This window comes from Heptranchias perlo, chromosome 10 (assembly GCF_035084215.1).
Source record: "Heptranchias perlo isolate sHepPer1 chromosome 10, sHepPer1.hap1, whole genome shotgun sequence".
Classification (NCBI taxonomy): Eukaryota; Metazoa; Chordata; class Chondrichthyes; order Hexanchiformes; family Hexanchidae; genus Heptranchias; species Heptranchias perlo.
The window spans coordinates 49716118-49773862 of record NC_090334.1 but is presented as its reverse complement, the minus strand read 5'-3'; the positions used below and the strand labels follow the sequence as shown (position 1 = coordinate 49773862).

The 57745-nt window shown below is 41.6% G+C and overlaps 1 long non-coding RNA gene across 1 annotated transcript; it reads right to left on the bottom strand.

The window, feature by feature from the left end:
- Positions 1 to 5508: 5508 nt before the first annotated feature.
- Positions 5509 to 34215, bottom strand: LOC137326529 (uncharacterized). Its single transcript, XR_010964209.1, has 3 exons — positions 34110 to 34215; positions 25502 to 25617; positions 5509 to 5771 (listed from the first exon to the last, which is right to left on the bottom strand). It is a non-coding gene; the product is annotated as an uncharacterized lncRNA (long non-coding RNA).
- Between the last annotated feature and the right edge of the window lie 23530 nt (positions 34216 to 57745).

The window sequence follows — 57745 nt, the reverse complement described above, 5'->3', positions numbered from 1 at the left end:
CAATGCTTCACCTTTTAAATATGTTCCTCAGTTTAACATCTTATCCAAAGGGTGGCACCTCTGATAATAAAAAACACTCCTTTAGTATTTCACTGACGTCAGGATAGTCAATGAAGAAATTTGTTTGCTTCAAATGCCGCCTGTCACAATGCTTTTTGTGCTGTAATTTTTTTTGCTTTTTTTAATTGCGCAGTCCAGTCCTTGCTATCCTCCAAAAATTTAAAAGGGTTTCTTTTTAAACAAGGCTTTGTGCTAAGGTTGTGTGGAGAGACGTGTCCCTGATTTCTTCTCTATCTTCTGCCCCACCGCACGGTAACTGCTTTTCTTTATGAATCTGCAGAAGAAATTTATGTCTAAATTCCAACCATGTGATAACAACGTATCACATGTTATTCTTTTTAAATATCCTGTCCAATTAATCATTCCCTGTGTTCAGTTATTGAGCCTCTTTCCACTGGCATTGATTCAATGGTCATAATAGATGCTATTAATTTAAATGACAGATGAAAAATTGTCAGATTTACTAATACTTTATTCATTTTTGTATTCTATTAAAATAAAACACATATAGATATTAAGGCCAGCCGGGTCAACTATTTTGCAGCACTCAATGTGTCACATACATTAATCAAAGCATTGTACAGTTAAATGAATGTGTTTTCCTATAGATCATGTTTTTTCATCAAGGGATATATCCAAAGAGTATCAAATTAGTAAGTAAGCATATTGTGCAATTGCAGCCACACATCCTACATAAACTAACATTCTACTATACTTTAATGTACTATTTCTACCATTTCACATCAGCCTTTTAAATGTTTTGTCCGAGATTAATGTCAGTTATGCTGCCTATAGCGCCAGCTTGTGGTGGCTCTCACAATAGCATGTAAAGATCGAGCATTGCTCAGTAGGTTGACAATAGCACAATGTAGTGTTTGTCAAACTCATCTGTGGCCTATATGCAAAATGATGTGTATATTAAAATATAAATTATGTTAAAATTATTCTTTAACTGTTGTTTGAAGTAGCTAAGAATCATTTACACTTAAAATTATTCCTTCATTTTGGTTGAATTGATACATATTCTCCCTTATTCTGCTGAACAGTCCTTACTTTCAAGCCTAATTCTTGGTGAAAGTGAAGCCTCACTTTTAAACCGTGTTTTAAGATTTTAGATTTTTTTATATCTGAAGCTGCATTTTACCCATGGAAGTATTGTTTTTTAATAGGAAAAGGGAGAAAAGACATAACCACTCAAATGAGGATATCAATCTATTTTTACAAAAATACAGTGGGGATATATGTGCTTTTGTTATTGCTCATAAGTTAATCCTATATCCATCAAAATTAAGGTTGCATTAACACTGCAAGTCTAGCAGAGATGCAAAGTGGTTTCTGCTTTGCACAAAACATCTGTAGTGCAAATCCAGAGTTAGGGCCCGACCTGACTCCAAATTGAAGCAGAGCAAGACTACCCTCTGTTTTGCTACACTGATGCTAAACTTGTGTGGTGTAAATCCAGAGTTAGAGCTCGACCTAACTCTGGAGCAAAACAGAGTTGGACTTGTTCTGCCAGGGACTCTCACTCTGCTTCATTCCAGAGTGGGCTGGGCCATAACTTTGAACTTGGGCTGCATTACAGTAGTTACAATTGTATTGCAAGTTTGCTAGTGCCTTTATACCAGCAGTGCAGGTACACTACAGGCATTATTCAGGTAGTAATATAATTGGAAAGTATGCATTTAGACTATCCACTTCCATGACTGGTGTGATAACAGAACAATGGAGTGTGATTTACCAGTCTCCCACTGCCTGTGAATTTTCTATGCAATAGAAAAAAGCTGAATGGACAAAAAGCATTCTTCAATCAATAGAAAAGCAACCTCCTATACTCCAAAAGTTGTTTGAAAAAATTACATAAAAGGTGCTATTAGACTAGATGCAGTTAAATAGTTTGCAGAAAGACTAACAAATCGACAGTCATGGCTCACCATTATGCTGCACGTTTAAAATCTCAGTACAACATTAGCACCAAAGTGTAATACAAAGAAACACTGAGCTCTAGGAATGTAATAAGAGTCTTAGATGAAGCAGCCTCAAATATGCTCACTTCCCTTTCTTAAAGTCTCCAACTACACTGCTTTTATTCTAGAACGAAGTGTACCACAGAAGCCTGTACAAAGGCCAACATGACAAATTTCCTGTGCCCACAGTTTACCCATTTTTACCTGCTGATTCCCTTTTTTTCTGCTCTTGTTCACACTCTCTGACCTGGCTTTATTTATCTTGACTAAAACAGTCTAATTTATTTCATTTCTTTAAGACAGACTTCAGGATGTTCCAAAGGCCTCGTATTACTGAATTTCCAAGCTTTTTCTTGTTGGTACAAGGTGTTGTTATTCCTATTCAAAAAACAATTCCAACGTGCAAGATCTCAAAAGAGAGCTGAAGCATCCATTTTGAATCCCTTTCAAAGAGATGTTCAATATAACAAAATACCAGTAGCTATTCAGAAGTTCCTTTGCTGTTACGAGTTATCTGATTCTCTGGTTATTCTAAACTACTATACAGTGAAACCCGAAACCCGTCCAATCTTTGGGACTGACTTCAAGTGGTCTTTGAAACAGGTGGCCTCCTAATAAAGGTTCAAGTCTGATTCATTCATTTGAGCACTGATGTTAACTGGTGGGCAGCTGGTGTTTTATCCTGTTATTATACTAGTAATTTGGCACCAGATTCATGTTGTAATGAGGGTGATGTGTGTATGACGGGAAAATAAGCCACACACACCAAGCACTCTGGTTTTATCTAAAGCTTGGAGCACACCATGTATAACACGATGCAAGTGAAACAGCACTGCTTAACTATCACTTTATTTGCTTGGTGTTGGTATTGTTACACTGTTTTTTTGGTATAACGCACTGCATTAGGCTAGTTTCACTGGAATGTTTCACCGCCCTGGATGAACCTAAACCTACTGGACTAGCAGGAGTATACAGTCTGTTTTAGAGTTCCTGGCTTTTCACAACCAGTAAAATAAACTCCGTTCAAACAATGAGTTCATATTTTATGCTCACTTCAGCCACTATTTTTCATAAAGCATTTGTAATTTTGTCAGGGTGTTTGATTAATGTACCTTGAGACCATTGGTAGGAAAGGCAATTGCCAACATGACGCCCCCCCGCCCCCGCCATGACATTAGGATTGTGAGTTGTGGCTGTTACAATTCAAGCTCTCTCCCAACACTCTATTCATGCACACAGCAAAAAGCAGCTTTCATAGTATATCCATTTGCATCATATGAACCAAAAGTGTGAAGTGACTGGGAATAGTGTACCTCTGTGTGAATGATCTGAGGTACCATGGTATACACTGGAAATAGTACAGCACACTCACTGCTAATTTCTCCAATAGGTGGAAAAACACTGTGCTGACAGACCATACAGTTCAGGCTAAAACAACCTTCGAGTTTATCACAAGAAAGAAATAAAATATCAAAAGCAAGTTGAATCAGCAAGTAAAATAGCAATGTAATACTTAAATTTCTTTGATAATTTAAACCATTTTCTGAAAGCAATATAGCAAAGTGTTTCAAATTCTGGGTCTTTGCTCAGAGTCCTTTAAACTGAGTCTTTTGATTTGCCGTTTATGTAATGCATACTTCTGCACTGTCTCATCATAATCAAAGAACAAAGTTGCACTAAATGAACTAAAACCTTGGTAAGAGGTTGCAGTAATTCTATCTGGTCCAGATACCTTCTAACACTTCAGATCAAGAGAGTCTTTTCCTCACTAAATATATTTCTTTGAAAATGCCCCAGATCCTTTCACGATAGGCAGAGGAACATGTTTTTTAATCGATTATATCTTCCAGGCAAATAGAGTGCTGGACTAATGGCTTTTGTCACCTGGATGGGTTTTGAATCTTCCAGACATTGATCCTAAGTGACCATTATACATCTCCTTTCACAAGGCAACATTGCATTTATTAACATTTCATGAACCCAAGGTATCCGGCTAACCACTCTGAGCTTGATGAGAGACTATTTACAGAAAAAAGCAAAGATGGACTGCCTCTATTGTACTTTAAAGTCAAACCCGGACATAGAACATGTGTATTCACTTACCCCAACCCCTTATGTCAAGACAAAGAGCAGAAGAAATCTGTTCAGAAACATACCAGTCTCTCGGCCTACCTACCATTCAAAAGGAGCAATATAATATAGAAATATTTTAGAATTTGCGACAGGGTGGAATCCTGTTTCTGTCACAGTGTCATCATTAAAATGGTCACTTGTTATTTTGATAGCTGTTCATGAGCATTTGTTCATTTTAACAAATACAAAACATAATGGGATCCTTACAAATATAGCAGGATAGTTTGTCCCTTTGAGAAAGGAGTATATTGTTGGTGAGGGTGAGAGTCATTAACAACCCCCCAGTCATCCAATGTGCCATAGTATTGAGTGATAGGATCCAAATACAACTCATTAATCCCATATACAAATTCCTGCTTTCAGTCAAGTCATCAGGGTAAGGTGCTGAACAGTGGCTGGGTGCCTTCCCACAGAAATGGTGGGTAAATTGGTGGGAGTGTCATCCCAGGATGCTTTTACACACCTTCCAACATATAGTTATTGGTAGAGGCTTGTAACCAAGTCATCTCCTGCTCTCCCAACTGTAAGGGACATGGCATGCCAGGTTACCTGAGGAAAAGATAGAGAAGGACATTGTGAACTCACTGCCTGAAAGGATGGTAAAGGCAGAAACCCTCAAAACTTCATTTAAAAAGTACTTGGATGTGCACTTGAAGTGCTGTAACCCACAGGGCTACGGACCAAGTGCTGGAAAGTGGGATTAAGCTGGAGAGCTCTTTCTCAGCCGGCACGGACACGATGGACCGAATGACCTCCTTCTCTGCCGTAACTTTCTATGATTCTGTGATTCTATGATTTTATGAAGATCGTACTCCCGATGGAATACATAAGCTATACTCTGTCTTTGTTTTCTTTGGCGGGACATTCAATTTTCAAGTGCCTTATTTGTTCAACTGAAGATTAATATTTCATCACTAATTTTATGAATATTCACTACAAAAGTTCCTTTCATGCTTCAATTTGTACCCTTTTGAGCCATCAAAAAAACTTCACCAGAAGAAATTAAACACTAATGCACCCAATGAAAATCTGAAATCAATCTGCTCACCTATAATTCTTTCTGTTTGTCTCTCCTATAACATGAATGAAAGAAATGGAATTACACTCAGAATTATAAGCTAGTAGGTTAACGTTACATTAAATAAAGCACACATAAATGCCTTATTTCTGAGCTGTTCTGTGCTGTTTTCTGATGTAAATTATGGGCTCTCTGGGGACTGGTTTATTTGCATCACCAGCCTGCACAATGCATATAACACAAAAAAGATGTAAATTGCATATTTTGCATCTAAAAAGCAAAACCAATGTAAAAACAAGGATTGTAAGGTAGGACTTTACAAAATGGGCAACATTTATTTTAAGTTAATCAACCATAAAAATGTTAATCGACTACAGCTGTACTTAATTATTAGTCAATTATCTGACTGACTTTCTACACGGCATGAAACAGATAGGAACTGCTTTCAGGCTTTTAGTTACCCTACGATCATCAATCCTCATCCTCATGGGTCTTGATTTTGATGAGAGATCAGACCCACGGTGATGCCTACGAGTAGATTCCATGAATCTGGGCAGCACAGTGTGGCCTTCCCACTGACTGTGCTGTCTTCTTGCCTGCCACAGAATATAAATAACACGTTTCATTGAAATATTCAAATACTCACAAAGCAGTCATGATAATTACAGGGTAAAATAACATATATAGGAAACACTCTGAGCTTTATTATTTTCACTGATATGATTTGAAAATGTTAATAGAGATTATCAGAGAGGCTATGGTATGGGTACTAACAGAGAGCCACAAAAGGTTTTATTATTCTGTTTCTAATGACAAAAAATAGTCTTTAGACTATTGCTATTAGAACGATAACTATGTCAATAAGAGAACATTATCATCTAAAGGTGCAGATTAGGGTTAGAAACAGCACAGCCATACCCTAATTTTGCCTTAATCTAACTTTGGTAGTTATAATAAATCCAACACTATACTGGCCTAACTGGACTTATTAACAGTTGTTCTAATCCTGAGGGGTCAATTAGCTCCACAACTGAGTCACTGTAAAATGTTAATGTTTCAGTGTACACATATTTGTTGGGAAGCCAGAAGGTGTCACAGGGAACACTTTAGTTGTCAAGGACATTCAGCCACCGATCTTCGAGTAAGCGTTCTTCAAGGCGGCCTTCGAGACAAACGACAACGCAAAATCGTCGAGCAGAAATTGATAGCCAAGTTCCGCACCCATGAGGACGGCCTCAACCGGGATCTTGGGTTCATGTCACGCTACACGTAACCCCACCAGCAAAAAAAAAGTTATCTGTTTTTAATACAACTGGACATTCTCTCTCTCTCTCTCTCTCTGCCTTTCGGGTCTCTTTCTCTCTCTGGCCTTGTAATCTGACCCATTGTGTATTCAGAACTGTTTTCCGTGGCTAACCTGTCTGAACACCAACGACACCTTTGATTGGTGTGAGCGTGTCCCAGCCTAATATAAGATATGCGATTTGAGAACCTTTCACTCACTCACTCACCTGACGAAGGAGATAATCTCCGAAAGCTTGTGATTTTAAAATAAAATTGTTGGACTATAACCTGGTGTTGTAAGATTCCTTACATTTGTCCACCCCAGTCCATCACCGGCATCTCCACATCGTTGCCACTATATGTATTTTGTGATTTAAATCAGTAAATAACTTAAGTTTATAGGAAATACACAGATTTTCTTTTCCTAGTTGCTCACAATCTATTCCACAGAGTTTGTAAATGTGTTGTTCAGTAATAACTTAATTACATAAAAACCATCTAGAGTTTTTATTCCTTTATCTATGGCCTTTTAAAATTACTTTTTCAACTGTCATTAAAACTAATTAGGTGTCAGCTGTGGTTCAGTGGTCGAACTCTCGCCTCCAAGTCAGAAGGTTGTGGGTTCGAGTTCAACTCCAGAGATTTAAGCACAAAATTCAGGCTGACACTCCAATGCAGTACTGAGGGAGTGCGGCGCTGTTGGAGGTGCCGTCCTTCAGATGAGACGTTAAACCAAGGCCCCCCTCTGCTCTCTCAGGTGGATGTAAAAGAGCCCATGGCACTATTTCAATGAATAGCAGGGGAGTTCTCCCCAGTGTCCTGGTCAATATGTATCCCTCAACCAACACCACTAAAAAAACAGATTATCTGGTCATTATCACATTTCAAATTGGCTGCCACATTGGAAAATGAGTTGTGCCTGCAGATGGTATTTACACCAGAATTTTATGGGTCAGCTCATCTGCATATCCATTGGAGTGGTAATTGATGTGAAACCTGTGTAAAATGAGAGTAATATGATGGGGTGCTTAGAAATTTTAAAAGCCAGTTTAGGCTGAAGATTGCAGCAGCAAACTGAGAGAGCAGTAGATAAGGAGGAAAGTGCTTGACTCAGAGAGTTGACTGTCAGCTAGCTTGACTGGGTGCCTCATTGCTGTTTTGGTGCCACTTTACAAGAATGTCTAACACAGATGAACCTGGCAGAGACGGGCAGAGAAGGCAGCAGGGCATGACACAGAGGCAGAGATGAAGATGCCTCAATTTCACAGAGCCTCACCTGCAAATCCTGCTGGATAAAGTAGAACACATGGCAAGAAAAAGATCACTCGAGCCACGTGGAGGAAGGTGGCACTGACACTTAGTACTGACTTTCCCAAACCCAGGACTGCAGATTACTGCCAAAAAACAAAAATCAAAGACCTGACCAGGGCAGGCAAGGTAACACACTAGCTACTCTTCCTTTTCTTCCATGAGAACCCTGAGCAACAACACACTCTTCACCTACTTAAAGCCCCAGAGATGCAGTCATCAGCGGCTCCCCGTCAGGAACAAGCTGCCATGAGAAGAGGGCCACGACCCTTTTATAGAGTATCAGCATTCAATCAATCCTCATGATACTGGCCCTGAGATTGCACCGAGGGGAAACACTAAAATAGATTTTAAAAAGGCACATTTAGTCATCATGGGGAAGCACAGTGTTAGGATAGAGTAGGGGGGGCTTGTGTTCACTTTGGACTTTATTGAAATAGATTAGAATGTGCACTTACGTCATATTTGTTATTCTTGGAGTTTAGAGTATATAGGAAAGGATGCAATTATTTGATGCTGATTTATTCAATCAGGTGATGATTATTAGCATGATCATATAGGGGCAAAGAGGTCTGATGTGTTGTCTCATTCTAGGATGGCTACTGAATTAAAGGAGGGGTCCTTTCTTTGAAAGTGGTAAGACACTGGTGTCAAAGGCAGACTGTGTTAAAGATGTGATGTGTTCTGATGCCCTTGCAGCAATCAGTGAGGAGCCCTCTGAGTGCAGGTCATCTTGATGCTCTCCTCTATGTACCTCTGGCTCCAAAGCAGCTAGGATCACAAGGCTACGGACCAAGTGCTGGAAAGTGGGATTAGGCTGGGTGGCTCATTTTCGGTTGGCGCGGATACGATGGGCCAAACGGCCTCCATCTGTGCCATAAATTTTCAATGATTCTATGCTTCTACCTCCTTCCCAGCAATGTCCAAGCCCAGCCAGGCCTTTGTGTATGGCAAAGTTGTGCAGGGCACAACGGGCTACAACTATGTAGGATACACAATCTGGAGCATACTGCAGAGCCCCTCCCAATCTGTCTAAGCAGCAAAAGAATCCCTTTAAGACTTTGGTGATCCTCTCATAACCCCTCTTGTGAGGTATGTGCTTGTTGTAGTGCTCTTCTGCTGTTTTTCCGGCCACTTTTAGTGGGGTCATTATCGATGGGAACGGGGAGTAAGCTTTGTCACCTACAAACCATGGCAAGATTTTCTTCCCTAAAGAGGGCAGGGAGGGCCAAATTTCAAAGGATGAAAGCATCATGACAACTTTCAGTTTATTTCACATGTAGGATCCTTTGCATTTTGTCACACACAATCTGTATATTCAGGAGTGGAAGCCCTTCCTGTTGAGGCAATGAAGGGGTTCACAAAGCAATATGCGTGCCCTCTATCGCACCCTGGACCTTGAGAAAGCCAGAAATCCTGTTATACCCTGTAAAATTGGATGGCCCTATCTAACTGCTGCCTTGTTTTGATGCCAAAAGTGTTGAATTCCCCAGCTCCCCTGAAAAGTACATCAGTCAGCTATCGAATTTATTGCTATTACTGCATCCTGGTTGATATTAGAGATTCCGCATGGCTGCCTGAAATGACCCTGTGCCATAAAAGTTGAGTGCAGTCATCATTTTCATAGCCAGAGAGAGCAGTGCATGCAGATGACCTTGGCTTCAGGTCCTCATGCAGTAGGTGGCAGAGCTCCTCTGTTGCCTCTTTGGTGAAGTACACTCCTCTTATTCACATCTCCTCACTAAGCTCCTAATATGACCCATGTTGCCTGTATATTGCACGGAGGGGATAATATGTGATCTGTCCTCCTTGAATGCTGTCGGACTCTTCACCCTGCGTTGCTTTTCCTCCACTATAATGGCGTACAAGGGTATGCAACGTTCACCACACAAAAAGTGCAACTCCCCTTTAAGAGGTGCAGGCTGCCTTTAAGTAACAGTAGCCCTGTCAGAATAGTGCTGGCAGCTGGCCCTGAATATTAAAATGAGACCCAACCATGAAAAATAGTTTGGGCCTCCCACCGTCATCAGGCAGATGTAATTGATGTCCCGCCCACTCCCTGCCCGATGTATGCGTAACATGCAAATCATTCCCAGTATCTTCTATGGGCAACTGGGGTTATGGTCCTCTGTCTCACCCCCAGTAATGCACATTTCTGATACTTATAGACATTGAAGACTTTCCTGCAGGTGCCTAGCACTAAACAACTATTCAAATTTTATGATTGTTCTAATGCACAAGCCCCAACAATTCCATTCTGTTCTAAAATAGATTGTCAGGTATCTTTTAAAACATTTAAGCCTAGAAATTCTGTCCCATTTTGAGCACAGAATTGGCATAAACTGGATCAGGAGTGGGGGAGGAATTTGGGGTTAAACCCTTTTCTGCTGGGTTTCTGCCCTTTTCTGGTCAGGGTGCAGAATTCTAACAGGGGGGGGGGGGGGGGGGGAGGGGGAACCATTGGAAGAGACCAATTGCTATTAGGATAAAAGGCATATCACTACGGGAGCAGGTCAGCACAAAAATGTTTCCCTTGGGAGAGTCTGGCCAGACTGCCCATGTCCACAGTTTAAGTGACCTGACAGAGTAGGCTCCCCAGTAGTGGCATGAATGGCATGGGCACCCACCCTAGATTTGGGATGGGGTCATTGCTGGGTCAGACGGGCAGGTAAACACGGAGTTGCTCCACACCTCTAGCAGTACAGCTCCCGGAACGGAAATTCTGGGCTTTAAACTCTAGCCGCCCATTATGCACCCATAGGCTATAAAAACATACCTGTGGGATCCTGTTATGTTCCTTAGTCTGCACAAAATTAAGCACTTTATCAGTAAATCAATAATGCTGAACAATTAGTAAAGTGTCTTAACAGTTCTCAGACATTATTTTAATACAGTGTCTCCTTGTTTATTTGCTGCAACTTTTAAAGTTTCACAAGGACTTTTACAGTCAGCGCAAACAGCTTTCCTCATGCAATTGTAAATGCTGAACATGAAAAGTGAAGTATTAAAACTGAATTTCTAAAAAAGCTATATTAGATTTTTCCAATTATTCATCTGTTGTCAATCTGTGTACAAAAACTAAAATGCTCAATTTCTATTAAAATTGTGGGGGGAATTTTAATCTCCCAGGATGGGTGGGAAAGGGTTAAAATTTCAAATATCGGAAACCCCCACCCCCAACCCGCCCACTTCTGGTTTTAACGGAGTCGGGTTGGTGGGTGGGAGACTAACCTGCTCTCCAGAGATGGGTCAGTTATCTAAATATTTTAATGAGGCTGCGTGCCTCAAATTTCACCACAGTTTTAAATTTATGTGCTGCGTGCCAGTTTCCCAGTGCTCAGGAAATCTGGCAGCTGAAGGGAGGCGAGAACGGCCGGATCCATCAGGTAAGTGCCTTTCCAACACTGCATGTGGGCCAGGAGGATCAGGAGTGCTTCTCGCGGCCCCCCAAGTAACCCGCTTCCCTCCCCGTGATCGGAGGCCCCATCCCCCCCCACGACTGCACCCCCCCCGGGATCGGACCCCCGAACCGCACTCTCATCCCCGACCTTACATTCACGATCCCCCCAAGGCTTTTCCGATCTCCCCGCCACCTATCACACCCGACCTTTCCAATCTCCCCAACGACCTTTCCGATCTCCTCCCTGACCTTTCTCAACCTTTCTTGATCTCCCCCGACCTTTCTGATCTCCCCCTCAGCCTTTCAGATCTCCCCCCGCCCCCACCCCCGACTTCCGCAATCCCCCCCTCGGCCTTTCCAATCTCCACCCCGCCCTCCCCCACAGCTTCTGCGATCTCTCCCTCCTGACTCTCTGCTCCCTGGCTGCGGCCTACCAGCGCAGACCTTCCCACATTGGTAAAGAAGGCATATGGGATACTTGCCTTTATTAGCCGAGGCATAGAATATAAGAGCAAGGAGGTTATGATGGAGCTGTATAAAACACTGGTTAGGCCACAGCTGGAGTACTGTGTGCAGTTCTGGTCGCCACACTACAGGAAGGATGTGATCGCTTTGGAGAGGGTGCAGAGGAGATTCACCAGGATGTTACCAGGGCTGGAGCGCTTCAGCTATGAAGAGAGACTGGGAAGATTGGGTTTGTTTTCCTTGGAGCAGAGGAGGCTGAGGGGGGACATGATTGAGGTGTACAAAATTATGAGGGGCACAGATAGGATGGATACTAAGGAGCTTTTTCCCTTCGTTGAGGGTTCTATAACAAGGGGACATAGATTCAAGGTAAAAGGCGGGAGGTTTAGAGGGGATTTGAGAAAGAACTTTTTCACCCAGAGGGTGGTTGGAGTCTGGAACTCACTGTCTGAAAGGGTTGTGGAGGCAGGAACCCTCACAACATTCAAGAAGCATTTGGATGAGCACTTGAAATGCCATAGCATACAAGGCTACGGACCAAATGCTGGAATATGGGATTAGAGTAGACAGGGCTGATGGCCGGCGCGGACACGATGGGCCGAAGGGCCTCTATCCGTGCTGTATAACTCTATGACTCTATGACTCTATGACATTGCAGTCAGCCTCTCAATCTGGCTGGCTGCTGGCTGGGAAACGGGGAAAATTCTTTAAAATGAGGTCCTGCCATTGAATTTGTCAGGACCTCCGGGTTACCCGCATTTCCGGGTTTCACGGCTGCTCCCTCCCCACCTCCCAGTAAATATCGGGGCCTGCATCTTCAACAAAGTGCTGGTCTATTATATCTAGTCTATTATAATATCTAGCCTCTCATTTATGCCCGCTCTCTCACTTAGATCAGAGCTTTTGGCTGGTTACCAAACAGCACATATCTAACAAGATTACATTTCCTGTAACCAAATATTAATTTTGTATATGTTACCGTAAATATTATGAAGGAGAATTAGACAAGGGGGATGTAAATCCTGTCCATAAGTTCAGTCCTGTAGACAGAGTCTGGATGATTCAACCTAAAAGCACCTCCCCCCGTGGCCATATTCTGTGCGTGTACCAGCTCATAGGACATAATGGACTGGAAAAAGGGGTGGAGACTCATAATGCTCCATCCTCTTTGCATCTGGTGTGAATTATTGATCGCCTGGTCCAAGTGTAGGCGGGAGATTCATTAAGACATTCAAATGATGCCAGAGTGATGCCTCCATGTCTTTTTTAAATCTTTAGGACAGTACAGCACCAGGTCATAATCACTCCTTTTATCATGCACGTCTGGAGTTGCTGGTAGATCAGCTGCAGGCAATACTTCCTTTAAAAGGACATAGTTAGAAGATTAAATGAACAATTTTAAGGCTATTTCTGCACCATTTTTCTTAACTTTTTGTTTTATATTTCTGCTTTCATGAACCTTTGTGATAATTGCTCAGCTGCTTCTCTTTCCCCACTAGCTCCATTAGTGCTACCAATAGATTTCTCAGTAGGAAGGTCTATATATTTGAGCCTTTTGGATGAGGAAAAGGAAGCTCAGCAGAGGGTTTGCAAGGCGGGTCAGACTGCACCAGAGGTGTGCTGTGCCCACTGGTACCCTCACACCCACATCTACTTAAAAAAGTGCACATAATGCAGAGGATTAGTGCATGCAGAGTTTCCAACTTCTGAAATCTGGTAGTGCATTTGATGTAGTCTACATGGATCTTAGCAAGACTTTTGACAAGGTCCCACATGGCAGACTGGTCAAAAAAGTACAAGCCCATGGGATCCAAGGGAAAGTGGCAAGTTGCTTCCAAAATTGGCTCAGTGACAGGAAGCAGAGGGTAATGGTCGACGGGTGTTTTTGTGACCGGAAGGCTGTTTCCAGTGGGGTTCCGCAGGGTTAAGTACTAGGTCCCTTGCTTTTTATGATATATATTAATGATTTAGACTTAAATGTAGGGAGCATGATTAAGAAGTTTGCAGATGATACAAAAATTGGCCCTGTGGTTGATAGTGAGTTGGAAAGCTGCAGACTGCAGGAAGATATCAATGGACTGGTCAGGTGGGCAGAAAAGTGGCAAATGGAATTCAATCCAGAGAAGTGTGAGATAATGCATTTGGGGAGGGCAAACAAGGCAAAGGAGTACACAGTAAATGGGAGGATACTGAAAGGAGTAAAGGAAGTGAGGGATCTTGGAGTGCACGTCCACAGATCCCTGAAGATAGCAGGACAGGTAGATAAGGCAGTTAAGAAGGCATATGGAATACTTTCCTTTATTAGCCGAGGCATAGAATAGAAGAGCAGGGAGGTTATGATGGAACTGTATTAAACACTGGTTAGGCCACAGCTTGAGTACTGTGTACAGTTCTGGTCACCACATTACAGGAAGGATGTAATTGCACTAGAGGGTACAGAGGAGATTTACGAGGATGTTGCCAGGACTGGAGAATTTTAGCTATGAGGAAAGATTGGATTGGCTGACGTTGTTCTCTTTGGAGGCTGAGGAAAGATTTAATTGAGGTGTACAAAATTATGAGGGGCCTAGATAGAGTGGGTAGGAAGGACCTATTTCCCTTAGCAGAGGGGTCAATAACCAGGGAGCATAGATTTAAAATGATTGGTAGAAGGATTAGAGGGGACCTGTGGAAATCTTTTTTCATCCAGAGAGCGGTGTGGGTCTGTATCTCACTGTCGGAAAGAGCTGTAGAGGCAGAAACCCTCAACTCATTTAAAAAGTACCTGGATGTGCACCTGAAGTGCTGTGACCTACAAGGCTACGGACCAAATGCTAAAAAGTGGGATTAGGCTGGGTGGCTCATTTTCGGCTGGTGCGGACACAATGGGCCGAATGGCCTCCTTCTGTGCCATAAATTTTCTATGATTCTATGAAATAGGTTCCAACTCTCAACAATTGGCCAATGGCACAGATATGAATGAAGGCCTGACTAATTGTTATGCTGGACTGTTCTTCAGAAGCACCCCAATCACAGTATGTCATTCTTTATATAGTACTGCATGAAAGAAAGGCATGCCAGGGTGATTGACAGTCAGCATATCCTGACTGGCCACACTCTCTAAGATGCTATCAACCATAACTGTAGGCATCGTCCCACCTATCTGGAAAACTAACCTAACAGGAAACAGGTTAGCAGAAAGACAGATGCAGTGTGGTAGAGCTCGGGACTGGAATAACCAACGACAATAAGTCAGCTATAACCTCCAACTTGCCTCCATCTCCTTTCAGGCATACTGCAGAACCATTTTAGGGCAAACATGTTTCCCGCTGGTGGTCAATGTTTTAGGGACTGGTCAGCATGATAGAAATAAACATGGACTGGACCCTTCTCCCCTCAACGCCACTCCTACAACAATCCCAGCCTCTGAACACTGTAGACAGGATTCATGTGAGAACATTTCTATTAGCAACAGGAATGGCACTCAGGGGGGAGAGGTGGGAAATGGATGGCAAAGAGGAGGAGGTGAAATAGGAAAATTAAGTTGAGAAGAAAAGGGGAAATGAAGGGGGGAGGAAGGGGAAACAAAGAGAAAGGAAAAGGGGAGAAGCTGATGGCAGCAATTTGGGATGGGGGGGAAGGAATATGTCAGTATTAACTGAGAGGGAGTAAGGAAGGTGAGTGCAACACTAACTGTGGGGAACGAGGCAGAACTGAAGCATGAACTGAGGTGGAAAGAATACCAGCATTGACTGAGAGCAGGGCAAACAGTGCCAGCATGAATAGAGAGGGGGGAGTGAGAAAAAGAGTGCCCGCATGAACTACAGGGGCGGAATTATCATCTTAAATGGGAGATGGAAAGAAGAGCGTCAGGTTGAATTGATCGGAGAGATGGAGAAGGGAGCCAGTATGATCTGGAATGGTTGGAGAAAAAAAAGGAATGTCTCTGCGAACTGGCGTAGGGGGGTTGGATGTGGGACAGTGACTGTTGAGGTTATTTTTGAGGAAATGACGGTCTGTTGAAAGCCCAAATGTCACTTTGTTTTTCATTTCCTTTTAAGATTAAAAATCTTGTGAAGTATAAAAGTGCTTAAAATTAAGCAGGGTACATAAGTGTTAATGTAAAAAGTCAAGATTTTCTGGCATTCATACCCTCAGATTCCCCCAGGCCCAAGAGATGGACAACCAATTTCATACCTCCAACATTTGGATTTTCTTTTTGAGGCTTCAATATACTTATGTTTTTTCCTCCTCCAATACAAGTAGAGGTATAGTTTAAGTTACAAAGCTTATAATCGGGCCCATTCTTCAGTTGTCAGTTTTATTGAGCTATGTCAGCATTCTTGAAGCTATTGCTAGTTTTCTAGGTTGGCATGTGGGAGAATGGTGCCATGGAGTGGCAGACAGAGCCACCCTCCTTACAACCACCTCATGCAGCACCACCTCCCCTGCAGCACCCATCAAACAGGGAGCCTGATACTAGCCAGCTCTGTCACATACCTGCAGACACATGCCAACACATTGGGTTTTCTTTCCCTTCCTTTCTCCTGGTCATTTCTTAGCCTTCTTCCCCATCAGCCTTGGCAAGGACTGCCAATAGACTGAGATGCATTTAAAGCCTTTATTTTTCCCTGTTCTGCTACTTCTCTTAAATTGTCTGCATCCTATAAATTTTACCTACACACAACGTTCTGCTACTGCCACCATTGTGCTCCCAGCACCTTTCAAAATCTGCAAGTGAATTGAATGGTCTTAGCACATTACAATTCTGGCAAGACTTGCATCAGTTCTTATCAATTTAGAACTAACTTACACCAATGCATGAAAATTCTGCCCCAATGTGTGGAAGACTGGCAGCATGAATCCAAATCTATATCATATTGAAAATCAAATTGGGTCCAGTATGTTGTTGTACCAATGTGCCGCCATAAATATAAACTTTTAAACCATCTAATTTATTTAATTTGATTCAAATTTCTGTTGTTTTGTCTCCCTTAACCCCTCCGCCCCCAGCCACACACCATTTTTCAGGCTGATGGAGTAAACAGTCTTGTCTTATGGCCTCTGCCAATAATGCTTTATAACTAGTTGCTGGGAAATATTGAAGAACAACGGGGGATGGCTCATCTGCCAACTTCTGCTTCTGTTAACTTGGGGAAAGTATTCGACGCCTCCCTTGGTGTCTCAAAGCCTGGATAAGATCACAATCTTGCAGCATGCGGAAATAATGACCGCGGACCTATATCTTAACTGCATGGCATCAGTATTGCACAGCATATCATATCAGTACGCCAACATACCGTGCCACCAGACTTCCTTCGAAATACAAAGCATTTAAAATGAATGGTGCAGCTTATGGTGAGTGCAGAGAAGCCCATTTGCTGCTGAACTACAATCAGACGGCTGGCCAGTGTGGTTCTGTTACCAGAGCCTGCACTATCCAGGAGGTGCAACTATTTTAGATTTTTAATGGACTGTGAACAAGCTGCAATGTTGGATTTGTCAGAGTGTTCACATGTTACATATTTTGCCTGAAGATCTTCAAAACTCAGTTCAGTGAACCTTATTTGCAACATTAAATAATTTAGTTGATCTAAGGAGATTAAGGAACTAATAAATAAACCTGTTGTGGTAGCATGATTTGCAGCACCCCAGTTGCCTTGGAGGCTTAATTTCCAGATGTTGTGTATATTAGTTGAATATATTTGGTGTATACTGTTATGTTAATACTCCTGGCACTTGAACAAGTTCCCAGATGCCATTTGCTATTCACTGTAATTGGTAAAAGTGATTATGATCACTTATTGCTGTGTAAGCAATTAAAAGTAATCAACAAAAATCAACATAATTTCATGTTACGTTGCACAAAAACTATTTACAATTAAAACTGTTTTCTCCACTGGGTCCTTTTTATTCAGAAATCAGGACTGTCGGCATTTTGTGTTCATTAGCGACATTTAAATGAAGTATGTGCACTTATTTATATGAGGAAACCATTTACTTCTAGATGCTTTCTTACAATGAGCAAATCTACATGAGGCATGAGAATTCTTAAAACGGAGGGGTGGATTTTTAATATCTCAAATTGATAAATCCAAGGAATCATAGCACAGAAGAAAGCTACTTGGCCCATTGTGCCTGTGCCAGCTCTTTGCTAGAGCAATCCAAAACTAATCTCACTGCCCTGCGCACTCTCCATAGCACTGTATTTTCCTCTGCTTCAAATACTTATCCAAATTACAAAAAGGATATAGTGGCATTGAAGAAGGTGCAAAAAAATTTACTAGGATGATACCAGAACTGAGAGGTTATAACTATCAGGAAAGATTGAACAGGCTGGGGCTTTTTTCTCTAGCATAGAGAAGGCTGAGAACCTAATAGAGGTCTTTAAAATTATGAAGGGGTTTGATAGGGTAAATGTAGAGAACATGTTTCCACTTGTAGGTCAGTCCAAAACTAGGGGTCTTAAATAAAAGATAATCACTAATACATCCAATAAGTAATTCAGGAGAAACTTCTTTACTCAGAGTGTGGTTAGAATGTGGAGCTTGCTACCACAAGGAATAGTTGAGGCAAATAGCAAACATGCATTTAAGGTGAAGCTAGCTAAGTACATGAGGGAGAAAGTAATAGAAAGATATGCTGATAGAGTTAGATGAAGTAGGGAGGGAGGAGGCTCGCATGGAGCAAATACACCGGCATAGATCAGTGAATGGCCTGTTTCTGTGCTGTAAATTTTATGTGATACTATATAATTTCCCTTTAAAAGATGCAATGGTCTCTGCCTCACCCACTCCCTGTGGCAAAATATTCCATGCTCCAACAACTCACTGCATAAATAAATTTCTCCTAACCTCTCTCCTCATTCTCTTAGTAATAATGTTAAATTGATAATCTCCCTCATCATTGACTCCCCAAACAGAGGAAATAGTCTTTCCCTATTCACTCTCTCAAAATAGTTCACAATTTTAAAAACCTCAATTAAATCTATTCTGTCTTCTCTTCTCTAGTGCCAATAGTCCCCAGCATCTCAAGTATCTCCTCAAAACTATAATTTCCGATTCCTGCATCATCCTGATGACACTATACTTTATTCTCTCTATGGCTTTAATGTCCTTTCCGATAACGGAGCACCGAAAAAAATGCACAGTATTATCTCCTGGGACACACCACTTCGAACCCTTCTCCAAACCAAACAAAACTATTTACCCAAACTCTTTGTTTCCTATCTGTCAATCAACTTTCTATCCATGGTGCTACATTTCGTCTTATACCATACACCTGAATTTTTCTAACAAGCCTCTTGCATAATGCTGCAAGAGATCTTATACTGTTGAAAACAATGTTTTCTTATGTGATTTTATTTTGACTGAAGTCTTTTGGCCATGCACTTTAGGGTCCAGAAAAATACTGTGATGTGTTATACATTCAACTATCTGTCTATGTTGGTGAGTTGTAATATAAACAATATGCATTTCATTAAGAATTGCCTTTTAAAATGGGGTTTGCACTGTGGCAGCAATGACTCCTACAGATGTTCTCCTTCCTTTATCAATTACTTTGTTCCATTCAATTCTGGATTTCCATTGAATATGATTATCTTTCACTTGCACATTTGAGTTTTTAAGGGTTAGTGCTTCCTTTTTGTTTTGTTTTAGTTTCATAAGCTCTTCCCTGCTAAAAGTTTCAGGGTTTGTGTAAATAGAACCAATGTGTTTCTGACCAAGGTACACTGGTCTAATCCAGTTGTGGAACAACCAAGTCCAGCATCCATGAAACAAACCTTGTCTAACACTAAGCCCTCCAGATCAATGACCATTTTATTAGAAGACATTTCTTTAAAAGAGATTCCACTATCAGAGGTCCATTTCATTTTCTGACATGAACTTTCCAAACTTTCCAATTTTCAGGAGTTCCCTGTGAATTATCACATTCCTGCAGACTAACAGGAATTGTTTGTTGTGAGTTATTCTTCCCTGGTGCTTCCTCCCTTCTATTTTCATCTTCATCCTCATCATTTCTTTCCCCAGATACTCCTGAAAAATACCTGGGTAGCTTCTCAGTGAACTCACAGGAAGTAAGAATCTCTGGCTAATCAATCCTTCCTGTAGCTCTTTTGTCTGTTTGTCTATCCACTGTCCTTGGGGTTGGAAATATGTCATCTCCTGAATGAAGCACAGAGACGGCAAAATGTAAAGAAAAGGGAATACGAAAAGAAACTTGCGAGGGGTACCAAGATTAACACAAAAAGTTTGTAATTAAAAGAAAAAGTGTAGTCAAGGATAATGTGAGATCTTTAAAAACAGATGTGGATAATATTGCAAATGAAAATAAGGAAATGGCAGACTTGTTGAATTATTAATTTGTGTCAATCTTTACAGTAGAGGAAGAGGACAACATACCTGACATTCCAGGGAAACTAATAATGAATCAAGGACTGGAACGCACTAAAGTTAACGTAAGCAAGAAAACAGAATTTTAATAAATAATGGCATTAAAGACTGACATATCCCCAGAACCTGATGGTTAGCAACCCTGAATTTTAAAGAGCGAATTGCAGGTGCTTTAGCCATAATCTTCCAAAGCTCTCTCGATTCAGGAATTTTTTTTTATTCGTTCATGGGATGTGGGCGTCGCTGGCAAGGCCAGCATTTATTGCTCATCCCTAATTGCCCTCGAGAAGGTGGTGGTGAGCCGCCTTCTTGAACCGCTGCAGTCCGTGTGGTGAAGGTTCTCCCACAGTGCTCTTAGGAAGGGAGTTCCAGGATTTTGACCCAGCGACGATGAAGGAATGGCGATATATTTCCAAGTCGGGATGGTGTGCGACTTGGAGGGGAACGTGCAGGTGGTGTTGTTCCCATGTGCCTGCTGCTCTTGTCCTTCTAGGTGGTAGAGGTCGCGGGTTTGGGAGGTGCTGTCGAAGAAGCCTTGGCGAGTTGCTGCAGTGCATCCTGTGGATGGTACACACTGCAGCCACAGTGCGCCAGTGATGAAGGGAATGAATGTTTAGGGTGGTGGATGGGGTGCCAATCAAGCGGGGTGCTTTGTCCTGGATGGTGTCGAGCTTCTTGAGTGTTGTTGGAGCTGCACTCTTCCAGACAAGTAGAGAGTATTCCATCACACTCCTGACTTGTGCCTTGTAGATGGTGGAAAGGCTTTGGGGAATCAGGAGGTGAGTCACTCGCCGCAGAATACCCAGCCTCTGAACTGCTCTTGTAGCCACAGTATTTATATGGCTGGTCCAGTTAAGTTTCTGGTCAATGGTGACCCCCAGGATGTTGATGGTGGGGGATTTGGCGATGGTAATGCCGTTGAATGTCAAGGGGAGGTGGTTAGACTCTCTCTTGTTGGAGATGGTCATTGCCTGGCACTTGTCTGGCGCGAATGTTACTTGCCACTTATCAGGCCATGCCTGGATGTTGTCCAAGTCTTGCTGCATGCGGGCTCGGACTGCTTCATTATCTGAGGGGTTACGAATGGAGCTGAACACTGTGCAATCATCAGCGAACATCCCCATTTCTGACGTTATGATGGAGGGAAGGTCATTGATGAAGCAGCTGAAGATGGTTGGGCCTAGGACACCGCCCTGAGGAACTCCTACAGCAATGTCCTGGGGCTGAGATGATTGGTCTCCAACAACCACTACCATCTTCCTTTGTGCTAGGTATGACTCCAGCCACAGGAGAGTTTTCCCCCTGTTCCCCAATGACTTCAATTTTACTAGGGCTCCTTGGTGCCACACTCAGTCAAATGCTGCCTTGACGTCAAGGGCAGTCACTCTCACCTCACTTCTGGAATTCAGCTCTTTTGTCCATGTTTGGACCAAGGCTGTAATGGGGTCTGGAGCCGAGTGGTCCTGGCGGAACCCAAACTGAGCATCGGTGAGCAGGTTATTGGTGAGTAAGTGCTGCTTGATAGCACTGTCGACGATACCTTCCATCACTTTGCTGATGATTGAGATTAAACTGATGGGGCGGTAATTGGCTGGATTGGATTTGTCCTGCTTTTTGTGGACAGGACATACCTGGGCAATTTTCCACATTGTCGGGTAGATGCCAGTGTTGTAGCTGTAATGGAACAGCTTGACTCGAAGCGCAGCTAGTTCTGGAGCACAAGTCTTCAGCCGGGATGTTGTCGGGGCCCATAGCCTTTGCTGTATCCAGTGTACTCAGCCGTTTCTTGATATCACGTGGAGTGAATCGAATTGGCTGAAGACTGGCTTCTATGATGGTGGGGATATCGGGAGGAGGCCGAGATGGATCATCCACTCAGCACTTCTGGCTGAAGATGGTTGCAAACGCTTCAGCCTTGTCTTTTGCACTCACGTGCTGGACGCCATCATTGAGGATGGGGATGTTTACAGAGCCTGCTCCTCCCGTTAGTTGTTTAATTGTCCACCACCATTCACGACTGGATGTGGCAGGACTGCAGAACTTTGATCTGATCCGTTGGTTGTGGAATCGCTTAGCTCTGTCTATAGCATGTTGCTTCCGCTGTTTAGCATGCCTGTAGTCCTGAGCTGTAGCTTCAGCAGGTTGGCACTTCATTTTTAGGTATGCCTGGTGCTGCTCCTGGCATGCTCTTCTACACTCCTCATTGAACCAGGGTTGATCCCCTGGCTTGTTGGTAATGGTAGAGTAAGGAATATGCCGGGTCGTGAGGTTACAGATTGTGCTGGAATACAATTCTGCTGCTGCTGATGGCCCACAGCACCTCCTGGATGCCCAGTTTTGAGCTGCTAGATCTGTTCTGAATCTATCCCATTAAGCACGGTGGTAGTGCCACACAACACGTTGGATGGTATCCTCAGTGCGAAGACGGGACTTCGTCTCCACGAGGACTGTGCGGTGGTCACTCCTACTAATACTATCATGAACAGATACATTTGCGACAGGTAGATTGGTGAGGACGAGGTCAAGTAAGTTTTTCCCTCATCTTGGTTCGCTCACCACCTGCCGCAGGCCCAGTCTGGGGGCTATGTCCTTCAGGACTCGGCCCTTTAGATTGGAAAATTACAAATATAACTCCATTTTTTAAGAAAGAAGAGTGAGAGAAACAAGGAAATTATAGACCTGTTAATCTAACATCTGTTGTGGGGAGGTTACTGGAATCTATAATTCAGTGTGACTGAGCACTTAGAGAAATTTGAGCTGGTTAGAGAGAGCCAACATGGATTTGTAAAGGGTAGGTCATGTCTAACAAACCTAATTGAATTTTTTGAGGAAGTAACTGAAGTAGACAGGGGAATGTCTATGGATGTAATTTATATGTACTTCCAGAAGGCAATTGATAAGGTTCCACATAAGAGACTGGAATTGAAGGCAAATTATTGACCTGGTTAGGAGATTGGTTAGGCAGTAGAAGAGAGAAAGTCGGGATAATGGGTATGTACTCGAATTGGAAGGGAGTGACTAATGGTGTCCCATAAGAATCTGTGCTGGGGCCTCAACTACTCACTATATTTATAAATGACTTAGATAAGACAATAGTGAGTCATATATCCAAGTTTGCTGATGACACAACGATTGGTGGCATAATAAGCAGTGTAGACGGGAGCATAAAATTTTAATGATACATTGATAGATTAAGTGAGTGGGCAAAACTGTGGCAGATGGATTTCAACACAGGTAAGTGTGAGGTCATCCTTTTTGGACCAAAAAAGGATAGATCTGAATATTTTTTAAATGGTGAAAATAGAGGAACAGCGGAGGTCCAAAGAGGTTTAGGGGTCCATGTACACAGATCACTAAAATGTAGAGTCAGGTACAAAAAGTAATCAAAAGGCTAATGGAACATTAGGGTTATGGAACATTAGCCTTTATAACTAGAGGGCTAGAAAGTAAAGGGGAGGAAGTTTTGCTATAGCTGTCCAAGGCCCCGGTTAGCCAACATCTGGAATACTGTGTACAGTTCTGGGCAGCACAACTTAGAAAGGATATATTGGCTTGGAAGGAGTGCAGCGCAGATTCACTAGACTGCTACCAGGAATTCAAGGGTTAGATTATGAGGAGAGATTACATAAACTAGGCTTGTATTCCCTGGAATATATATTAAGGGGTAATTTGATTGAGGTTTTTAGGATTTTGAGAGGAATTGATAAGGTAGATAGAGAGAGACATGTTCTGCTAGTGGGAGAGTCTAGGACAAGGGGACAAAACCTTAAAATCAGAGCCTGGCCATTCAGGAGAGAAATTAGGAAACACTTCTTCATGCAAAGGGTGGTAGAAGTGTGGAACTCTCCCACAAAAAGCAGTAGATGCTAGTTCAATTAATAATTTTTAAATCTGAGATCGATGAATTTTTGCTAGCCAAGGGTATTAAGGGATATGGAGCCAAGGCGGGTGGATGGAGTTAGGATACAGACCAGCCATGATCTTATTGAATGGTGGGACAGGCTCAAGGGGCTGAATAGCCTACTCCTGTTCCTATGTTTGCTAAGAGATTCCGTGCAGCTCAGCTCTTATGTCAATAAAATTCTTGGCTCCCTTTTCCCTGTTGCCCCTCTCCTGCTGTCTTTCCCATTTCCATAGATCAGGATGTAAAACTTGTTTTACTTGCCCCTACCAATCTACTTGCTTTCTCTTGGGTGTCAATATTTCTCTTGTGGAGAGCTTGGCTAGGATGTGGGGTGTGTGCAAGGGGAATCTCCATGAATAAAGGTTTGGAAACAACTAAAGACCTGGCTCTATCCTTCACCACATGGCTATCCAATTTTAACAACCTCTTCTCCTGGACTTTGGTGCCTCTGTCCATTCTCGGTCACCCTCTTTCTCCCTGCTCATCGCCCTCTCCCCCACCCCTATACTCCTGCTCTCCACTCTTCCTTTTTCTCTTCTCCCCTCTCTCCAACCTCCTCCTTCGTTTCCCCCAACCTCCCTCACCTGGGTCAAATTATCTCCCATATTCTATCCTTGCTTGACCTAAGTACAGTATTTGGGATATTTTCACACCCTAGTGTCAATACCAATAGAGATTGAGCAAATTTTTAAAATTTAAAGTGTTTAATCTTGTGGCATATTGCTAATTTTAGTAACAAAGCTACTCCTGACCTGAGTAGCTTTATTATTGTAAAATTAGTGTTTGTTTAGCATCACAGTGTGTGAGCTGAAAACATTTTTAAAAATGGCCACCTCAGAAAGACAAAAATTCTACAGACTCTGAAGATTCATTTAAAAGCACACTACAGCAGAATTTAATAGAAGGCAATAAAGCATGGAAAGCACTGATTTATTGTGTGACTGAAAAGGTGGTTGTCTTTTAGTTACCTGTAGAGGTTCGAGAATTCCAGAAATGACTGAGAAGCAGAATTGGAAATTGATCTAAAGCCCACACTTTTCCCCAGTAAAGGAAACATTCATCCAGGTTCCTTCAGAAATAGCTGTATCAGGTTTGTGAAATCTTTGCTGTCTTTCCTCAGTCACATGGACACCAACTCGCTCACTTATATTGTCTTTAGTTTCCATTAAATAGGAAAGGGAAGTACACAGACTGTATTGCTTACCACACAAATCAGTTGTTATGTTTAAATTGAACAGTTATCAATTGTTACAAAAAAATGCAGCGTGCGCTTTTTTTGTCCTTAAGACAGACACTCTTTCCAATGATATTTATAGGCATTACTCGGCAAAATAAAAAGCTGTAAATTAGTTCAGGCTCCGTGAGAAGACATAAAATAAACCATTAAATTGGCAGTTTTTTTGTTTAGTCTGGTTCTCTGCTCTATGTATGGATTTATGTAACTATACCTTGTGCAATAATTTTACAAGACTCTTTCATAATCTTTGTATGTGAAACATTATTGGAAAGATTATAATTGTGTAAATGATGTCATGTAATAGCCCTTATGTTGGTGCATAAAATGGGATTACTTTATCAACGCTAAAACGGTACCTTTTAAAGTCACATTTGACAGAGGACATTCTTCCACTGCCGTTTTGCTGACTGGAGCTACATCTGATTGATCTTCAGTTACAGCCACTATGTGGGAATCCACTTCCTCTCTTCCTCTGAAATGAAATTCATTTACACTTTTCCTTAAACATTATAAGCCCACAATTCAAACATCAGGTAATAAATGTCTAAAATTGAACAATATATGAGTTAACGACTGGAGACAAATGTAAGTGTAGAGATATATATTGCATGGAAATTTACAAAGCTCTTTCTGTCACTCCATGATCCATCAATAGCCCTGTGTTTCTCTAAGAAGGCTCCAACTGTTCAGCAGTAGGTAGAAAGAATGGAATACTGACAACCTCTTGATCAAAACTCAGTTCTGTTATGAGGCAATGCATAAATTCAACTGTTTAAGCATCTAAATATTTAGTTCTTTAATCATACAAATATTTTCAAGTTATGCCTTTAGTGATTGAACAATAAAAAAATAATTGGGCAAGAAGCAATAGATAAACTAAAAATTACATTAATCTAAATGAGCCCAAAGGCAAAGTCAGTTTCCCCTCCCTAGTGGAAAGTACTTTGATTGCACAATGTGCTCCATCTAGAAGCCTTGTTAAAAGAACTAATGAAACTAATCCTGCTGCAGTAGGTGGGAATCATGGTATCAGAGGCATTTGTGATCTAGTTAGAACTTCAGTGCTATAATCGGTAAGTAACCAGTTTTCTACCAGGCTGTCAAATATGTACAACTGTGATCAACAGCATAGGGCTGATTTTGATTTGCTACAGTAATCGGGTGGGCGGTGGGCGTAGCGATCACGCCACCCGCCTGATTGCACCAGCAAGAGCTTCGAACTATCTTGGTTGTTTGGGCCTCAGTAGCATGCGGCCGGCGAGTTGTGAGCGCCAAATGGGTGCTCTGAAGCAGCTCATCTGTCGGGAAGGCAGGAAATGATGCTACCCGCATTACTGGAGCTGGGTGTTGTTTCTGGAGGACAGCAGGCCAGAGTTGAATAGTAGACAAACATGAATACTTTGGAGTTTTGCATTATTAACTTTGTGGATTAGGCAGCATTTATGCAGAACTTTCCCTCATAAGATTAGAATCCATGACAAGGCAGATGATTTGTGAAAAAAGTTGGACGGAGTGCTCTTTTCTTGTTCAATGATTTCCTATGTTCTTGTATCTATTTGGACCCTGACATGTATAAAATCTATTATGATATGCAGTCATATGGTCAGAGAACCCAATATCCAATTTATTTTCTTATAACATATATAATTTTACAGTAATCAATGGAGATTATTTCCCAATATACCTGCAGTGATGATGTTATAACTGCTAAACCTCTTGTGTGTACATCATCCTACATCGCTCTTAAGATTCATGATGTCAGCTGAACCCTTCAGTTTGAACACTGCCCCATATCATTTCCAAGAATCACTTATACAATATGGGGCTGAAAATTTGTAGGAGCTGCCTCCTAACATAAGTATTGGATCTCTTGACAATGGTAGGCACCTGCACCACCAGTGGTCCCGCCTACCTGCCCCCGAGGCTGCAAACTGCAAGTAGGTCCCTCCCTGTTTGCCCCTCCCCCTGGAAAGAAGAGAGGTGCCTCCTTTGTAAGTGGGCCTAAATGTCTTAAAGATATTTCCTGAACCCTTTTGGACCCAGACTACACCTACACTCAAGAATCTGATTAGGAGCCCATCGGCTGAACTTTGATTTGCTAATCCATTCATTGCTCATCTAATTTCTTGATAACTAACTTAACTAGTTAACTGCTGTAATACCAGATCCAGTTCATGTAACTATCACAGCAGTTAAATAGTAATGCTTAAAATTCACTTTCAAAGCTTTCTTAATATTTCTACATATTTTACTGCAGGTTAATAAATTGGGCACTTAAAATATTTAATATACTCTTCCACGATTTGCTTTTGCCTTTAGGAATTATGGATCTTGCACTATTCCATTATATTTTACATAAATTCCTATTAGGATAGAACAAATTGGGTTTTCAGGCTTCCAGGCTTTTTTTTGCCAGGGTTCAGCAAAGCAGTGAAGCTCTACCAATTTGAATTAAATGAGTAACCAGGGACACTGGCTGGGAGCAACAAGAACAGGCGGGGTTAGAGAAAGCAGCAAAAGCAGGAGTGGTAAGAGACATCAGCTCTCGACTAAGGAGATTGGGGTTGGAGATGAGAAATCAGAACAGGGAAAAATGTAAATAGATCCAGATGGGACTTTGAAACTGAATTTTCTACTTCTATGGCTGCAGAAAAAACAAAATCTCAAAATTCGGTGTTATATCCCTGACACCATAGACCATAGTATTAGCTCTATAGATACCAGAGCACCTATATTTCAATACAGTGGACCACTGTATTAATTGTATGGATCACAGAGTGCTCACAACTCCAATGATCTTGAACGTTGTATTATTCTCACTGATCTCAGAATGTCCATACCTCCAATGCCCTGGATCATATTGGCTCTATGCATCCCAGACTGCTTACAAGCACCTGGCTTCAAGGATCCCAGATAGGATACAAGCACTTGGAATCCCCACTCTAGTACTTCTCTTGTGTTTTTTTTTTTAAAAAGAAGTCCTCTACTTCAAAACATCGAACATTGCAGCAGAGAAACAGGTCATTCAGCCCATCAAATTTGTGCTAGTGTTTTTCTCCACATGGGCCAGCTAGTCCAATTCCACTCTTCTGCTCAGTCCCGATACCATTTAATATTCTTCTTTTCAAGCAACTATCAAATTCCCTTTTAAAACAATTTATGAACTCTACTTCAAGAATGGCTTGTGGACTGCTTTCCTTTATTAGCCGAGGCATAGAGTATAAAAGCAGGGATGTTTCACTGGAACTATATAAAACACTAGTTAGGCCATGGCTTGAGTACTGTGCACAGTTCTGGTCACCACATCACAGGAAGGATGTAATTGCTCTAGCAAGGGTTCAGAGGAGATTTACAAGGATGTTGCCAGGACTGGAGAATTTTAGCTATGATGACAGATTGGATGGGCTGGGGTTGTTTTCCTTGGAACAGAGGAGGCTGAGAGCCGTGACCTGCAGGGCTACGGACCAAATGTGGGAAAGTGGAATTAGGCTGGGTGGCTTGTTTCTCAGCCAGCGCGGACATGATGGGCCGAATGGCCTCCTTCTGTGCCATAATTTTTGATTGAGGTGTGCAAAATTATGAGGGGCCTAGATAGAGTGGATAGGAAGGACCAATTTCCCCAGTGGAGGGGTCAATAACCAGGGGGCATAGATTTAAAGTGATTGGTAGAAAGATTAGAGTGGAAACGAGGAAAAAAAATTTCACCCAGAGGGTGGTGGGAGTCTGGAACTCACTGCCTGAGAGGGTGGTAGAGAATTCCACCTTCTAACTACACTTTGTATAAAGGTTTTTTTTGTAAACTCCCATTTCATTCATTTTGTGATTGTCTTAAATCATTCCCATCTCGGTGAACAATGGAAACAATCTATCATTGTACCCTACCATAACCTTCCATAATAGTGAAGACCTCAATCAGCTCACTTCATAACTATAATCCTTCATCACTAGTAACATCCCAGTGAATCTAAACAACAACATTTAAACTGCTTTTATATCCTTCCTATAATGCAGGGCCTAAAACTGTACACAATACTCCAAAGGTAGCCTAACTACAGTTTTCAACAATTTTACCATTACGTCCTTTTTTTTAATTTTCTGGATACAAAACTAAGGATCTATTTACATTTTTATGGCTTTATCTACTTGTGTTTCCACCTTTAATCTGTGTGTATCTGCACACCAAATCCTTCTGCTCCTCTACTCCATTTAGAGGTGTATTTCCTTTCCCTGATCTTATTTACAAAATGTACTACTTAACATTTTTCTACATCGAACTAGATCTGCCACCTATCTGCCCATCCTGCAAACCTATCCATGTCCTATTGCAGTTGTTCACAATGCTCATCTCAATTTGTTATACCCTTCCTATTAGGTATCAGTAGTAAATTTCAATATTGATTTGGTGTCATCAGTAAATTTCGATATTGTGACATTGAGAATTTGTCCAAATGTAACATTTCCTGTGCTGTGATGTGACAGGGTTTTCAACCTAAGGATTATAGATTTTTTTAAATATAAAAATAAAGTTTTTTTTGGAGCACTGACTATCTGATTTATTGCTTCAATCTTTCAAGAACTAAAACTGTTTCATAATTCAACAGAAAAAAAGGTTCAATATAAAAGGGGTTTAAAATGAAAAATTATCACTATACTTGCTGCTATGATGTATTAATCCACAGCAGAAACAATTATATTTGAAAAAAATATGTGCATATCGCTAAACAAGTACAGATGTCAAGGCCAGAGAAATTTAATTTTCAATAAAAATGTATTTACTTTTCAGCAGTATTTAATCAATTTGACTGAAAGTAATCATAAAGGTGGCAAACAAATCTGATAGAAAACTAATCTCCCTTGGCTATCGCTCGAGTCTGCAATTTAATCTTATTTCACAATAAGCACACTATATTCCAAATTATTGATCTTGTATTGGGTTCCTTCTGTTTGATAACGTTCAGGTTATGGAAGCATTTCAGGCAATTATGTAGTCACCGAGGTGCCCTATCACTCCATGTTGGTTAAATATTCTATACTTAGCTTAACAACATTACAGCAAAGTCTACATTACTGGTTTTGAGCCAAGGTTATCAACTTAATGCCAGAAGCCATCCCACAAAAGGTTACTCAGAGCTGAGGTGAGTTGAACTTGTATAGGCCTTCCCTTACATTGCCAGAAAGAGGTAACGGTGAAATTGACATCTCCCAAAATTAAACTGGCCTCAAATTCCAACATCATACCAGAAAGCAGACACAGCCTCCTCCAATGGGTATCATGGCAGTCTGAGACTAGAATCATGTGTTGCATATGTTTGCACACGTACACAGTGCAGTAGGCAACAGTGCTCCCAAACCTGTAGAGACCCAGTCTATGATACATCTTACCTAAAATCATTTCTAAGTACACAACGCAGTGCAGCTGAGTTATGTTTTTAAATGCCTCCATTAGTACTTCAGATCAAATCGGACATTTCAATTTCCTTTCTGAATTCTTTTGCTTGTGCAAGCATCAGAAGATAAAAAGACTTAAAAGGTGATCTTTGCCTGCAATCTTCCACCACAGCAAATTCCCAAAGCTCAGCTGTGACGGGGAGATGCTGAGTAGAGGAGGCAAGGAGGAAGGGAAGGAAAATTTAAGAGTGATTTCCCGACTACTGTCACCCTTCCTGATGGCTAGTTTCAGAGTAGCATTGGTAAAAGCTTCAGAGTAGGTTTTCCACCTGTTCAACCTCTCATTCTTGGAGGCTACATGGTTCAGGGGAGTCAGAAAAGAAAAAGGGGAGAAAATTTACTTCAAAGCAGGGACATTCATCCTTAGCAAAACAAAGGTCAAAATATGAAGATTACCTTTCAGCCTACAATGGGGGTTTGATTATCAAAGCATTTCTGATTTGAAAGGTCTTCATGAGTGAAGCTGCCTGTTTTTGATTGCTCTGGAGCTCCCTGCTGTTCTCCTGTAAGTTCACTAATAAAATTACGTCCCACAGGGCAAGTATCAGTCCATTCTAGATCATTGTGTAATATTTGTAAGTTCTCATCAAGAAAAGATTCTTCAATATCACATGAAAGTTGTTCTCTTAAAAACGGTTCACTAAGGCTTTCTGTTAATTCATCTTTGTCTGTACATGGTCCAACTTCAGATGTAGTCATTTAAAGTGTAAGAATCACTATATAGCGCCAGGCCTGAGCTGTCTGAAGAGATCTGCTTATCCAGTATGTCAGAATGAAGTAAGGAATATTATCTGTCATTAGAAGAAACTGCAATGTTTGACAGCAAATTACCTACAACAGGAGTAGAGATCAGACCTGCTGTTAACAAATATAATTATGTTTGAACATTATATATGATAGAATGTCCAAGGACTCAGACCTTTCCACAATTAATGTATATTTGTAAATTGAAAAGGCTTACTACTAATAAAATAGATCTGCTTCATGTCTCATTAAAAGTACCATTTTTCTAGTCTTCTCTACTTATTGACTGTATATTAATAAAAATCAGCTCAATTTTTCACAGCTGTATTTACTATTAAGCAACCTGAATGAGTAACCTGCTGTTACAAGAACATCTAAATGTTACCAGTTTGGGCCTCGTTGTTTCCTCTCAATTGAGGAACCAAGCAATAAATCCACCAAACGATTAACAGTAATCATCAAACTGAAATATTGGCACGGAATTTCCTGGAAAGTTTCAGTGTAATTATGGCATGAGAGCAAAGTAGTGCCGTCCTTTACTGAGAAAATTCCCGCTTAACTGATTAACACCAGTTTTACGCCAAAACATCGCTATGTGCGAATTTCCTTGATCATTTGTGCCATTCTCTAATTACATCTGCCAAAACCACACTTAGCTCATTAACGTAGCCCCGCCCCATGCATAAGACCAGAGAACACAAGTTTCCTGCCTTTATGTCAGTTCTGAATGGAACTAAATTTACATCCAACATTTTAAGTGCAGCAGGACCCAAAATCACTATTTCTGGTGTTTTATAGTGATTCTTTTTAATGCTTCTTACTGAGATCTGCATTGTATTTTCTATACCTTTGAATACTTTTTTTATGCCATCATAATCTGTTACATTAAAGAGAAAAGCTTCCATAATTGAATTTTCTTAAACATGCTGTGCTTAATGTTCATTAATGATGGTTGATAGCTTCAAACTTTAAGTTTCATAACATCAATAAGGTAAAGAGGGACTTAAAGAACAGAGATGATGAATGATCGGTGTTTTCCTCAGGCCTTGATTGTTTATGCAGATTACCACTTGTTTTACACTGGTTTTTATATTTGCGCATATGCTGATGAGATTTTGGCGTACATGGCTGTCGGCAAGATCGACGTGGAAACAATCGTAATTTTCGCCATGATTTCAGCATAAATCAGATAGAAGAAATCCCAGCACATGAAGTGGCTCTCTGGTGCTCTTATACTGCTTATGCAACATACAGGACTGTGCCATTGGTAAAGAGAGACCTAGAAGTCTGGCTGAGAGGAATAAATATGTGTCCAGGTGCAAGAAAGGAAATTTGTTTTTTGTAAAACCCTCCAAAGTTGCTATTTGAACAAATGTTAGATTGTTATGCCAGATCAGTAATAAGCTATTTAAAAAAAAAATATGGATCTTACGTTAAACCAATTTCTTGCTGGCATCATCTCAACTGCATTGGTAATTCCATCAACTCACCCTCTTATCATAATTAGCCCTTTTAATAGTAATTGATTAGCACTAAGATTAACAGCCAGCTGCAAAACCATTTCAGCTGGTGGTTACCATTACCATCAAATGTCACTGAAACATTGAGTAATATACTTACTGCCAGCTGGTAAAGATATCTAGGGCCCAGTGATCCAATTGTAATTTAAGGAATAATGAGATAGAATAGGATATTTATAATACAGTAGATATAAGTAGTCTATAAAAATTGAGGACATATAGAAGTGTATCTTTCTCTGTTTGCTATTTTTAGTGAAAAGGTAAACATGAAAATAAAGTAGGAAACATTACTTCATATTCACATCCACTTTTTTCTCAAATTAGCAAACTGAGGAAAATATATAAATAGCCGGTCTCTGGATTTCTGCAGTCCTTTTTACTTCATATCTTCATAGGAAAGAACTGGGAAGTTTAGATGGTTAAAACCACACTACTACAATGTAAACATTTCCTCAACAACTTCCGTTATTTCTAAGGATTTAAATTCTTACACTTCACTTTCTCCAGAACTAAAGCTGCTGCTAAGAACTGTGGGGGTAGGGCTCGGTGTAGGCTTATCCATGTCATGCACATGCTCAGAATACCTACACTTCTGGTGTTCAGCCATTTGGTTGATTTGGTCTCGAGAGCCACACACAAGTGCTGTTAGGCCTAGGAGAACTGAGTGAATTTAAAAATAAACATCTTAAAAGAACAGTCAACATAAAAAGGACCTTGAACAGTCAACATAAAAAGGACCTTGAACTTTCATCACATTATAAATAAAATCCACAAAATTAGGCAAGACTTTTCAATTTAAACAAGAACCAACGTTATTAATAGAATACGAAACGGCATGTCAACAGTGAATAATCTTTGTTCAAATTAAATTTTATTTACCGAGTGCCCATGAGGATGTTTTATTGGGAAAAATTAAAAGTTAATAAGGCACAACAATTTAAGGTCATCTTTAATAATTTAAAATGATAATTTTCAAAACATTTGCTGTTTTACATACTTTGAACCTTCATCCCTATTAAGGCTTGATGGGTATTAGCAGTGAGGAAAGATGGCAATTCCACACTAGTTGAAAAAAACTTAACAATGTCATCCTGGTTCATTCAAGTAGGATTATTGCTTTTATTAGATTTTACATCAAGCAGGTTAAATATTATTCACTGTATTGATTTTAAAACAAATGTTACCAAAATCCGAGTTTCATGTAATTGTGAAATGTCTGAGTATAGGCAGACAAAGCATAAACAGTACATACCTTGTAACTGATCCAACCTCCTGCACATGAGCCATTGCTTCTCTCAGCAAACCAATAAACACATCCTGTGATAAGCGATGGCAGCAGAGGACAGATAATAGCCTTGGTTCACCCACTAATTAAAAAAAAATCAATGGGCTTTTTATTTAAAAGGCTCCCTATCTCTATTATAAATCAAGTGTATTTTACTGTGTGGCTGATGTGTTCTCTTATCAACAGATAACAAAGTTTTAGCACATGGCACTACAGGAGGACACTGAACAGAATAGTAAGATTAAGTCAGACAATTTTAAAGATTTTTGGTAACAAAGAACAAGTACATGACCACATCACATGACAATTCAATCATCATTTATTTCTGGAAATGAAGAGACAATTTAGAAGCTTATGTGCTGAAGTAATACATTAATCGACAATGACAGTGGGAATGTACATGCATAGTTATACTGAAACGTACTGGGTGCCCGATCCTCCTATTATAGGGCACAGAGCTAAGATCTTCAATACGCCTGAAGAGCAGTCTAATGTGGCCACGCAACTAGGAGCCTACACACAAGCTGTGCACAAGGCTCACTGGGACAGTGAAACATAATCTAAATTGGGGCTTCCCCGTAATGCAACTCAAGAACCTGAGCAGCATTAATTTGGAACAAGCACTGAGAAGTAGCGCTATTAAAAGGAAATATTTTATATCTGCTGGCCCTTGGCTACTTCTCCCCCCTTCCCCCTTCCCCCACCTCCCCTCCTTGTGTAAAAGGTGACTATCTGATCCCTTGTGGTCTGGGAGGAAGGGGCAATGCGTAGTGTTGTCTATCTAATCCCTAGTAGTCCAATGGGAGGAGAGTAGTGTTCAGGCTAGTAGCTGAACGCTGATGTTCTAGTGGTTGGAAGGTGACCTTGTGGTACAGATACTTACATCTGATTTGTAATATTCAAGGTAAAACTACAGCAGTGTTTCTTAGAACAGGACAAACTGCTGTCCAGACTAAAGAATATGAGGACGAACCATTACAATGATGATTCACATACTACAGTTTCACTATTCAGACTGCAACTTTAGGCATCTTGAATCTGAATTTCTCTAAACCAAATCCAAATGTGGTCTGTAGATTTCTTTGCTTATATCTTGCAATGGTTGTCCATTACCCAATCATAATATGACAATTGTACCGTATCACCATATGCCATTAAATTTAAACTTGGTCAATCTTTCGATCATCAAAAAATTGAATCTTCAATTCTTAAATGACAGTACAATAGGCACAACCCACATTTGTCCTTAGCAATAAATGGCTCCCTTGCTTTGATTAAATGCCTCAGCCTGGATATCTAATCAACACAGGAGCTATGCATTGAATCCTAAACACCTGATAAGTGAAAGTTATTGCTTAATTAAACCTCAAAGTCGTTTTTGTGGTTTATGTTCCACTTAATTCTTTCCAGACTATATTTCTTTCACAATGTGATCATTGGCCACAGATACATTCCCATCATAGTGAAGAAGCAAAAAAAATTTCAAAGACCCAGCATAGCCACGATGGGCTGAATGGCCTCCTTCTGTGCTGTAAGGTTCTATGATTCTTGGAGATTTTTGCTGTATCCAGATACAAACACATCAGTAGACCATCATGGAGTCAAACCCTGATCCAAAACTGACCATGGAACGAGATACACACCACTTATACTTTCCACTAAATATATGTACTAAAGGTACAGTGCCCTAATGCATAACTTCTAAAATAAATCAAAATTACATCAAACCTATAGTCAGCAGTAGGCTACAAGGGACTTAGGGGGTGAATTTCCATGTAGTGAGCTGCACCATTGTTACGCCAATCAAAAGAAATATTGCGACTGCCGATGGACTGGAGAGGTATTTACAGAAGGGTTTCCTGGGTCAGCTCATTTGCGTAACTATTGGAGCTGTCCTTGGTGTAAATTCCATGCTGGTGTACATGAAAAAACAAAGGAAGGAACAGTACTTGGCTCACTCACTTAACTGCCTGATAGCTTCACTGCATGGCCCATCAATCGTTTTTATCATACCATTCAAGAATATGTCTACAGCAGAACTATCTGCACTAAGCATCTTGCTCTATGGCTACCCACCTCCTCTATCAGCAATTACTTACATGCACAACTCTAAAACCCCTTCCTCCAAATTAAGGATGATACTCCATTTCTCTTACTTCAGCTCTCCCATGCCACGTGGCACACACTCCTCAACGGTTAGCCTCCTCCTCATTTACACAATCTTCTTGCAGGAGAAAATGGCACACAATGTCCACAAGATGCATCCCCATCTTTAAACCCTCCACGCCTATAAGGAGAAGGCCATCAAATCATGGGCCGACGTTCTGCTCTTACCATAGGAGGTCAGCAGCATATTGCCAATGTGTGGGTAGTGAGTGAATACCTATACTGTTGCCGTGGCATCCCTGTGAAGCACCACACAAAAGAACTTTCCATCTTTTTCTCTGTCTTCTTAACCCCAAGGGAATAATGCTCACACATCATTAGCTTCTGCCTTCCTTTCCTGCAGATTCACCACAGCAATGGGGGAGGCAGTGGATGAGGTAGATGATGAGGAGGAGGAGGAGGAAGAACAGAGTTGTAACTACTCCTTGTCGATCAGTGCCACAAGAAGTAACCAGAGTGTAGTGTGAAAGGTTAGTTATGTACCTCTTAAATCTAAAGGGTGAAGAGTGTGCTGGTGCCCAGGGTGCCCAAGGAAGAAAAGAGAAAGTGGCCAGTGTGTTACCTTGCCTGCCTTGTCAGATTATTGAACTTCTTGTGGCACTGATCTACAGTTCTTGGGGTGAGAGAGTTGGCACTCAGTTCTCGTACCACCTCCCTCCACACGGCATGAGGCACCTTTTTTGTGGCTTCTTTCCCCGGAGATCCAGCAGTTCCTCTCTCTCCTTTGCTGAATGTTCTAGAGGAGGAATTGAAGGTTCATCTTATTGAAACTGTGCACTCTTTTGTTCCTCTTTACAGTGCCCTTGTCCCTTCTCTGGCAGTCTCTACCAGATCCTGAAGTGGAAGACATTCTTGAAAAGTGGGACAAAATCGCACATGAGCTATCCAGTGCAGCCAGCTGACAGTCAACTCAATGAGCCAAGCATTTTTGTATTCACCTGCTCTTCACCCAGCCAGCTCTTACAATCTTCAGCCATGTTATAAACTGGATAGCCAAGTGGTGAAGGATAGAATACTAGAACCTAATCTTCAGTTGCTTCCAAGCCTTTATTCACAGAGCTCCACACTTACACCTACACTACACCCTAGATTAACTCTCATAAATGGATATGAGAGTTCCCAATTGATGCGCAGCACCTGAATACAATTAACACTAATTGATGTAAATCACATGGATATAATTGACAAGTCAGACATGACTTTTTAAAGGCTGCACTCTAATTTCCAAGCACAGTACTCCTGTTTCACATGGGATTTGAGCTAGAGAACTGTCAGTGAATATTTAAACGACCTGACCCCACAAATTATGGTGGATTTAGCTCTGCAGAGCATTGGCAGGCACAAGTCTCGATTCATTGGCACAAATCCGGCGCAATTGGCCACAACAACAACAATATCACATAAGGTGATATTAGGACAGCTAGGTTTTAAGGAGTGTCTTAAAGGAGGAGAGCGAGGTAGAGGTTTAGGGAGGGAATTCCAGAGCTTAGGCAGCTGAAGGCATGGCCACCTATGACAGAGCATTGAAAATTAGGAATGCGCACGAGGCCAGAGTTGGAGGAGTGCAGAGATCTGTAGGGCTGGAGGAGGTTACAGAGATAGGGAGGGGCGAGGCCATTAAGGGATTTGAAAACAAGGATGAGAATTTTAAAATTGAGGCGTTGCTGGTAAAATCTTTTGGTACATTCTATATTGATACAATCTCTTGATTATAATTATGATTATGATTCACAGTAGTTAATATAAAGATGATGACTCTACTGAATTCTCTATGCGTGCAATTCTGTACAGATTTGCAATATTATTTTATATCATGGAGCGGTGAAGCATAATTTACAATTCAATTATATCTCAGGGAATAGTGATGCACTCCAGATCTCATTTAAAATGGCCTGTTTGAGGTGATCTTGTTTTTCTACTCAAAGAGATTTGAATTTTAACCTTATCACATTTCTGAACGTTTAGATGTTATTAAAATTAGCAATATTATGCTTAATGTTACACTTTGTATCGATCCAAGGATACGCACTGCATTGAAGTAGTCACCAATTTACTTGTGTTTCATCTGCAGCTAATCTCAAATCCAACTCACAAGTCTCAGTTCTTATTAAATTTATTGTGCTCTGATGTATACTCAAAATCTCATTACTTTTAGGGTTTTCTGAGTCAAGCAAGTGGTGTGCCTTATCAGTAGGTTGTCAGCTGCTTAGCTATGTTAAGTCATTCACTGTTTCCGAGCAGATTTGTTGCGTTTCCTCAGTTGTTACATGAAAACATGATCAGAGACTGTACTTTTATGAAGGCCACTTTCGCTATAATGAGAATTTCAAAAAATTGTTCAAAAAGAGCAAAAATGCAGATAATGGTCTGAGGACCCAACAGCCTTTCTAAGGACCTTTAAATGCAAATATCAGGAAAACTTATCTCTAACTAGTCACAGTCAAAAATGCAGCACTGCATAGCACTTCTGTGGCATAACTTACTTGCTTGGGAAATTACCAGATGGCCTTTGCATGTGAGGTTGTTCAAAGAGTTCATTGTCTGTGCTGGGGTGTAGCACAAGACTTTCCAGAGGTTTTCAGTGCAGCAAACTTTGTTGCCATAATTTTGATTCAGCTGGTTGTGTGCCTTCTGGGTAAATGACAAATATATTTTTTATAATAAATTCATTATAATAGATTAGAAAACACAATGAGTAGAAAACACATAGGGTGGCACAACAAGATAGTTAATAATAATGACTAAAGCCTAGCTCATTGCTAATGTTCACTACGAATTAAATTCTATGTAAACAACTAACGTTAAATTTGCTTATTTCACACATGCTTCTCGCTCCTGCTCCTTCTGGCTCAAAGAACAGGTGCAGTGCCTACTAATTTCTATCCCATATCTTTTGGGCATAAAATGGGCACAAACATACCAATTTACCAATGGGTGGCCTTTGTCCAATCTGCGCATAAGTAACTTAGAGGCCTAACACCAGTTAAAGGCCCCCTTTCAGAAATTAGTGACCAATCAGCGGGGCAGGTGTCGGGCATTTTTTAATTTTGTTTTTTAAAAAACACCTTCCTGTGGAGCCAGAAGGAGCAGGAGTGCTCCCAGACTCCACAGGAGTCGTCATCGCCCCCCTCAACTGTAGCCCGCTCCAACACCCCTCCAGGATCTTCCCTGAGGGCCACTGCCGACGAGAGAGGTGGCCCAAAATTGACATGTCCCGTCGGGTGAGCTACCTGTGGAGGTGCGACCAGTGCCGACAGCTCGCCCGAATTGTTCAGTTGAGGCCCAAGGAGCAATTTCTATCGATCCTCCGGCGACTTGCTTTGTGCACAAACGGGCCCGGACGAATTTTTACCCCATGTACTCAGAATGTTGTCTCAACAAAATAGACAATCGCAAGTTGCTCCCTACACAGGAAGCACGAGGAAATGAGGAATAAGTTTTTCACCCAGAGGGTGGTGGGGATCTGGAACTCACTGCCTGAGAGGGTGGTAGAGGCAGAAACCCTCAACTCATTTAAAAAAATACCTGGATGTGCACCTGAAGAGCCATGACCTGCAGGGCTACAGACCAAATGCGGGAAAGTGGGATTAGGCTGGGTGGGTGGCTCGTTTCTCAGCGGGCGCAGACACGATGGGCCAAATGGCCTCCTTCTGTGCCATAAATTTTCTATGATTCAAGAAGGTCCCAGACTGAAAACAATCTCACTCCGTAACAATCTACTATTTTTTTTAACCCAACGTTCCCTCTGTATCTCCTTTCAGGGGAGCTCACATATTACAGCTTATTTCAATCTTGAGGGTCAATCTGTAGCAGGGCCTGTTCATTTATCATTCCCTGGGATAGAGGTTAGACATAACCAGGGTGAGAACTACATCCACCAGGCTGCCCAAGAATTGATTAAAAAAAATGCTTGCAGCAATATTGAGGAAACTTGACTGACTGGCAGTCCAACTTGTGACCATCTAATGAGGAGGTGGGAGGACCCTCTGCCTGTGCCATCAAATCTTCCATTTTTCCCCATCCTCCTACATTGAAATGAGAGCATCTTTCAATCACTCTATCATATCTATCCAATTCTACGCTAGGATCTAAAATAGCTTCATTTCTTTAGTATGTTTAGTTATGTTTTTTGGTACAATAGAGAGAATCTGGACATCAAATAACTTCTGCTATTTTGAAATGTCTTTTCAATCACAAAATATTGAATATTACTCTTCTTAAAGGGAATTACTACTTTAAAAATAACTTGCATGTACCTATCAGAAAACTATTTATGTCAGACCCGGTGATTTGCTCCTGTTATATATTTAGGAATAAAAATGTTGAGTACTCTTCAGTTCTCCCGTCAGCTTTTGAAAATATAATGAGTTAGTTCAGTTAATTAAAGAACACTCTAACAAAATACCTGTTTTTCTACCCTGCAGGGTGAATCCATCAGTCCTTTCAATATTCTCAGCTCCAAATAGCTTTCAAAGAAATCTTGAACCATTTCATTGACACAGTCTTCACACACTAGTCCCCTGAGTACATGCCAGGCCTCTGTAATGCACCTAAACCAATTTAATAAAATTCAGTCAATGTTGATAATGAATTTGAATTTTATATGATGAAGGTGTAAATTCACAGTGTGCTCTGCGAGGACAGCTTTTTATTACACTGTTAATCAGCTGTCAAAAGAACGTGTCTAATGATTTAGGCAGAAAACTGCATAATTGTTCTGAGTATTCAATGTTGGCGATATATTGTGAATACACAGTGTTCACCCTTGTGCTCTTTTGGATTAATCTTAAATTGTCAGTGAGATCAAAGGCTAAATAAACAAGTTATTGAACTATCTGATTGGATTTCCTGATTGGAGGTAACAAGTGCAGAATGATTCCAATTGAACTAAAACGAATGGAAATCTATTTGAATCAAATTGATTTTTCAAACTTATTGCGATGCATATGGTTTCTCCAGTACAACATGGACATGTCTAACTTTTCTCCTATTGGGTGGGTGGAAAGGTAATAAACAATTTCACCAATACCAACAGGCTACCATTATATCAGCACTCCACCAAAAATTTTAACAACAGAATTTTTTTTCAAGGACAAGCTGCATTATCTTTAGATAGTGGATTCTGGGGAACATGTTATTAACCTTGTACAATCTAAGGCAGATTGTAGCAGGCTTTTGATTTATCTGACATTCCATTCATGGTGTTCTCTGATATTTGTGCTGAGACACTGTAGGGGTGCTCCAGACAGAACAAAATACAATGGCAATGCTTTCACTCATGTTCTGCTACCTAACTAAATATATTTATTTGCACTGTGGCACACTGGATCACTTATAATCTTATTGTTAGCAGTGACAGTGGTAGTAAAAATCAAATCAGGCCCAAGGTAAAGAGTGGTGTAGGGGATTAGACATTGCCCTTTCATTGACAGTGCTTGGGTTTGAATACAGTCCACACTAATTGGAAGAAATCTTCTCTCTTTGTTAGCTGTGAAATGAGTTTGGGCATGTATCCATCTGTTGTTTGTGGGCATGAAACTACACAGGTCTCAGCTCAGCAGTACTGAACTACCCATATTTGGCACTAATTGGGAACCTCTCTCTGACAAGGCCATAGGAATTGCTGCTGTGGGAAGAGGGAAACAAAAACCTTGGATTAGTGCAGTAAGGGTCCTCTTCTGAGTTTGGGGATAAAGCACGTTTTTGGGCAGAGAAAAAGGATCATTACTCTACAGCAGTGATAGCCAACGTTTTGCAAAGGAGTGCCACATTGTGAAACTAGAATGTGCCCGCGTGCCACTTGCAATATTGTCATGAATAATACTCATTTTTTAAACTTGGCAATCTTAGCTGAGTAAAACAAATAATGATAATGATTCCAACAATTGTTATAAGGCCAATATAGGCCTAATTATGTAATGCTCACTAGGCCTACAAATTAAACATAGTAATCTTACATACTTAATGTGGCCTCTGAATCTGCTTGCTTCTGACGGTATTGTCGATATTTGGATTCAATCTTGAACAGGCCAGCTGCAGAAGATTATTGAAGTGGTCATCTGTCAGTCTGGAGCGATAGCCACTTTTGATGAAACCCCTGGTAGAAAAAGTCTGCTCACAAATGTAGGTTGAGGTGAATCTACATGGATAACCCAGAGCAAATTCATGCAAACTAGGAAAGTTATTCTGTGGTACCAACTTCCAAAACGACTTCAAGTCTTGATGTATTGGTGAATCGCACAATTCTTTGAATTTGGCATGCAGCCCGGAACGATTTTTCATTTCTAAAATTTCCATCTGCTGGTCTGGTGGATAACTTTCTATCTTGATATCTGAGAGGGCGAACGGGTTGGTGAAGAGTATCACATTTATTTTTATTATCACTGAAATCTTGAAACCATAATTCAAATGAATCCGCTAGTGAAGAAGCAATGTTCTTGTATCTCTCAAAATTAATGTGGAAATTGTCATCATTGTTCTTAGAGTTTAGCTCCAGCAGGCATTTGAAATGATCAAGATTTTTTTCGACCGAAAGCGCTTACAAACAGTTTCGGTTTTGCCTTGAATGTTGACACAGAATTAAACAGTGTTGGGAAAAGGCACTCCTTCCCCTGCAAACTTTTGTTGAGGTTGTTAAGGTGTTCAGTGATATCAGTGAGAAAGGCAAGGTCACTGAGCCAGTTTTTATCTTCAAGTAAATTGCACTCCTCAACAAGTTCACCCTTTTCTATTAAAAACATTAACACTTTCTCTTTTAGTTTCCCCCCAAAACTCATAAGAGCCTGTCCCTTTAACAACCAATGTACTTGGCAATAAGGAAGTAGTTCCTTGGCATCATGTGAATCATCATCAAATAAGTCACGGAATTCGTGGCGGTTTAACTCACGTGCACGAATTTTGTTTATACCGCGCGCCACAGGATCAAGAACGTGCAAAAAGTTCATGGGGGAATAATTGGATAAGGGTCCGTTTCGGGCGGGGGTAGCACGATGCGCTAGTACCCCACGCCCCCTGGACCCTACGCAGGCAGGACGCAAGTTTGGACCCACTCGAGGACTTACCTGCAATCAACCTTCCTTTCCAGGCCTTGCACGTGGAATCAATGCAATTTGCACTTTCCACCACCAGAGGGCGATCAATCCCTTAAAGGGAGGATGTTTCTTAGAAATCTCTTAAAGGTACCTGTTACTTGCTGAAAATAACAGTCTACTGTCTGCACGGAGTCTGACCGGAGATCACACATCGCACACATAAAACACAGATGCAGGTCCCATCCCTATGTTTACACACTGATGAGTTATGGTAAAATACTGAATAAAGGTTGCGCACTACTAAATCCCACATCCTCCAATCTGCACATCAGACCTCACCAATCTGCCGATCCAAGTTGGTACCAGGCCTACGAGAGTGCGTGCACCAAGGTTCTCTGCTGATGCACTAGAGACCTTGGGTGCAAGAAGTGGACAGAAGGAGGGACATCCTACATCCTCAGGAGGGGGGGGGGGGGGGGGGGCAAGAGACCCTCCAGACATATACTCAAAAGGCAGTGGGAGGCAACGGGGGACAAAGTCAATGCCAGGTGCACAGCACCATGAACATGGATGCAGTGCAGGAAGAAGTTCAATGCTTTGACATGAGTGGTCAAGGTGAGTGAGGTCAACTGTCAAGTGGCGTCTCCTACCAACTGCACCACGCACTATACCCCCCATCGCCCATATACCAATAAACTCTTTCCATCAGTACTCAACTCTTCCAGTCAGATGCTTCCTCTCATCCTAGCACATTACCACTGTTTCAAGCTGCCCACCCATAACTTACAGACCACACACACACTGGCAGCTATTCAACAATGACAGGCACATCACCCAGTCACACGTCCCGCTTTCTTGCAGGAGAAGATGGAGCATATCAAGAGGCAGCAAGTGGCCGTGGCATTTAGCCCCTCGAGCCTGTTCCGCCATTCAATAAGATCATGGTGGACCTGTGACATAACTCCATATACCCGCCTTAGCCCCATATCCCTTACTACCCTTGGTTCACAGAAATCTATCAATCTCAGATTTAATATTCACAATTGAGCTAGCATCAACTGCCGTCAAATGCAGAAGAGCGTTCCAAACTTCCCCCACCCTTTGCATGTAGAAGAATTTCCTAACTTCATTCCTGTACATCCTGGATCTAAATGTTAGGCTATGTCCCCGCGTCCTAGTATTGAAGTCTAGGAGACCTCTAAAAACAGTTACAAATGTCTCGGCAGCCAGAAGCAATAATCCAGCCACTAACGTGTAAATCCTACATGGTCCCTTTAAATAGTGCTGGTGGGGGGGGGGGGTCCTCCAGGCACTCTAAGACACCTTCAGATGGTTGGGGTTAAGACTGTGCGTTGAGTTCAGCGTTAAGTCCCAAATGGTGTCTATCACTTTAAATCAGCATTGCGCACTGATTGAAGCCATTTTCTCCCTACTTTACATCATTCCAGCGTTCGTTATCTGCGCCTGCGCTAACTCCTATACCAAGATGGCGTCTGGCGCACGTCACGCTGGAAATGTGCTTGCACATCCAAGACGCCATCTTGGACGTCAGAGAGGCCGTGTAGCGCCGAAACATCGGGTGCTACACGGCCCAATGTAGCACCCCATATCTTTGACACAGATGGACTCTTGGTGAAGGATGGAACGATACTCGAATAAGTTGCTTTCCAAATAATTTTCAAGCCAAGCAAAACAACCATTTCTTTTGCTAGTCATAGAGTGCGCCCCATCAGTGCAAACACTGTCTAATTTTGACCAGTTCAAATCCTTCTCCAACACATTTCTTCAGTTCTGTATACATGTCCTCTCCCCTGGTGGAAATGAGAGGACACAAAGATAGAAATCCTTCAGTGACATCAAAGTTCTCTTTTATACACCTGACAAAAGTATGAAGCTGTGCCGTATCAGTAGAATCACAGCTTTCATCCATTGCTAGCGAAAAATATTTACAAGCAGAAACATGAAAATTAATTTGTTCTGTGACGTCACTGGACATTTCACCAATTCTTCTCATGATGGCGTTCCGGGAAAGTGCAATTTCATTTACCATTGATTTTATTTTGGGATCACCAGCATGTGCAGCAAAAATTTGCAAACACTCTTTAACGACCTGTTCTCTTTTAATGTAAGGTCGCTTCTTCCTGCATAGCAAGGGAGAAATCTCATATGATACTCTCACCATAGACACCAATTCCTCTCTTTTTCTAACAAAGAACCCCTGTTGCACTGCGAGACATGCCTTTTTCTTGGAAATAAAACTGCATGTACAGTTGAACCAACTGGATATTTTAAGTAAAATTCCCCATGCTTCTGTTCAAAATGCCTTTCCAAATTAATTTTTTTTGGGACAGCCATAGTAGCATCACAAATCAAACAAATTGGCTTCGACGTTTTACCTGAAGTAAATGAGAACAAAAATTGTTCTTCCCAAGCAGGATAGCCATGTCCTCTTCATACTTTTGTTTGGATGTGCTCGGTTTACTCAGAGATATTGTTAGGATGGAAAATGAAACAAAAACTATACGCACCACGATCTATGAAAACAGAGCAAAACTGACGCCATCACTCACTCATAAAAGTCAATTGTCGCGGCCGAGTGGAGAGGGCTTTGTGCTACCGAGAAGAGGGAGAGAGAGTGACATCACTTCCTCGAGAGGAGGAGTAGATTACACAAGTTGCCCCCGCGCACAAACCGGCCGCCACGTGAGCCCGCGCTCCCGCCCACCTGTGCAGCGCATTAAACAAAGCCAAAGGCACTCGGCGCACGTGGTGGAGCCTGAACCAGGCCCAGGCCTCAGCCTCAGCGCTGGGTAATGCCGCCACTGCTTCACACACCGCCCACACTGGACCGACCTGACCCGACCCGACCGACACAGAAAGGCTCGCAAACCTTTCCCCAGAAACCAGTCTGTTTTTGCAACAAAACTGCTAATGCACCGTGCACCAGGCTTTCCACCTTCTTGAATTCTTAAATCAAAAACAGTCCAGGCTAAAGGATACAGTGCAATCAATCAAATGATCTTTGTCCAGAGTCATTAAATAGAGCTTTAAAAGGACCTAGAAAAAAGAATACAAATGTTCACAGAATATCATAAATTTCTACACAATGCCTTATTATTTTTAAATTAACTTTTCATCTCTAATTTTTCCTAATCTTTGGATTCTTCTCCAGAATACCAGTAGCTTGGCAGGGAAGTGATGAAACTCAGTCCAAGTGGTCAGAGGATTTGATTGAACTGTGATCATCTGAGGTTTCTTTGACTGAGCCATCTTGCTTACATTGATATGAAAAAGTGTTCTCTTCTAAGACAAAATTACTTCTTTTGACTGTTATAGTGTAGTGCTGACAGTCCTTTTTAAAAATAAGCTATTTTTAAATGTTTTGATTTTTTTTAAATGCTTCTGCTGCTGCTTCCTTCTGTTACATGTCTGCCTTTAGTTAGGAAACTGGAACAGTCTGCTCTATGGACTTTTCTCTAGCTCCCGTCGATGTCATTGTGCAGAGAGGAGTTGTCTTTGAGGTATAACATGCTTGCCATGGAGTGGTAGGGTGCACGCAATTTCCCACACAGTAGGAGCATTAATCTGATGGCGGGCATCCAATGCAGTGAAACTCCCTGATTATCAAGAATGGAAGGCCCAGGCCTGAAATACACCCCAGGAGGTAGAAATTTGGGCACGCCCATTCTAGGGCATGTGGGGGAGGGGGGAAGGGAGGGTGGGCACAGGGTTCATTTCCTGCACCTGAATGGTGAGGCTCGAGGCACCCCTCATATTGGGTCTCAAGCTCATTTCAATGTACAGCCAGCCGGCGAAGAGGAAACCAAAATTGGGTCACTGCAACACTAGCGTTGAGTTTAGAAGTGACCAGAGCATTTTGACAGTGGTGAGGGTGAGGTAAGGGCAATGTTGGGAAAGTGTAAGTAAGTGGTTTTGGTGATGAATGCATGGTGGGGTTTGAAACACAGGTCTGAGCCAAACAGGATGTGAGGTTTCACACAGTCTCGTTCACCTGAGTGAGCAGCTAGGGAGGGGATGGAGTCAGTGGCATGGGAGCACAGTTCTTGGAGGGAACCAAATAACATGGCTTCAGTCTTCCTGATATTCAGTACAATGAAAGTATTTTTCAGTGTAGATATATGTTTAGGATCTCAGAATATATTCTCATTACTGTAATATTTCCTAAAGACTACGACAGTCATTTAAAAAATGTGAGATATGAATGAATAATCTATATTGATCATGTTTGCTGTATTTAGTCTGAGGGGCATTCCAAAATGTTGGTTTACCTGCAAGCTGAAAGGTGGCTACTCCCACATATGATGCCTACCCACAGGCAGACATGCTTCTCTCCCAGATGTACCACCATTCCATCTATCATTAATCCAGTATTGTTGCACTTACTGCTGCAATAATAACAGCAGGATAAGCTTGTAAAGAGGTCTCTAAGTAATACAGAAGTTCAAAAAAATGTAAATGAACATCATAAATTGAGCTAATAATTTGTTGCGGCAAGTCATTTATTATCTATTAAAAAGCCAGTTTAGGCAGAAAATCACACTAGATGGATAAATGTATAAATTAATAGGAATTGTGGTGGGATAGTGCACCAGGACAGATCAGTTGCTCTAATTCTAAAGTAATAATCAGACAGATTTGTACAAGTGTTCAAACAAAGGATGACCCTAACCGTTACATGTGGAACTGTGTGTAATGATGCTTCATAGCCAACCACCTCTGGGAAACCTTGCTGCATTCATATTGGTCTGAAACAATATTAGAGCATTTTAACAAACTCCAAATAATCCAGCTGAAATATTTATATTGTTGAAAATGATAACGGTGTCTTTCTACTAAAATGATCTTTTGAATATATCAAACAATACTAGTTACCACAGCTTTCTGGGAGGAGTCCCATGTGGAAACATCAGCTTACGACTTGCCAAACTTAATGGGCTCGAATTTAGCAGGCCTGCGGATTCCCAGCGGGTGGTCCTCCGGGAGCGTGGTCAACACGCTCGGCGAAATTAGTGGGTTGCCCACGCGATCGTAGCAGGCAACCCACTAATAGGAATCAATTACCTGCTCCTCCGGGGTCCACGGCGCTGGCCTGCGCGTCGGTCGGGCTGCGCATGCGCAGTACGATCTGTCAGCTGGAGGCTCTCTAGTTAAAGGGGCAGTCCTCCACTGACAGATGCTGCAACCAATGGAACAAATTGCAGCATGGAGCAGCCCAGGGGGAAGGCTGCTCCCAGTTGAATGATGCCTCACCCCAGGTATCATCAGATGGGGTGAGGAGGAGGGGGAGGACACAGATCTTCCCCCCAGCGGGCGGGAGGAAGAGGCCTGCCTCTGCCACCAAGAAGGCCTGGCTCGAGGTGGCAGAGGGGGTCACCTGCGCCACCAACATATGGCCCACCTGCATATAGTGCAGGAGGCGCTGCAATGACCGCAGTAGGTCAGCCGCAGTGAGAACATGAAGTCTTTCCCCTACACTCCGTCTGCCACAACACTGCCCCCACCCCACATCTCCTTCGGCACCGCCAACACTATTCTGTCACATCACCCTTCATACCCACTCAAACCCCATCCTCATCTTACCTCCACCTACTCACCTCGCCAGTACTCATCCTGCCACTAACACGCAACCCAATCCTCATACAATCTCATTGCTCCATCCCATACTCACCCTCCCGTGCATCTCCCTCACGGCCAGCCTCACTCAACCTGCCACCACCTGTGCTGCAGCCACAGGGCATGCATCACATATGTGCAGTAGGCAGCGTAAGGCAAGCGTGTCATCAGCATGAAGGGGGTGCACAAGGGTGTCTGAGGGTTTGTCATGGGTGTTACCTATATTGAATTTCAGAGCAACAAACAGCACACATTATATTGACACCACCACTGCCATGTCTCCGCGAATCCTGTCCGTTGTGTCCAATAATGGCCGCTCCTGGGTATCACTATGAGGACCCACCACTGATGCCACCCATCGTGTTACTGCAGAGTAGGTGCAGGTGTATTTGCAGGGCTCGTCCGCGCAGACGACTGAGAGACATCGGCGGTGTAGCCGGCTGCACCCTGGAAGGATGCGGAGGAGAAGGTGTGGAGGGCAGTGGTGACTTTGCCAGCGACAGGTAAGCAGTTGGTGCTGGGGCCAGCCAGGAGCAGCTCGGCATGAAAGAGGCTGCAGATCTCCATGACTACATGTCGAGCGAATCTGCGCCTCCCTGTGCACTGCTGCTCGGAGAGGTCCGGGGAGCTGCGCCTCGGTCTGTGGACCCTGTGGCAAGGGTAGTGCCCTCTGCGATGCGTCTCTCTCTGCGGTAGCCCTCCCTCCTGCTGTGCAGGTGGGCGTGCAACAACACCGTGTTGGGGGGATCCAGGTCTCTGCGGCGGACGGCGTGGACTGCGAGTCTGCTGGGGCTGGTCATGCTCTTCGTCCTCCGAGGGTGTCCACACACCACCCATCTGGCAGGTGTTGGTCTGAGGGGTTGTGCAGGGTAGGTGGGTGGTTCCTCAGACTGGGGCTGCGGTTTCATGTCGGTCTGTCCTCTGGCTTGGCGGGGGGTGGTGGAGGGCAGGGGTTGCCCTATGTGACGCGGTGGCCTCCTGCGTGGGTGAGGGCTCTCCCCCGTGGAGCGCACCTTGGCACCTGCCACAGGCTGCTGGCTGCAACACGCCTGGTTGAGGAGGGACTGTTTCCCCCAGTGTGGGAAACTCACTGCCTTGAACCGAAAATCCCACACTTCCTCTTTTGACAGCTGCTTCAGCTCATTAACTGACCACAACGAGCAAGGTAAGTGCTCTCAAGTGGAACCCCGCTGGCTTTAATTGCCTGCGGGATTCCCACCAGCGGGGCTTGCGCGCACAGCCCCGCACGTCAGCGCGGTACCCGGAAGTGGCCGGGATTTCGTCGCGATCCGGTCACGTGACCGGATATCGGGATTTTCGGGGCCACCCCGCTGGGAACCCGCCGGAAACACGATCCCAAAATCGAGCCCAATGTGCTACTTAACACTCTTACATTCGTCTTCTAAGTGAAAAAGAGAAAATGTCACTAATAAATAGCTGTGTTGAGGTGCAGCCATATATATGATTTCCTGTTTTTACTGATATCTGTAGTATTAATAGTTAATAAAATGTTTAATGATTTGTCATCTGATAAAGACAATCACCTAGAATTTCTACAGGGGTTCCACCAATCTTCTGCGTAAGTTACAGCAGGAGATTGGGAGACACCCTGCAGAAATTCTAGATGAAATACATTGTGGGGTTCAAAACCCCTTTAACAAAAGATATTTGTAGGAAAGGGTTAACTGTGCCCCTTTTAAACAAAGATATTTGAAAATCTGCAAACGCAGTAAAGTAGTAAACTGTTCTCGCAAATCCTGTTTTTCCCTCACTGATGCTGATGGCATTGGAGAAGTATAAGCTTCGGGATCGAAGACATTGTACTGCAGATAGATAGCTGGATTATTAAATAAATGAGATAGATGGATAAAATTGAGCTTAAAGGGTTGTCAGGCTTTCAAAACACATAGGCTTTTGGAAACACAAGCTTTTCAACACAGCAGGGAGTAATGTAAGAGAAGGCAACAAGGACATACATCAAAGGCTTTAGATTGGGAAAGCAATGATAGGAGCAAAAAGGCATGGGCCTCTCATCCTATCTGGTAATCTGTTCAAAGAACTGGGATTTGTAAAACATCAAATAGAATTGCATCCAGCATATGGTCAAATGGTATAAGAATGGATTTGAAACTACTAAAGCAATCAAAATTGGAGACATCAGGACCATTAAGAATGTCTGTGTATAGAAATGAATGGGGCTATCTTTATATGAAAGGCCATAAACAGAGATAGTAAAGGGGCCTTTTACATTCCATGGTTTGAGCAGGTGGTCTTTTCTACATCAAGAGGTCTCCAGTCACATGATCAAAGCCTAACCTGTGAATCATTGGGATATGTTAACGATTGAGGCATAGAAACAGGGAGCAATTAGACAAGAAGAATGACACTCCCCAATCCTGGTAAAAACAATATAAAAAGAAGACCTCGAGAGATGAACAGCCTCTTCACCATATGACAGTCACAAGGAAACACCACACACGCTGCAGTCGAACATCATGCAAGAAGAAGAAGAAGAAGAAGAAGAAGAAGAAGAATTACTACGCAGAGTTCTTATGATCTGGATTGCACTGTCTGAAAAGATGGTGGAAGCAGATTCAATAGTAACTTTCAAAAAGGAAGTGGATAAATACTTGAAGGGGAAAAATTTGCAGGGCTATGGGGAAAGAACAGGGGAGTGGAACTAATTGGATTGCTCTTTCATAGAGCCGGCACAGACACAAAGGGCCGAATGGCCTCCTTCTGTGCTGAATCATTCTATGATTCTACCTCATGGATTGAAGAGCTGATTACTTTCAGGCCTCGATGAGCAAAATCCTTGGTTTAAAGGTTGTATATGTATTAATGATTTGCCTGATGTGTGTACGAATTGTTAATTCATTACATAATAACCTAGCGAATTATTAAGGGTATAATGGGATTACATAGAAGAAATTCATACGTATGGTTTGATTATGCTTCATGAATGCTTGTATGAATTATAATATCATTAAATAATTACTTTTGATTAACAAAACTATTGTGAGGGAGGGTGACTTTCTTTGCTTGACCATTCGTCTAGTTCCAAGAATCACAGGAGATAAAGATTACCCTACATAATTACCCAGCAGATGGTCCATTCCTCCATTGTCGGAAGGTAGGGATACAAACAATAGTGAAAGGCTTTCAGGTACTTTCTTATTAAAGAAAATTGTATAGATCTTCATTGTGATTTGGAACAGTTTTTAGCTTGTTCATATTTCATTTTTTTTTATGAGGCACTTAGTTTTTCCTTCCCATAGCATAAACAATCCCTGGCTGAAATGCAGGGATGTGGCTTGCTCTCATGCCTCTGCCAATGCCTGTCTGTTGACCATTATTGTAGGATATGTAGTAGACTTGTGAATAGACTTACCTCACTCTCTATCTCTGCTTCCCTTCCTGTGTGATTGCATCTGGCCTCATATTTGTATCTTCCCATAAAGCTCTGGCTTGAATCGGGTGTTCACTCTGCAAAGAATTATCCACTTCTACCTATCCTATACTTTCCCATGTGTCAGGTTGCCTCAGTGGTGGCACTCTCCATCCTCCGAGTCAGAAGGTTGTGGGTTCAAGCCCCAATCCAGGACTGGAGCACATAATGTAAGCTGACACACCAGTGCAATGTGGTATTTTTTCAGTCCCTTGGATGAGATATTTTATTGATTGTGAATTCCCATAGGGGAGTTGCGTTTGAAGGGAGTGTATGTTGGAGATAGCACTCAGCACTCGGTCTCCAGTGAATTTATGCTATTTGACAATGGAATACAACAGTGACCAGACCTCGGTATCTTTTGAGTTGGTTTGGTTGAACTGCAAAAATTCAGATTTGAACCAAACCAACTGATGTGGCAAAACAAGGTTATATTTGCAATATTCTGTATTTTTGTTGTGATTGAGTTATGCTGGTTCAAAGTTGATTTATGCCAGAAATGTTATGTTTCACTGCCATTTGCAGTGTATCATATTCTGCCAACACAAAGAACAACTAATTGCATTCACCATTGTAAAGTGACACAGTTAATTGAACTAAGTTTGACGAATCACTACACAATTCATAGTGGGCATGAGTACACAATGCAATATTACCCATAATTCAGCACTTCCTTTTACTGACAACTCTGGATGAGGTGCTAAGGTCCTTAGATCATGACTCTACCAAGTATGCGATGTATCTGTAGAAGAGGTTTACTAATGACTGGGTTTAATCAACTTGATATTTCAAAATACAGATATCAGATACAATAGAAATGTAGTTCAACGTATATCTAGAAGAAACCGATTAGCCCATTGGATGTATTTTCTCACATGTTCTCTCACACCTAGTCCTGTCCTCACACTAGTGATTTCTTTACCAACGCCACTACGAATGAAGCAGACCAATGTAATGATCATTTCCACCTTCAACCCTTTAAGTGCTTTCTAAATCTCCCATGTCCTTCCCAAAGCAGCCAATATTCTTCTATATAAACAACAATCACACTCAAAAAAACAGCAAAACTTCTGTTGAAATTCTGATGATTTTTTAAGTGATCTGCACACCCACATGAATTTTTGTATTCCTATCCAAACAACTTTAGCATAAAAATTCATCACTGAAAACCCAATCCCCTTGAGTCACATGACACTATTTAGTGCACTGGAAGATAATGAGCATTCAAAATTGCAGTTATGCAGATTTTCATTTTTCACTAAATTAAATTCAAATAAAAGTGTTGAATTTTGACTAGTTTTGTGTTGTCATATCTTATGATCTGCAAACTCATTAGAACAGTGTATATTTGTAACATTTAACTACGTTCTTCTTGCATTATAATCATGGACTTACATAGTCTGACCAACTTCTCTTTACCTTGAGCTCCTATCTTCTGACTCCACTGACACAGAACCTGTGACTATCTGATTTGATCGGACACACCTGCATGCAATTTTATAAAATTGCAAATAGTTAAATATTGGGAGAATTTCACAAGGACTTCAAGAAAATGTGCTGAATGGCCTCGTACTGTAAATCCATAGCTGCAGGTTTAAATCCCAGAGCTACTTATCATTTGAATCTCCTTGCTGCAGATATATTTCATTAGTTTCAATTGAGCTACTAGATAGACAACCCTACAGATATGGAATCATCCATTTTGATGAGGGGGGAAATGATAAAACTCATTTGCCTATAGACACGGATTCTGTTTGTTGGCTTCAGGGAGAAGAATTGACCCATCAGAAGGTAAAAATAGGGAAAATAATCATAAAATTAAATAAGGTATGTCCGGTGTTTACCTTTATTTGCAAGTTCCTTTAACAAGTTAATTATCATTTTGACACTGTCATTCTTTAAAAAATTTGTTAATAGACCTTCCAGCAGTTTGTCCTGTGAAATATTAGCACAAAAGTTGAAAGTAAGGTTCTAGCATCATCATACACTCCTACAGTGTGAAATTTAGGATCCATTTTCTGTAATTCGCACTTTCTAATATGCTAGTTTTATATATAAATATAAAAATAACAGCTAATTGAAGGTTCAGCCAGATACATGTTTTTTTGTCGCTTGTTCCATTTATAGCATGGTTTGAAAAACTTAAATTGTGATTGCTTCAAACGGTTAGAGAAATTTTAGTGAGGCCTGTCCACTTGTCTCTAAGGTGCTACCTACATCAGTCTCTGTAGCACTGTGCCTGTAATAATTTTTTTGTGCTCCATGAACAATTGCATTGAAAATTTAATGGACCTATCTAACAAAAGTCTAGTGCTGATTCCAAGAGGTGCCTATGTGGAATGCTTAACAAATCAGCTTTAGACATGGAATGCAGTGCATGGCACAGTGACCCTATGCATAGGAGCAGCAGTGGGTAGTACCACTCCATGAGCCTATAGTAACAATGACACTGTTAAAAGCTATTGTGAGGAGCATGGGCATAGTTAGAACACATTTAATTATAGTCCACAAAAAACGGAATAAAGTACTATTCCCAAGAAACATAAATCATGCTAGAGAGAGACAGATAAAAACATAACAAAAACTGGAACTATGTGTGACCTTTTTTCTAATAAAGCCTAGTTGTTAGGAACAGTATCTTTTTACACATTTAATTTGTCCACTCCAAAAATATGGATGTATATATGTGTATCAAAAATAACACCTTTTCCAGAAAATAATCAGGATGCACTGCTTCTTACTTTATTAATTAAATGACTTAATAGCATTTTATCAGAGCAAAATGATTGATTTCTATCTTCAAATAACCGTTAGTTTTTTTTTGCAGGCAGTAGTTTGAGTTCTGGTATAGCGATGTAAATCAGGGAAGATGTACAAGTATATACTGGTCAGAGTCCAAATGGCTGTTTTCTGGTATAATGGACATTAGCTTCACATGATTGAGTCTGGAACTTGGAATGGATTTATTTATGTGAGTGACTCAAACCCTGGAAAAGAAGATCTTCAGTGGAATGACACATTCCAGAAATCCTTTATGGATGTAATAGATGAAACAACTCAGGACTGTCCCGCCTACCTGAATCCAGAACAGATTTGTTAGCAGGCTCCTGGAGTACTGAAGATGATCAGACTCAGTGCCCCATGTACCAATTGCTTTCCATTTAGATGTGATCTGACAACCAAAAAATGCAGTTAAGTTAAACCAAATTTAAAATATGACAAATTAACCTTTGCATACGATATATGAGTCCCTTATGTGGGACTTACCTCCTTGTTATATCCTAGGAAAGTATTGTGTTGTATTCCATTGTCAAATAGAGTCATAGCATCTTTAAAGGATGGAGACATAAAAGCAGAGGCAAGTTCATTAGTGATATATAGCTGTACAGAAGCACTTAAGGTCACACTGAAGACACCATTGTTCAATGCACAAATGACTAGAGAAGAATCATATATTGTATGTTGTATGAGGTTTTATCAAAATAAAGTGCTCGGCTTAACATCTGTTATTTCAAAGAAACTCACTGTGCCACTAAAATAATCCATACTGAGCATACAGCTACCCAATGAATGGTCCGGCTTGTCTTTTGTCCAGAGAAAGCTGTTACCAATAATAGCATCAAATATGTTCACATCATCGGTCTTGTTCTTCTCAAAGCAGAGAGTCCAAACATCAAAATATGGACAGTCTTTTAACTCATTGTTTGATCTACAAGATATAAATAAATAAAAACACCTTATTCAAACCTTCAGTGTTGTGCTTATCTGCCACAAAGTTCAGAGATAATAAATACATTTATATTCAATATATCAATTAATTATTGTTTTCTATAAATATAGAAGGCTGTGCAAAACACTGATGCATAGCTTATGGTTTTAATGAAAATAATTGGAACATAGTTTGTTCCTTATAAACACTGATCCAAGCTCAAATTCGTATACTATTAACTTGTATAGAATCCTTCATCTGGGTAAAACATTTTCCCTAACGATTTATGTTTCCAGTGCTCAGCAATGCTGAGTATTATCAGTCCAGCACATGTCAGACAGCTTTGTTACACTAACGACATCTTGTAAAAGATTATAATTTGCATTAATTATTTTATGTTTGATTCATTTGTAGCAGGAGTAATTAAATGGGTGGAGATTTGCATACTGCAAAATGGCTCAGGTTTTCAATAAGTATTCTGTAGAATCCCTGATCTAAGCAGAAACCTTTTGGCATGCTAGTGATGTATTTGTCAGAGTTGAGTTGTCCACATAAGCAGGACATTAACTCTTTACCCTTCCTCTTATCCTAATTTTTCACCTGGAATATAGAATTTACCTTAGTGAACTAGGTCTGCCTTCCCATAGCCATTGGTCAATGTCAAATAAGGCCAGATAGACAACTGACTTCATGGGCTCGATTTTAGCACCCGCGATCGGGTGCATTTGTGACGGGGGGGGGGGGCTGCGAAAATCGGGGATTCCCGGGGCGGGTCTGGAGCCCGGCTCCAACCCACCCACTTCCGGGTTCCCCAGTGCCGTGCTAACATGCGCGCGCAGCCCCCGCATGTGGGACTCCTGCCGGCAATTAAAGCCGGCAGGATGCCACTTAAAGTACTTAAACAGGTACTTCAGGTCGTTTACAGACCTGATTGACGTGATATTTTAGAAGGAGTGGGATTTTGAAATGAACTGAGACTGTTTCCCGTACTGGGGGAAACACTCCCAGTTCAAATGGACGTGTTGCAGCCACCAGCCTGTGGCAGCTGCAAAGGTCCATTTGACAGGTGGGCGTGGGGGTGGGAGGGGTGGAAGTTAGGGGGGTGGGGGTGGGGGTGCTCCATGCAGTAATTTTTCCTAACTTCTGCAGCATCAGTCAGTGGAGGACTGCCCCTTTAAATAGGGCTCCTCCAGCTGACAGTCTATGCTGCGCATGCGCAGTCCGCCCGTTGCGCAGCTTTCCAGACCGAAACCCGGAAGCGCAGGTAAGTGGCTCCAATTAGCCTGCGATTCCGTGCGGAGCACACTGATTTCACCGGGCGCGTTACCCACGCGCCCAGTCGACCCCCCGCTGAGAACCCACCGCCCCGCTAATATCGAGCCCCATATCTTTAACGCCCCAGGTAAATCCAGCCAAGTTATTCAGGGTTGAACGTCCAGCTAAAGTGACAAAAAACAATCAGACTGTCACAAATACATTTTCAGTTCATAGTACCCTACTTAGTATGATAGTATACACACGCTATGATATTTCCTGCCTGGCATAAGTGACCTGAAAATGGTGTCAGGTCACTTACCGTCCCATTTATGTTGGTGATTCGGACGCCACCATCTTG